Source organism: Cupressus sempervirens, chromosome 7, assembly GCF_028749045.1.
Source record: "Cupressus sempervirens isolate cs-2001-9-10 chromosome 7, ASM2874904v1, whole genome shotgun sequence".
Lineage (NCBI taxonomy): Eukaryota > Viridiplantae > Streptophyta > Pinopsida > Cupressales > Cupressaceae > Cupressus > Cupressus sempervirens.
Genome location: NC_143124.1, coordinates 30901673 through 30973761, shown reverse-complemented (window position 1 = coordinate 30973761; position 72089 = coordinate 30901673). Strand labels below are relative to the sequence as shown.

Here is a 72089-nt window from a genome sequence, read left to right as displayed (position 1 = left end):
GTTCACGCAAACATGATTTGCATGTTCGTGCGAACATACATTCATGCGAACATGGTAAACGTGTTCGCGCGAACGCCATGTTCGCACGAACATGCAAAATCTCAAAAAATTTAACCTTTTTTCTTTTTTCCTTTTTTTTCTCTTTTGACTACCATAATTGTAGAAGAATGATCTCCTACTATAAAATAAAAAATTTCAAAATGTGCTTCTCGGAGCAAGCTTTCCAATGACTATAATTTTACTACATAATTTAATCATTAAGAATTTCAAATATGAGTTTAACTCATTATAGGTTCATTACCGATTGAACATCAACCGACTTTGACACCTTGGGAAAATTAGAAAATTAGGTCAAACAAGTTTTGAAAAATATGGAGGCATTAGCTTATTGAGATACCTTTCTATTCAAAAAATAAAATAAAATGGTTTATGATAAATTGAGTTCAAATTATCTGTGTCAAACGAAACGTATGTCTGAATTACGGTTCATGTCACTTCAAAACTTCATAAACTATACAATATTCAACAAAAATAAATCAAACCAAATGCAGACATTGGATATTGATGTTACAAATCCAACGTTGAAAGAATTACTTCATTATCATTCTAGAAAAAAAGTTATGTGTGTCAAACAGACTGCCACTTTTTAAAATATTGAATTTTATTACATACCACTTTTTCAAGGAGATAAAAAAAATTGACATAAATAAAATTTTTTTTAGATTAAAAAATATGGTTACAAAGTAGGAACAAAGTACTCAAAATCACTAGTTTATGTCATCTTGAAATTATTTATATTTTTGGAGATATAGTCACTTGAACATGACGTTTGTTGCAAAAATAGTGATTTCAGTGTCAAAATTGGTCGAAAAGTGGAACCCATTATTTTGGGATCACCCAAGATCCAACAAAAAATGAGTTATAGACATTTAGCAGTAGACTACTGTGAAAGGATAAAGAAATTAGTGAAGCTTTGAAATCATTGATCAAAGATTTTTGGGAAAATAACACATGTGTTTCTGCTAATCAAAGAGATGTTGTAAGGAGGATTGGTAGCCAAAATCATGACCCACACGTGAAACATTTTTTGGATTCAAGTCAAACACAATTTTTTGCAAAATTTATTGGTATGTATCCTCAAATTCAAATAAGTCAAAGATTTTTTGACATGGTTAAACCTTTTTATGTGAAGATAAATCACACACACACAACTTGTTGTTGTAGGATACATATTGAATTTTCTAACCATTTTGATGTTTTTAGGCATATATGTATGTTTTTGCATTCTAAATTTGTTTTGCAAGATTGTGACATGAATGAGCCACAAAAATCTTCAAGGGAATTCATATCCAACATCTTATGTGAAATAGGGGATGGTAAAAAATTCTACAAGACATCATGCTTGGATGCTACATGCTTATTTTGTGGTTCTTTGCAACTTTTATCAACTTGTGAACATATGAATAGTACACATGTAATTGGGAATGAAATAGTAGATTACAGAAAATTTAAGACAGTGACATATGCTCTAAAAGATGGGAAACATGGTAAAAGATGTGATTTAGTCATTGAAAAGATTCTAGTGTATGAGTTCATGAAGATTTTTTATGAAAATATTATTTACGAGTATGCAAGGCATACACATAGAGCTTGATGGTTGGATTTGCAATTCAGTGTGTGCAAGGATACGTTTCCACTAGATACCATTGTTTTGGTTGTAGATTTTGCAGAGAATTACACACTACAACCACAAAATGAGGTGAAAGCAAAGTATTATTACTCTCAACAAGTTTCTATATTTGTTCACATAACATTCATGCATTCACCTACAAGTACAAAGGATGACAGGAAGATTTTGAGGGAGTACCATTTTTACACCAGCGATGATCAATCACATTCTAAGAATATTTTACATGGTTGTTTTTAACTATTTTATGGAGATTTGGCTAATAGGGAAATAACATATCATCAGCACATTATTTGGTTAGAAAATTGTGCATCTCAATTCAAGAATGCATGGATGTTCTATTGGTTGAGTAGGATGCATAGGTTGTGTAGAATTCAATATATATGAAATTTCACAGAGGCTAGTCATGGAAAGGGAGAGCACTACGATGCAGGCGCATGCATCAAAAGAGCCTTAGCTCTTGAAGAACTAAAGTACAAAGATGGAGCAATATTGACAGATGCAAAATCCATTGTCTAGTGGTGTAATGCTACAATGGGTCTCGGCAAGGAAGGTGAGTTTATAGTTTGTAGATTTTTTTTGTTGATAGATAATACTAACATTGCACCATATGAGGATTGTTGCATATTAACAAGATCTAGTGAGTTGCACTCTTTTAGAAGCTCTGACGTAGGTTCATGGAGTATCCACATATGAAAAATGGCATGCTATTGTCCATCATGTGCAAAGGAAAATTGCGATGACTGATAGTCAAATAAATGGGTGGACAAATGGGATATATGGGTTTTGGACCTAATTGACACCTATTGTCCCCCACAAGCATTGGCAATGGTAGAGGTGGATTCGTCTATTGACTTTGATCACTTGTATAATCTAGTGCAATCTGGTAATATATATATCTTTTTAATTTCAATATGTAACTTTATAACTTTTACCTAACTATTTTTTGAATTAATGATTGCATTTTGTACATTTCTCATTGCAGGCCATGTTTTTGCTATTATTGCACCTGAAGATAATGAAGAAGGGATAGATTATTATTTGTTTCATTGTGTCCAATCCAAAAAAAAATTGGACCACTCGATTATAGATGGTGAAGGTTTAGAGTACCATTTGGGTGTGGTCATTGTAATTGGCACATGGCTTAGATGATATTCTATGAAGAACCCTAACTTGTGGTTATTCGAGGATTGACAAATAGAGAGGAAGATTATTCATTATTCAAACTTTTTTGTTGCATCAAATGCCCACTTGATAAAATATGGTGGAAAACTACATAATAAGATTCTTTGGAAAGTTCATGAGTCAGACCATGAGGTAATACTTGAGACATTAAAATGTAGACCAGATCTAGTTGGTTCATTAGATTGAATAGGGAAAGAGGGAGAAAGAGAAAGAGTGATCAATTGGATCCAAAGACAATGTTACAACCTCTCCCCCAAGAATGTCAACATGACAAGGTGGGTATTGTTATTAAGTGTAAGTGATGAGATAATTTCAAATCATAGATTTTATATTTTGATTTGTTTAGTATCTAGATACATTATTTGAATTTATATTAGATTCTTTAATAGGACCATTTTCAGATTAGTCATTTAAATAAGTAAAAGTTTAGAATTTGTTGTTTAGATCAAAATGTAATGAAAGAACATAAATATTGTTAGAATGTGAATGCTTTGTGATGTAAAGTCATGATTGTGTGTATGTAACTAGAAACTTGAAATTGGCAAAAGCAAGAATAATGGGAGAAGTTTCCAAGACTCATCAATCCATTCAATAAGCTACTTGATCATTGCTAGAAGATCAAACAAATAATTGTTTGCATTTGGAACATTGTTACCAATAATGATATTATGACTAACATGCTTTTATCTTTTATTTGTTTCGTCATCTATAATTATTTTAGATAAACTCCAAAACAAATTTATTTTTGAATCATAAACTTATAAAACCCATCTTATAAATTTTTCAAATGTTTTCTATTTGGAAGCATTAAGACCAAACTGTATGATCTTTGGTTCACTCCTAGTCACAAGATTCAAGTTTTTAGCATATGTATGTGTTTGGGGGTCAAATCCTTTAAGGATGACCATAGGTTGTTATGTTTGTTCACTCTTAGTCTCAAGATTGTAAGGTTGTGATTGTGTGGAAGAATCCACACCCTTAAGGATAATCATAGGTGGTTCATCAATGTTTGGTTTGTATCCTTCCTTTTTCCCTTTAGACCTAATCATGTTTATGTTCTCACAAGTTGGCTCAATCATATGTAGCTGATCTTTGCATCCTATTTTTCTTCCTAGAACTTTCTTCTTATTCATACTTGGGTAGGGGTTCATTGAAAAACTTATGATCAGTATTAATCATGAGTCCATCCACCCCAACTTTCTTATCATTAATGAGATCTTGAATGAGGTATTTAAGTTTCATATAATTTTTAGTCTTATGACCCTTATTCCTATCCTAGATGCAATAGTGATTGTCATTCCAAAATTTAGGCCTAACCTTGGGTTCATAAGGTTTATAGTTATATGGTAGTATAATGATCTTATTCAATATCAAAGTATTCAACACCAGTTCAAGTGAGTCTCCTAGAGGTGTACAAGTGTTCTTAGATTCAGAAACCCATGATGGTTTACCTCTACTAGAGTCATTAGATTTGTTTGAGTCAATATTCTTGGAGAAGCATATTGTTTTGTAGTTTGAATGTTATTGGTCAAGTTGATCACATTAGCCTCCTTAAGTTTTGGTGTTTCCATTATACCATCATTTACCACATTCTTTTTCTTGTTCCATGAGTATTATTTACCCTTTACATTATTGTTGTTTTCATCGTTGTTGTTGGTTTTGTCCTTTATCAATTGAGTTCACCCTTTTTAACTGAAACATCCTCAATTTGTAAGGAATTAAAAATAATTATTTCCTAAGTTCATGATGCAATTAAGGCACCAAGTTTTTGATAAATATATCAATCTTTTCAGCTTTAGGGATTTTCCTTGGATATCATGAATAAAGCTTCCTCCATCACTAAAGAAAGGAAATAGAATATTTTCCTTGGTGTTGTTTGATGTTGCATAAGTCTAACATAGTGATCGCATGTTGAATACTATAGGAATAATGTTGGAAATAACTTTTTTCCATTTTATCAAATGACATAAGTGGAGGGGAGAATTTTGTGAACCATTCCATACCTTGTCCACTAAGACTTCTAGAAAAAAAGGCTTATGAGATAAGTGAGTTCATGTAAGAATTTTATACTTAGTGCACAAAAATCCCTAATGTGATCATGAGGATCTCCACTACCATCATATTTTTCATACTTAAAAAATTCAACCTTACAAGTAAAAGGATACATTTATAAGTATTTGTCAAAAAGAAATAGACATATAGACTCAAGTGAAAATGGTGGCTTAGGTTTGTCTTGCTCATTTTTCATGTGTAACATATCCTTCCTCGTTTCTTCCATTTGTTTCATAACAACTTCTAAAGGTGAAGGCTCCTCCTTTTAAATCAAGTTGTCAACATTGAGGTTGTGTGGAAATTTTACTCCTTGAGAGAGTAAGTGCATCTTGATCCAAGTTCAATTTCATGAGCTTTTGTTAAAATTTATATTGTTGAAATTGTAAGATCTCTTCCTTAGTGATTTTTGGATCTGGATCATTATCTTGTGAACCATGTCTAGTATTTTTTGACCTTTGGGGTGAAAGTGAACAATGTCTAGAAATTTAATTGGTAAATCCTTGAGAAATTTTTCATTCTTCTTCCATATAGGCTTGTTTTCTCATTCTATACACTGTAACCATTTGTCTACCATCCTAGATAGGAGTTTGTTGATCCTCTTTTCATGCTCCTCCCTAGATAATGTCAATGAGAACTATTTTCAAATCTAGGTAAAGAGGGTGTATACTCACTAAAGGTAGTAGAATAGATTGTTGGCATGGTGAGGAAGAGTCCCAAGTGGAAGGGTGGAATGGATTGTTGGCATTAATATATGGATTGGAAGAAGTTGCAAAGAAAGAAATTTAGTTTTTGAGTCATTTTTACTTTTTTTGCATGCTGAAAAAAATGTACAATATTTTAAAATAGATGTGATGGATTTTTGAGATAGAGCTTTGAATCAGATTTCTTTCGCTTATGGTCTCATTGTTCTACGTGTTTTCTAACTCAAGTTATTGCATTTTGAGTGAAACTAGGTTTTTAGGACAACATTTTGGTGCACATAGCAAAAATGGGCCTCTAATTGCAATTTACTTGGTTGAAATTTTATGCCCACTTAGGAAATGGTAGTTATTAGGGTCCTTTTTAAGATTTTAGGGTTTCAATAATGAAGGATGTGTTTTGTGATTTTTCCAATCAAGCCCTATGTCAAGTACCATGAAGGATTTGACCTCTTGTAGCATGTTGATTTGTGAATGGCATGAGTTTTGGAATTGGTGTAGGGTTGAGCATTTGGAAATAATTTACTTTAGTGTTTGTGAACCTTTTCCAAGTCATAGAAGTTGAATCAAGTGAAAAATGTAAAAATTGCACTTTTTGTGCAAAGTTACATTATTGAAAGTTGTAAAAGTTCCTCAAATTTGCAACTTAGTGGGAAAAGGGTCATGGGATTGAATTGTCTATTTTGTTAGCTCTGGGTGGCTAGGTAAACCCTACCAAGCTCATCCCATCCTATTGAGCACTCGAATGTGTTAAAATTTACAAGTAGGAAGATTACTTTTGAGGGAAAATAAAAAGTAGTACACTTAAACCTCTAAAACTTTTGGATGACATGCAAAAAAAAACATAAAACAAGATTTTGGTCACCCAGAAACCCTCCAAAATGAGAAGGTAAAACTGGGGTGGGGATGAAACCCACAACTTATCATTGCATATTAGTTTGGCCATCATCAATGGTCTACCCTATGAGAGGCTTGGCTTGTTAAAGGCTTTATACCCTATTAAAAGTGACCTATCTAAAGGATTTTACAAACATTCACTTGGAATGTCACCTTGTTAAAGGTTCTACAAAATAGTTGTTAAGCTAACCTATCTTCATAGGATCTTCATTCTCCTAATACAATGGATAGAAAGTATAGTAGAATTTATTAATTTGATGACTTACAATGCTCAATTGTTGATTCCAGATCCTTGTTTTGCTCAAACTATTCTGATCCTTCCTAATATGATAAGTCTCTGTGTGAAGTGTTGATGCTCTATTCTAACCAACTAAATTCTATAATGTTGTACCTCCTCTAAGTCTTTATACCCCTTTTAACTTCTCTTAGCATTCTCTCATGCATTCCATACAACTTTCTCTTTCTAAATTATGGGATTTAAACCTCTTTATAAAGATTTTGAAGACTTAGGGTTAGGTATGAATTTTTGATTGAGATTCATCCATCTTTCTTGCTCAATTCTTTACATTTTTCTTATTGGCTACATGCTAATTACATAGGGAATGTAATAGATTTGATATTATCTTCTAGAACTTGAAATCTATCTTTTAGCTGGCATGCAACATGATCTGCAAGTGATTTTGTGAAGGCACAAACTCATATTTTAAAACAGTATCACTCGACGCTCACTATTTACTAGTGCTCGAAACATACTAATTACTGGTGCTCAACACATACTATATTTATGTCTTTCTCGGCACCTATACATCACTCAACATCTATACTAGCTTGAAATCAATTGTGACTGGCACATATAGTTCACTCAGCACCTATAATCACTTGGCACTGTCTATATGCTCGGCATCTGAATAGCTCGACACCTATTGGATTTCTGACTCGACACATACTATAGCTCGACATCATTATTATACTTGGCATCAACTTAAAGATTTTTTAAGTGTGTTGACACTTAATTGTCAAAACTAATCTGAGATCAACAATCTCTCTCTTTAACATGAGTTTCAAAAACACTTAACTATGCATTGTGAATCTGATCTCTATGAGTATAATAGACACTTTTTTCAGCATATGTACAAAGTTTCAAAAAATTGTTCAAAATTTTGTAAAGAACTTTATACCTTTAAAATATAAAACTCCACCTTAGCTGATGTGCCTCACTATAATAAAAAAACTTATACTTTATGTTGGATATGTCTTATGCTGATAGTCTTTATCTCTACCTTCTCTGTTGTGTCGAATCTTACCTATTCTGTTTGTTCTATTTCTACTTTGTTTTTACATGTTCTACACTAACTCCCCAATTTATTCAGTCTCCCCCTTTTACTATGTCTACCCTTTTGTTTTATTCTCCCTCAAAAATATATTATCTACCTTATCTCCCCCTTAGATTTATCCTCCCCAAAAATATAATCTCCCCCTTTTGGGCACTTATGTCAAAGGGTTCCTATGGGGTAATAGAATACTTAGCCAAAAAGCTTTTATTTACCTCCATAATTATTTTGAGAGAAACATCCCAATTATCTAGAGCAATCTCTAATGCTTTGAGCTAGATGGTTGCCATTGCCGCAAGGTGTACAAGGCCTTCAAGTGTTGAAAGGTTGGGGTCTTTCTTTAGAACATTCTCTGCATAGGCCAGTTCCTTGTGTAATACCTCCCTATGGGGGCTTATTGCTGACTAAATTTGTATCAAATTGGCCTTGATATTGGTCTAATCAGCTATAAGTACAACTAACTCCCTTTGTGTATGAAGCATTGTGGAAAAATGCTTCTCACTTTGAGCTGGATCCTTAGGTATTTACAGACTAGATACCTTCAAATTCCTTTCCGAGCTCAATATCATTTGGCTAGCTTCTTGTGTGAACAATGATGAATCACATAGTTTGTAGTACAGGGAGAAAATGTTCTCAAGTACTGCTTTGACTTTCTCAATTTTCTTAACCAACTCTACTTGTGAAAGTTTTATCTCACCTAATATCTTCTCATTCACTTCCATTTGAAATTTCTTCTCGGACCATTCTAATAATTTAGCATTATTATCTAGGTCTTCACTTTGTACCTAGTCCACTATGTTGGAAAGTTGCTTCATGATGGGCTTTGTCTCATCAAGTACTTGCAAGCTGAATGCATCTCAAAAGATGTCTTTTATTTCAATCAAAGCTTGCTTCTATTTATATTGACTCTTGAGTATTTCTTGTTGCTTCTTCTTCTCAAGTGCCTATTGCACTCCATTGATATGATCAATGTTCATTGTTTTGAAGTCATACCTTGGTATGACTATCTCTTCATCAAGTGCAGGGTATCCATAGTAAAGTACCCTTGCTACCTTGGTGGAGCTCGAGCCTGGTGCTAATATCCATAGTGGTACTACTTCAGTGCTAAACTATTGTTGTGTGCTTGTGGGGGTCCCTATAGTAGGCAAATTGATCAATGTCTAGATTGCCTCTTATCTTTTTCTTTAGGGATCTCCTCCTTATTTTCTTTAGTTCTACCTTGGTCAATTATAGTGATCAAAGGAGGTGCACCTTGACCTTGTGCTATAGTGATAGAGGTATCCTACTGTCATGTTTTCTCCTTTGCTTGCTCCTCGGTAGTTGAAGTGTCCAGCATTGTGGAATCAACCTTAACAAATGTGTCTGGTACTACTTGCTCTTGTGGTTGTCCACTTGTAGTTGTTTGAGTTTGAAAAGGTGGTTCTTGTGGATTCACCTGATTCTTGGTTATCTCATCTATAGCTTTTTGGATTTCCTCCATAGTCAGAAAAACTAGATTTGTGCATAATTGTGCTTCTAATGAAGTTTGCTAAAGGATCTTCTTGAGATCCTTTGCAGTCACTGGGTTAATATTTTGACTAGAGGTGTTAGGAACATCCTGAACAATCACTAAATCTACATGTGTGGATGCTACATGTGGAGGACTAGGAGGTGGCATTTGAGTGTCTTGCACACTTTGATCTTATTATTGTTGTTTAGCACTTGCCTTGTCATCCTTGTGTGCATCCTTCTCCATAGTAACATTTTATTTTTCTTTCTCTTTCTCTCCTTCTGCATCTTTGTCATCTTCCTCTTCATTTCCATCATTTCTCCCTTCAAAGTGATCTTCTTGCCCTTCTTTCACTATTTGGAGGCCATAGATGACTTTCCACATAAGAGTGGACTTCTTCACTACATCTTCAATTTTGTTTTGAAGAATGTTGAAGGCTCTATATTTGGGTGAAAGCTTGCTCCCATGCTTCTTTTTATCCTTAGTTATTTTCCCTTTTGACAATTCAAGCATCACGCGAGCCAAAGTTGACTCTCTAATCTCCTTCTCCATGTTTAGGCAATAGTGCCATTTATTCTCAACAATGGAGTATAGCTCTTTGGACAGTGTGTTGTCTAGATCAAGAGGAGTTTTCTTGAACTTAGCCATCATGGTATAGATAGATTCTTCTACCATGTTATGTTCTTCCCTTGATAACTTAGTAAAATCTAGGCCTTTTAGACCAAAAAAATCTGCATTATCCCTTACATTGTGACAGATATTTTCCAAGTTAGATTTAGGTGTGTGGCTTACCACTCTAAATTGACTATTATCTTTAGATTCTATCCTCTCATCATCAAATTCTAGAGGTACCACATACTTCCTCCTTAGTTTCTTCTTTTTTGAACCTACTTGTTATGTTGCCTTCCTCTTCTCCTGTTCCTTCACCACCTTTATTGTGGCTCTTGTGTCTACTCTTGTTGTAGGCTTGGCAAGGCTCGACTTTTCCTTCTTCTTTCCTTTGAGCTATAAAATAGGTGGTTTTTGTGTCTTTCTTTTCTTATCCTTAGCCTTAGGAACTTCCTCTTCATCTTTCTCCTTGACATCCTCTACTTCCTCAGCATCCTCACCCATGCCTTGAGTGAGTGCTAAAGGCCATCGCCTCTATTATTATTCTTCTTCTTCATCCTCTTCTTCTTCTACCTCTGCTACCTCTTCTCCAAATTTGGCCTTTAATTTCTTTACTAGTCCATCTTTCTTCTTTATTGTAGAGGTTATTTTTAGCTCCATCTCTACTTTAGATTTAACAACATCATATGTCCCAAATGGCTTAGTAGACTTGTCAATTTCCTCTGCTAGCAATGCTATTGTAGTTGCAGATGCCTCATCTATATTAATCTTGTAGACAAGAGGTTTGAGCCATCTAACCCATGGTATGGTAGCTTGAATGCAGGTATATCAATTTCAACAAGAAAAAATATATCATTTACATGTTGCTCTACTAGGGATACTAGTATCCTTAATCTTTGCTTCATTGATTTCTTGAAATCCTAAAAATAACTTGTCATTATGGTCTCAAAATTGGCTCCCATTTGTTCTATGTACTCATTTACTTGGACATCCACTGACCTATTAGTTTTCCAACTTACTTTTCCAAAGGAAGGAAACTCATTTTGCACATCAAAGAATAAATAGATCAAAATGGATCCAAACTTGCATGGTGAACTTTTGGATCTCCTTATTGTACCATGGTTTTCCATTATCTGTTTTAGCTGTAGCTTGGCTAAGTCATAGGTGTGGTGCTTCTTTACTATTTTGTAGCCAAAATCTACTACTATGCATGGCACTCTATTGAGTCTGTTTGACTGGTAAAACTTATGTGAAATGGCCCTAATAACAAAATCAACAAGAGGGTCTTTAATGGTATCAATGGTCACCCCCCTTTTATTCCATTTGGCACCTATGTTATTTTCAATTGCCTCCTTGGAATCACTCCTAAGTGTCTTTGGCCATTCTAGGGTTCAATACCCTATTACCATGTGAATGATCCTTTTTTAAATATTTATAGGCCCATCCTCCAACCATAAACTTCCATCATGCATTTTGCTTAGAATAGTTCTAATCCACTTGGTTTTGAACATGGTGGCGAAATCTAGGGCACGGGTTAAGCCCTTCATCTCAACTATTTTATATTCTTCCTTTAATACCCCATTCTCACATAATTTATCATATGCCTTTCTAATTTCCATGTCTCCTATGGCTCCTACCTTGTAGTTGTAACATCTCCTAACATCCTATACCATGACTACCTTAGGAGGGATAACAGCTAGGGCTCCGGCTAGGTCATTTTTATACTCAACTTCTGGGATTGGCTAGAAATTGGGTTGTTTAACCTCATTAGATACTAGATGGACTTCAAAAGGCTCTTTCTCTTGGGTTTTTCTAGAATTTGAGGCCATTCACAATCTAGGGTTTGAACAAAAGAAAACAATGAAACTACGTAGCTTGGCACTAGTAGAATACCTTAAATTGATGAAAATGTGTAGAATCTATGTTGAAATCTCTTGCAACTGCTGGAATCTCTACTTTGAAATCATTCTGCACTCTTCTTTGTTCTTGATCTTGGATTGTGAAGGTGAAAAATGGTTCAAAATGTGATCATATACCCTTGTTTCTTAGCATTTAATTCTTAGTGCATTTATAGTTGTCCACTCGGCTTCCAAAGCATTTCTGCATTACTCGACTTCAATACGAATTTTCTTTTCACTCAACTTCCACTATCAACTTGTCTCATACTATCTTTGGCAATCAACTCCGTAGATACTAAGCTTTTACTTGGCACCTGAAGACAACTCGACAACACTATCAAAACTTTAACTGTGCATCTTTATTCATGTTGATCTATCCTTTCCAGTGATCATTTATTTTAGTGACTAATGTATGATAAGGCATTAAATATTAGTCCCATAGACTCTCTTTTTCTTAGATAGATGAAGAGTGACCACTTGACCTTTTGGGTGAAGTGATCCCTCCATTGGATGTGCTAACTCCATCTCTTCTCTTCCATGTTCTATTCATCTTTCCTTTGATGTGTTCAACATCAACTTTTTCTTTTCCTTTGTTGAACTCAAAGTTGGGCGTCTTTAACTTGGTTGGGAAATACTTGCTAATATGTCCTATCTTTAGACAACTGAAGCAAGTGGTTTGACTCAACCACCTATTGTAGTTGCCAATGAAATGTGTTCTAATGTAATACTCAGGAATGTGTCCATATTCCTAATAGTAGTGATAGCTCTACCTAGTGTTGTAGTCCTAATTATAGTGATGTCCATGGCTTTTGGTCTTTAGTGGTCAATTTGGTGTTCACATAGGCTTTGATCTACATTCAAAGGCTCTATGTCCATACTTCTTTCAATTGTAGCAGTGACCTTCAAATCTTGGTGTCCTTGTGGTTCTAGTCCTACAATCTTGTGCCTAGTGACCTTACTTATTGCACTTGAGACAGTGACCAATTTTTTTAGGTTTATCATGCTAATTGGTATTCTTGTTCTTGCATACATTAGAGGTATGTCCCTTTTTACCATAGAAATGAAAAGTGGGTTTAGTATTCTTACCTTTGTCACTTCTTTCTTCTATAGTCTTAGATGACCCTCCTTCTTCAGTGTTGGTATAACCTAGTCTTGAAGTGTCATTGTTGGATCTTGGTGATTTCAGAAGCTATTCAAAGTGCTTGATGACTTCACTAGATTTGTTAAAGCTCTCTGAAATCTCCCTCTGTCTTTTCAAGTCATTCTATAGTTGTTCATTTTGCATTTTTAGTATGGAGATCTTAATGTCCTTGACATTTAGCTCATGATGTGCATTCATCATTTGGCTTTGGGTGTCTAGCTGCATGTTGGAAACTCTTACAAGCTCTATTGACTTCTCTTCCAATCTATTGGCAAGGTTTCACTTGTCATCTTCTATCATAGCCTTATCTTTAATGCCTCTCTTTTTCTATTTAGTCACTTCATAGAGTATCGTGGCTTGTGATTCTTGTTCAATCTTGAGATATCCGATCTCTTCTTCTTGAGCTCTATTCTTCTCCATCAAGTCTACTATTGCTACATCAAACTCTTTGTTATCTCCATTGGAAAACACTTTTGAGGTGTCAATATCCTTGTACTGTGTTTCATTCTCATCTATGGCAATCTCTCTTCTTCTCTTTAGAGATTTTCTCAAATCTTCCCCAACTTCTTCAAGAGAATGCAGAATGAGATGTATCTCAATCTCTTGGTTCTCTATGATCTTCCCAAGTTTGTAAACTTCAGCCTTTAGATCTTTTTCTACAAGTTGTAAAGCATATCCTTGTGAGAACTTGGCTCTAATACCAATTGTTGAAATTTACAAGTAGGAAGATTACTTGTACACTTTAACCTCTAAAAATTTTAGCTAAAATTAATCACATGCATGTAAAAATATCAAATAAACATAAAGTAAAGACATGCATGAAAACACATAACACAAGATTTTGGTCACCTATAAACCCTCCAATATAAGAAGGTAAAACTGGGGTGGGGATGACACCCACAACTTATCACTACCACAATATGTAACTAGTTAAGGTTACAAAATTTGACCATCATCAATGGTCTGCCCTCTGAGAGGCTTACCCTATTAAAAGCTTTACACCCTATTAAAAGTGACCTGTCTAAAGGATTTTACAAACATTCACTTGGAATGTCACCTTGTTAAAGGTTCTAGAAAATCCTTGCTAAGCCTACCTATCTTGATAGGCTTTTCATTCTTTTAATACAATGGCTAGAAAGTATAGTAGAATGTATCGATTTGATGACTTACAATCTTCAATTACTGATTCCAAATCCTTGTTCTGCTCAAACTATTATGTTTCTTCCTGATCTGATAAGTCTCTGTGTGTAGTGTTGATGCTCTATTCTAACTAATTGATTTTTGCAATGTTGTTCCTCCTCTAAGTCTTTATACCCCTTTTAACTTTTCTTAGCATTCTCTCATGCATTCCATACAACTCTCTCTCTCTCTAAATTATGGGATTTTGACCTCCTTTTAAAGACTTTGAAGACTTAGGGTTAGGTATGAATTTTTGATCGAGACTTGTCCATCTTTCCTACTCAATTATTTACATTTTTCTTATTGGTTGCATGTTGATTACATAGGGAATGTAATAGATTTTATCTTATCTTCTAGAACTCAAAATTTGTCTCTTAGTTGGCATGCAACATGATCTGTAATTGAGTTTTTGAACGCATAAACTCATATGTTAAAACAATGTCACTCGGCACTTGTTGTTTACTGGTGCTTGACACATACTAATTATTGGTGCTTGACACATACTATATTTCTATCTTGCTCGACACCTATACATCACTTGATATCTATACTGGCTTAGCATCAATTGTGACTTGGCACATATAGTTCACTCGGCACCTGTAGTCACTCGACACTGTCTACCTACTTGGCATCTAAATAGCTTGGTACCTATTAGATTTCTGACTCACCACATACTATAGCTCAGAATCAACTTGGAGATTTGTTAAGTGTTTTGAAACTCAATTGTCAAAACTAATTTGATATCAATAGAACATTATCGGGCACATCGAACCAAAATGTCCCTAAGAGTCAGTAAATGCCATAGGGCAATGATCTTTGACAGGGCATATCTCAGAGCTCATGCATGGTATGGAAACAATTCTAGGTCTTATAGGACCATGTTGCAAAGACCTACAATAACCTCTCTACAATGCCATCTTGGGTGATGTTGAAACTCGTAGTGTTGGCTAGTACAAAGTTGCCAACTGCCAAATCTCTTTGACCTTTCATCATGGGATCGAACTGTCTATTCTAATAGCTCTGAGTGGTTAGGTAAACACTAGCCCCAATCTCATCCCATCCCATTGAGATCTTGAACATTCTCGGGCATGCTGAACTAAAACATCCCTAAGGATCACTAAATGCTATAGGGCAGCAAATTTTGATTGTGGCAACTGGATATGTCATCTCATCCAATGATGGAGACTCGTGATAGAAGGTAAAGGGGTGATCATACACATCATTTTGAACATGTTATTTTTTTATGGTAATAAGATAATCCTCAAATCTTTCTACTTCATCCTATGCCCTATTTTGATAGTTCTTCAACCTTGAGTTTTTCACATTTAATATTCCTCTAACAACAAGGCTCAACAATTCCTACCAACAAGGCTTCGTACTCCATTGTTGTATTTGTGCTATTTTATTCTAGTTTAAAAGAATAAGGGAATTTATCACCTTGTGGTGATATCAACACTACACCAACTCGTATACTATTGGATGAATAGATACCATTAAACTCAATAGCCTATAGGGAATCCTTATTATTAAGTTTAGATTCAACAACCTCTTCCCCTCCTAAAATAATGTAGTTAGAAATTTAACACCTAGCGCATAGAATTTGGGCTCGAGTAACTTCTGATGAAAAGAATGTACATAGACTTTCCATTTGGTTGGAGTGTCACAATTTCCTTACCCACTAGTATTGTATCTTGGGACCAATCCAATTTAACTTTTCCTCCTACAAAAACTCTTTATCAACATATCATTACTAACTAGGATATTAGGAACCAAAATAGTTATCTTTAGTGTCTTGCCTAGATGAGTGGTTAATGCAAATTGAGCATTTTTTATTTTTTGTATTAGGGGGGCCTTCTTATAATCCATAAAAGATCATTCACCAAAGATTTTAGTTAGGGGGGAGGGGGGTGGATCTAAGGATTTCAGAACATACAAGGCATTGTGTTGTTAGAGGCCCTAGAGTCAATTATACAATTATTGATCTTATGGTTGTGTATGAACATAGAAATATAGAATGGTTTGAGCTTCATATTTAATGAGATATATTTGTCATATGAACCAACTTCAGCCTCAAATTTAACAATGAAGGAATGAACTACATAATTTTGACTGATCTCTAAAGATAAAACATTAGTTAATTATTTATCAACAACTTTAGGCACAAATTGATGACCTATGACATATTGAATCAACTTATCCAATTTGTTAGGGTTCGATCTAAGGTACTTATAGGGGGGATTTTTTAACCTTTTGGATGACTTGCAAAAGTATGGATTTTTTTAGAAAATAAGATTTTGGAGTCATTGAACTTTGAAATTTTGAACCAAAGGTTTGACAAAAATTATTTTTACCTTTGTTCAACTACTTTGGGCATAATGTATCGCCCTGAGTCTTAAGGATTTGTTGGCTTCTTGTTGGAATAATGCATGAAGAATATTTTGACATTACCAGGATATTGCCCTTTTTTTTACATCAAGTTTATATTCAAGATGACAATTTATAGAGTTAATAGACATTTAAACATTTCCTACATTTTCAACCATCTCTCAATAGGAATTACCATTGAACTTGGGAAAGATTTCCTTAGCTCCTTTGGGTAGGTTGTTTAGATTAGCACTTAAGAGGTGGAAGCTCCCCATGGTTGAGCCATTGCAACAATTAGAGTTTAGATAGTAACTTTAGGGGGAAGATTTTTCCCATGTAAAGTTTAAGTTTTCCAAATAGTAGGGTGGGAATTGATTGGGTTTCCTTCAAAGGAGATGAAGGTCTACTTTTTGCTTTTCTCCTAGACCCTGTAAGGTTTGATGAGAATTTAAGGTCTTGTAATTATTGAAATATAGAATTAGGGATACCTTCCCTTTTTTGAGATCTACTGTATTGTCTAGAGAATACAAATCCAATTTTCCCAACAACAGTTAACGGACTAAGATATTTGAAATTCTTGGTTTCTAGAGGTTATTCAGTTTTGTCTTTGTCTTTGTTGTTATAGTTTTCTAAGAACATCATCTATATCTTCTTCCTCCTTGAGAACTCTACTAGCTCTATGCTAATCTCCTCGAGTTCTCCTACCAAGCAAGAATATTTAACTGACTAAGAATATCTTCTTTTTTCTCATGAAAATCAATATTGGGTTCCAACATAGGTATAATATTTTCATGTACTTTGTAAAGAAGCTTTGAAAAAGCCCTAAAACCTATCTCTAACACAACGAGCAACCTATTTATGCTTGGAGGAACCCTAATCAAGAGTTGGCGACTCATTTCTTGTAGAAATTCATACTGTTGGAATGTATGCAGCAAACTATGACTGTTTTAGCACAATTTTATTGGTTTTTTATCTTGTTTGGAGGAAAATCACTTGGCTATTATCATCTTGTTGCATGTTGTAGTTGTCTTATTATTTGTTTTCCATTTTCCATGCATTGGTTATGGTTTGTGACCATGTTCTAAAAGATTTTGTAAATTTATTCAAAGATACTTGTCTACTACCAGTTTTGGAGTTGTATATCATGAAAGGGCTATAAGTCTTGTCTCCACCTTGGCAATTCCATGGTCATTTGGATTTCAAGGCTACAGACCCTAATGTATTATATTATGCAAGCTAGGGACCTAAAAGTGAGTGCAAATAATTCTTTGACCAAGCCCTAGGTGAGCTAGGAAATGCCCAGCTAGGGACTATCAGCAAAGAAAGAGCTCTCAAGAGCAAAGCTTGAAGAAAACCCTACCAAACCGTCAATTTTGTTTTTTTTTTTGTATGACCTGTATGCACCTGAGACCCTAAAAATCCTTGAGCATGGGTCCTATGTATCAGTTATTCTTAAGGCTAGAAGTGATGAAACTCTAAGACAAAGGAGCTATTGGCCCTAGAAGTCCAGGTGGAGGCCTAATTAGGGGCTATCCTTGTAGCCCTTTTGTGAAGAAATCTTTAAATTGGGTACAAATCCATTTTTGTTATCCATTCAAGCATATTAAAAGTGTTTTAATAACATCTTAGGACATCATGGAAACTTTGGTTGGACTGGGGAGTGCTATGGTTCCCTAGTAGACCTATAAAACCTTTGGAGGGATATTGTTCCTAGAAGAGTAAGGGAGTGATGTTGCAAGTTTGGATCAGTTAATCGAGTGAGGAGGTTGGGCAATGTTAGGGGATGTTCTAAGTAGCTAGAGATCCTATAGACCACATAGGTGTAGATAAAACACCAAAATCCACATATAATATACAAGGTTGCACGGGGACGGGGGTACTTAGGCTACGCATATGGATATGGGTACGGGTATAACTATTTTTTATAATAAGGGATGGGGGTACTTGGGTATGTCAAACTTTATTTTTAATTATACTTTTATATTTATAGAAAACCTAGATTTATGAGTCATGACAATGATTTTTCAAATCAAGAATAGTGATAAAGTTTGCAAATGTAATGTATTATTTTTAGTTTTAGATTTGTTATATGTTTGTAATAATAATTTATGATAAAGGTTTAGATGCATATCATAGAAGACATGCTTTAAACATGAACAAAAAGATCATAAATCATATGACAATGACATATTGAAAATGATAAATTTTTGGCTTTAACACTGATAAAGTTTATTGTTGATCAATATTGTATCAAAGTTTCAAATTGATTAGGTATTAAATTAAGCTTGACGAACAATAACAAAGAAGGATAACCTTAAACATGAACAAGATCATAAATCATATGATGATGACATATTGGAAATGATAAACTTATGCTTGAATAGTGATAAAGTTTATTGTTAATCAATATTCTATCAAAGTTTTGAATTAATTAGGCATTGAATTAAGCTTGTTAAACAACGAGTTGATACACAAACAAAAAATAAATAAAAAATTCAAACATCTCAATCAAAGTCCTTAGCTATGATGCTCTCCAACAAGTACCTGGTACTTGGGTACATGGCTACGAGTACCAGGGGTGTGGGTACAAATACCCATGCAACCTCATAATAAATTATGATAACCAATAATGTCATACATGAATGAACATATAATATATTATGTTAACCAATAATGTCATACATGACGAAACATATAATAAATTATGATAACCAATAATGTCGTACATGAAAAAACATATAATATATTAACCAATAATGTCATAAGTCTAATAATGCCATGCATCAAATATAAAATTCCATATATACATCAAATTTATTTGGAATATGTCCACTGACATAAAATCCAACATATATGTATGCTAATGCCTATACATGTGTGTCTATCAACTATATCTTCTCCTTCCCAGAGGGCAAGGAAACAAATCTCTAGAGGTCTTTGGTCATCGTGTGGAGGGAGATGATGGGGATGATGGGGTCTTCCTCATATGCTCGCTCATCCTCTTGTTAAGGCTCTTCTCTAACTCAAGATGATACAAACAAAGTAGATATGAATCAATAATTATTATACATTGAAATCAAATATATGTACACACAAAATTAATTATTTTCTTACCACCATCAAATAGTCACTCTACAAGTCCACCTCAAAGGCTCATGGATGATCAAGTGTAACAAGACCCTACAACAATTCAATCTTTATAATCACTTATAAAAAACATTATAAATTTTGATACTAACTATTATAAACAACAACTAAAACTAAGAAAATTCTTTCATACCTCAATAAAAGGTTGTGAACTAGCCATAGTTGTAGCTACTCCACAATCGATGGACTATCGAAGATGAGGAGGAGTCTCAGATGTCAAGAGCTACATGTTACATGTAACATGAAACATGAAAAAAATATAATCAAATGAATTAAATTAACATGAAACAAATGTACCTTTACAAAGCTCATATCACGTCTAGGGTCAGAGTCCCTAGTGAATATCGATAGTCCTGTAGAGAACTGATGTACATGCATACAATTTTTTGTCAATCCTTCATCTGATTACTTAATAAATTTATGTATTAATTTAAATGATTAATTCGATATATACCTCTAGACTCGTCAATGAGACAAAAACTGGGGTCGAGGGATTGCTACTAGGGCCGCCAACACTCTGACCCCAAATTTTGAACAATGTCAATACATGCTAATTAATTAGTCATTCACTATACATATGAAATGTGAACAAATTAGTTTATTATAATTGTAATTTACCTATTAATCAATGCCAAATGTCTCATTCAGGTATTAATCAGTGACTAGCCCATCATTTGCACTATCTCTAGTATGACTACCAAATGTGCATAAGGATTTGCATGATGTGCACATGTGACCTCAATGCATAGAAGGCTCCTCCTCAACTAATAAAATTGTGCAATGAATGAGGGTATGCATCAAAGCATTAATAGTCCCTATAGTGTTGACCTATACATGTTCCTTCACAACTGAAGGAATAGTCACATGCTCACCCTGTGGCTTGACCACAGGTGCCCTAACTACATTAGGGTCATGACGTGCCCCTAGCCTCTCAAATGATGACCCCCACCTCTACCTTGAGATTCTAATATATTAAAAGAATTGGGGATCTCCCCAAAGACAAACTCATAATACATTTTCCTTAAGAAATACATTGTGACCTCATGATTATTACAGGAAGGGGCATCAAAAACCATCCACCATCTATCCCAAAAATTATTTCTAATACCATCGTCTATGCACCAATGGATGCAAAACTGTTTAGTTGTCTCTCTAACAGTATTTTGTTCACCAGGCTTTCTAAACAATGCACAAATGCTATCTTTTAGTATATCTTATTTTATTTTTTTACATCTTGATATGATAATTTGTTTGCATAAGGGTGAACTCACAATAATGGGTTGCACTTTAGTGGGATGAACAAAAATGGAAAAAAATTGTAAAACGTGAAATTGAGTTTACCATATGTCCGTAGTGAACATACTTATTATGTTCGCTATGAACTTTTTTTTAGACCATGTTCACAACGAATATATTTCGTATGTTCATAGTAAACATATGTAATAAATATGTTCATTGTGAACATATGAAATGTTGACTTTTGGCATTTTAAAATTCCATTTTTACCCTTTTTTTGGGCCGCATGTTCACAGCGAACATACAAAATTACATTTTTTTTGGGCCCTTTTTTCTTTAATTTTTTTTTTTTTGCTCTTTTGACACCCATAATTGTAAATAAATGATCTATTGTAAAATTAAAAATGCCAAAAATTGCTTCTCAAAGCAAACTTTCCAACGACTATAATTGTAATACATATTTTAATCATTAAGACTTTCAAATATGAGTTTAACTCATCATAGGTTCATTACCGATTGAACATCAATTGAATTTGACACTTCGGAAAAATTAGTCAATTGGGTCAAATTTTTTTAAAAAAATATTTAGGAAATAGCTTATTGAGTTAGCTTTTTATTCAAAAAAAATAAAATAATAATGATAAATTTACTTCAAGTTATATGTGTCAAAATGAACATATGTATAAATTATGATTGGTGTCACTTCAAAACTTCATAAACTATACAATATTCAACAAAATCAAATCAAACCAAATGCATCATTTAGAAATTGATGTTACAAATCCAACGCCAAAAGAATTATCTCATTATCTTTTCTAGAAAAAAGTTATGTGTGTCAAATGGACTATCACTCTTTAAAAATATTGAATTTTATTATGTACCACTTTTTGGAGGAGAAGAAAAAGCTGACATAAATTTAAAAAAAATAGATTAAAAAATATGGTTACAAAGTAGGAATAGAGTACTAAAAATCAGTAGTTTATGTCATCTTGAAATTATTTATAGTTTTAGAGATATAATCACTCGAATGTGAGGTTTGTTTCAAAAATATTGATTTCAGTGTCAAAATTGGTCAAAAAGTGGAACCCATTATTGTGGGATCACAATATCTTTTTTGTTCATCCCTCTTAACCTGCCAAATATCCAACTAACCACTAACAGAAGCTACGTGGGTCATAATGGACTCCAAGGAGGATGCCAATTGAGCTCTTATTGGATTGGTTTTTCCACAAGCTTTCAACCTACCAGTGAGTGCTTCTAATTCATTTTTGCCTCTTTCTATTTCATTTATTGTGTTGTCTTGCGTGCTAGGAGGAGGTCTTCCAATCGGTGCAGGCTGTAGAATTTCTTATTGTTCTTGTGGAGGGTTTTGATTCTCATCTTGTTGAGGGTTTTGGTTTCAATCTTGTTGGAGATTTGCTAGTTCATTATTCACATTTCCTGATAAGAAACCAATTGCAATCTAAATAAATAAACAAATTTAAAGAAAAATTGAAAAATACCTACAAAATAATACAAAAACATATAAAACAATGCAAAAAGAAGGCTAGAAAATATACGACGTGATCATGATCTTGAACTTTGGCAACGAGGTGGCATATTGATGAGGTGGGTGGCAAAAATCTTCAATTTGCTAAATTCGCATATGAACTGTGAGGAGAGGAAGTTACAAAATGATGAAAAAATGAATGGGCTATGGGTTTGTAGCCCATTTATAATATATTGGGGTTTTAAAAAGCATGTACACACTATGGCCATAACATGAATGCGTTATTACCCCCTTTTATACTACTTAACCAAGAGGTTTCTAGTTGCTTCTTGATCAAGACAACTCAACCAAGAGGTTTCTAGTTGCTTCCTAACCAAGAAGTTTCTAGTTTCTTGTTGATTAAAATAACTTAACCAATAGATTACTAGTGGCTTGTACAAGGAGCCAATAAATTAACAAATCTTTTTTATAACTCTATCAATTATTTCCCAATTAATCACATGTGAACAAACAACTCTCCAAGCTACTTGAAACTAACACGAAGACGATGCATGGGAAGTACATCATATCATTTAACCAAATGCCTAGGAACCATAATTCAAAAGTGATGGCACCAGTGGAGCATAAGATCTGACACCACACCATGTTTGAGCTCACAGATATTGATGGTAATCCTTGTTGGTGGATGGGAAAAGATGGAAATCCCCCTCAACTTATGTTGGCTCTTGACTTCCTTTCAACATCCAAGTTGCAAACTTTTGATAATCATTCTTTCAAAGCAACTAGCCCTCTATAAGTGAACCTTTCTAGAGTGAGTATTTCTTGCCATCTAAATATTGTTACTTTTTAATAGTTGCTCATATATTTTAGAATTAATTTTTTGTGCATGATTTTTGGTTCAAATAGTTTTTAATATTTTTTACTATTAAAATGAAAGAGGTTAAATAAGATGCATATCAATTAGCTTCTTTCCACTAAGATTAAATATAATAAAAAAAGGGCTTCCAAACACAACTCTCAATATAAATCAAGTTACATAAGAAAATCTTAAGTAGGATAAAGGGACACCAAAGCTAAAATGAGATAACATCAAGAAAGAATGAAAGAATTTACTCTTCAATAAAATTTTAATAAATTTATGATGTACAAAGTGAATGTAATTTGAACCAATTAATTAAATGAGATGAACAAAATAGATCTAAGAGATGTATGTATGAAATCAACCCAACTAGAATATGGAAATGGGTTTATTCTAAAAGATAAAAAGAAGAGTGGAGAACTGACCTTAAATATGAAAGGGAAAATTCTTTTCATCATTGAAGTACATGGATCTAGAACTATGGTTGAGATTCTAATTGCCAATCTGTTATCAAAATAAAAAAGCCCTACAATCCCAAACCTCTAGGTAGTATCTAACTGAAAGAAAGTTTAAGTAATCCATCATGAAATTCAAGTGGTAAAAATTGTGTGTTATGTAATATGTCATGACAGTTTGAGTAGAAGAGGATATGAAGAAGGTACGGGATATTGATTTTGCAACATTGAAAAGGGACTTTGCAGATATTTTAAAGTTTTTTTAAAAAGTCAGAATCTATATGAGAAAATGTTTCATAGCCAAAGGTTTTGAGAAAAGAATAACTCACCTTTTTACTAGTCCATTCTTCCTCTGGAATACCATAGTCCAAAGGAGTAGAGAGACCTCTATTAATCAAATATATAGTAGTATTAACAACCTTTGCCTAGATATTTGAGTGCAACCCAACATGCAACCTCATGCTCCTTGCATGCTCCATTATAGTCATGTTCACTCCATTTTCCTGTGTAGTCCTTAGAACAATTTTCTTTCTATGAATACCATTAGTGGAGCAATAATCTTCAAAGCCATGATTTCAGTACTAACCACCATTAGCAGATATGAGATATTTTAATTTCTTACTTGTCTCATTTTCAATCAAGCATTTTCATTTCTTAAAAGTTTGAAATACATCAAATTTTTGTCTAAGGAACTAAATCCATACCTTTCTAGTTGCATCATCAATAAATGTAACATAATAATAAGGGCCACCAAGGGAAGATACCTAAGCTGGTCCCATACATCTATATGCACAAGCTCTAATTTCTCACTTTTATTTTTCTTCCTAGTCTTCACAAAATTCACTCTCTTTTATTATTCATACTCACAACTTTCATGAAAATCCATATTAACACATTTTAGACCTGGTAAATTTTTTTTTGAATGAAGTACTTTCATACATTTCCCACTCATGTGCCTAAGTCTATTGTGCCACAATGTTGTATCAGAATCTACAACATCTATTTGTTCTCCTTGCTCAACTGCAGCAATTGTTCCTAAACATTCATTTTTCTCTCAAATCAATAAAGTGTGTGCTAGAAAATGTAACCTGTAAGAAGCATGGGTTAACAAACAAACACTAGTTTAAAACTTTGAAATTGCATCAAAGACTTATCAAAATGAAAAAAACAAAATACCAATTAATGCTTACTTGGGTTTTGCAACCCTAAGAAACCAGCAAATCCAACCTTCCAATCACCTCTACAGCTCAACAAGGACACCCATGAGAGGCCTTGTTGGTGTGTTAAGATGGGGGGGTGTTTGATGTGCTCTCCCAAACACAACAATAAGTGAATCTCTTGAGTGAGTGAGTGTAAATGTGTATGCATGTAAAGTATGAATCTAAACTAAATGAGATGAAGAACACCTCAAGAAATGGCTATGGAGAGAGCCATTCTTGAAGGCATTCAAAGATGGAAATGATATATAATGAAAGAACTAACTAAATATGCAAACTATGATAAAATTGCAAGCTAAAATCAAGCTACAAATGCATGTAGAAACTAGATTAACAATGCATAATGTAAATCAAATCCACTACCAAATTGTTAGTATGAACCTACACAATCACTATGAAATGCAAGCTCAAGCTACCATGAAAGCTCAAACTATGAATGCAAACTCAAATCTCAAACCAACATGATAACAATGCAAAATAATGGGAGATGCAAATGCTTCAGACAAGGCCTCTATTTATAGGCTTGAGGGAGGCTTTGGTGAGGTGGCATCCATGTGGCATCCACATAGGTGCCACAAGGGAGACACATGGGCTAGAGGACAAGCCATGCAAAAGTTAAAAAGAGTCTTTAATGATTGAGAGGCTCAAGGTGTGCTCACACAAGTGTGAGCAACCTTGGGGGAAAAAGTGGGAGACAAATGTGTAAGAGGTGTAAGAGGGCATGGCTTCTCACACATGTGTGAGACACCTTGACTCTCATGCAAGAGGACAAGTGTCCAAGAGGCATGCAAGAAATGAGGGATCAGGAAAGTGTGAACATCTCTCACACATGTGTGAGGATTTCTCACACATGTGTGAGAACACACTTAGAATTAAGAGGAGATTTAGCTAGGATGATTATGCAAAGCAAGCATGATTAAGGAAGTGGGTAGGTTTAGCAAGGTGGGTTAGGTAGGCTAGTGAGGTTTAGGATTAAATTAAATGAGATTTAATTTAATCATGGGTTTAGATGAATTAATAGGATGTGGGAAATTCAAATAAGAAAAATTTATTTTAAAAAGAGGAATGTGGAGGATCATATGTTAAATTAATTTAACACATTAAGACTAGAAGCATTTAAATTAAATTTAAATACGTACAAGAATGAACTTATTTAATTAAAATAATTTAATTAAATAAGTAGAAGAATGTGAATAATATAATTAATTAATTAATAATTAATTATAGTGTCACGGACGATATTAAAATTAATTAATATAGTGTTTAGGGATGATTTTAAGCATCTACATTTTGCCCCTCTTTGATGTGATGTTGGAAAAACATCATATCAAAGAAAAAAAAATATAGGTTGCCCCAAAGAAGGAAGGAGTCCTATGGCGAAAACATAGGAGGAGGGTACCCCCTCGCAAAAATTGCGCAAAAAATAAATTTTTGATAATTTTGTCGAAAAGGTCTTAAAAAAAATTAAAAACAGAAATAAATGATAACCTTTGCATGGCTTGCGGGCAAAAAAGGGACGGGCACGGCTTAGGGAAGACATGGGCTCAAATAGGGTCTGTAGGGACCCTACATAAGCCTCTGAGGGGCCCAAAGAAGGTCATTGTCACAACACGAGCAAAGCATCTAGAGCGAACATGGACCCCGTTGATCGATTGCAGCTTGGTGAGCGCGTGCGGGAGGACCAGCGAGCAGCCGAGATGGGCCAACCGGTAAGTCATCTGATACTCTTCGTGTTTTGGTAGACTTAGACTAGACGACGTGCATTAATTAGGCCATAAATGCACGAAAATAGAGCCCAAGTGGAGGTGATAATCTCTACACTATCGTCTGTGCAGACGATAGTTGGGCGACTGCGGCATCCGTAGAGACGATAAGGTACATCCTGTTGTCTGTGTAGACGCCAAAAGGGCGAAAAAGTTCACGAAGATGACAAGGGTTAGTCTTTCCTCTACATAGCTGACAAAAGCCAGCAGAGACGATGAAGGATGCCGGGTCGTCTCCACAGATGACAGAATGTGCAAAACTGTCGTCTTCGCTAATTGGTGTTTGCACAGATCAGCATCTATGCAAAGAGGTGTCTGTACAAAAATGTGGTCATGCCAAATAGGGTAAACTAGGGGGAGGCAATGGGAGATGCCCCAGTGTAGGGACATCACAGGCTAGCAAAATTGACGCTCTGCATGTCTATGCTGCAGGAGGATACGGTGGTGTTTAGGTCAAGGGAGCACTATCCTCTGACCATGATGATATAGGAGAGGCTAACAGATGTGGACTAGGGGCACATGCGACTATGCAGTCTAGAGCACGTTCACGAGTGGCCAAATCTGAGGGGCTATTCAACACAACTATCAGCTCTCATAGAGTGTTGGCACACGCCTACTGGGAGCTTCTAGCTACTGCCAAGGGAGATCTCAGTCACACTCTTAGATGTGTGGCAGATCCTACGGGTACCGATCAGAGGTGCTTACCTAGAGTATGTATTGGAGGGTTCAGATCTGTTCTTAAGAGAGTTTTTTGGCTAGCGGCGACAGAGATTACCCATCTAGTGATCATGGTTGTCGTGGAGGGGTGCAATGGAGCAGAGGTTGTCAAGGCTGGTAGTATACCTAGCCTCATGGATATGGCGGATGTTGCCAAATGATGCAGAACATGGGTGGCCGATCGGGTGGGCACGAGTGCTGAGCACTTTTCTATAGGAGGATGGAGCAGTCTACTACTGGGGACAGACTATCCTAGCTGAGTTGTATCACGATTTTCATATGTGTGCATATCGGACCCAGCGCACAGTAGGACCAGGACTGACACTACTGATGGTCTGGTCATGGGAGCATATCAGAGTCACACGGCCGATCACTCGATGAGAGACCAAGCAGCCTAGGGAGCCATATGCCTCCAGATACTAGCCTCTGATCCAGTATACATTGACGGAGTCTGTGGGGTTCTAGTGTCGATACCTAGATGAGATCATCATGTTCGAGTGGACTCCGTATGATGGAGTAGAGCGGTGGGGGAAAACACTGGCAGCGGGTGGTGAGGATGACACGGAGGATCAGATGTACCTCCCATATACACAGACTAACTGTTGGATCATTGGCCGATCCATGCATGTGTTCATGCGCTACATGCCCTCTCGAGTGTGACGACAGTTTGGCAGGGTACAGGATATAGTGCCAGATAGATTTTTATATCCTATAGTGTCACACAAGTATGGCCGGATATGGGGACACAGGACCACAATACGATTGGTCTAAGCTTCTTGGATGGGGATGGTAGTAGTGCCATGGGTGCACAGCCAGGATAGGGGAGACGCTGGTATGACACCGACGTACACACAGTGGTGGGAAGCCCACCAGCAGGTCAAGCTGACAGTGTCAGGGGCACCGCTGCCAGCAAAGCAAGCATAGGGAGAGGGGGATGGAGCAAGGGATGGTGGGCAGGCAGCCATGATGCCACCACCAGCTCAGGGGGCACAAGAGGGACCACATGGGTGCAGAGTTCGAGCGTGGAGAGGGCCAGGGCCAATACTAGCACAGGGGCCACTACAGATAGTACTTCAGGTACAAGTACAAGTACAGGCATACGCATACACATAGGCACAGGTACAGGCACAGGCACCACCATAGGCACCTTTGCAAGGACAGAGGGAGGACCCAAACATGGTCAGGGCCGAGAGGGACAACCTGCGAATAGAGGTAGCCCGTCTACAGGGGTTAGCACAGGTGCAGTAGGCACGGGCAGACAGCTTAGAGCAGGCCATGGGGGCCATACAGGCAGAGCTACAGGTGCAAAGGGTCAGGGGTGATAGTGCATAGGAGGCTTTAGCAACCTTACAAGCACAGGTGGATGCTGGGGAGTTTGCAGGGATGAGCACCCAAACAAGAGTGGAGGATCGGGCAAAGGTAGAGAGGCTTCGAATAGAGAGGTTTCGAGCAGAGGTAGCTACCTTACAGGCTGAGCGGGCCACCCATCAGGTGCAGTTAGACGAATACCATAGGCAGCAAGACATAGCCATGCAGATGGTACAACCAGGGGCAGTCATCACAGTGCTGCAGGAGGCCCTCGCAGCTAGCTGAGCAGAGACACGAGCCATACGAGAGGCAACCTATTATAGGTTGCTTTATAGGGAGGTCATGCCTGCTGACCAATAGCAGCCAGATTTTGAGAGGGGAGCCAACTCATGGATCTCAAGGGGCAGAGCCAGATCAGAGCAGTCCGTAGGATAGCAGAGACCTCCTCGAGGGGGGGATATAGGGGGGGTAGGGCCCTCATAGCCGGCTACGTGATTCCATATAGTGATCAATGTTTTGACAGATATGTGCAGATGCAATGATTTTTGATGATGCATTTGTATTATATAATTTGATATGATTTGTATATGGATTATATAGACATTATTTTTTGAGATATATACATGACATGATTTGATGATTCTATGTGTATGGATTTATGATGTGGATACTAACGCTTGTGATGCAGGATGTGATGATATGTGATATTGCCTATGATGTATGCATATGTACATGATGCCTAACATGTGTGTGATGCAGGTTAGTGGGCGATTATGAGATGTATGCATTGTTTTATGGATGCATGATATATATATGTTAGATGTGATTAGGATGTATATGCCCCTAGATGTGATCACTAAAATGAATGTATGAACTAATGCAATCTAATGAACTAAAAATGAACATGAAATGAAATTAATCAAATGAGTACTAATGCAATGAATGAATGTAAAAGTGGGAAGCTAATGCAACCTAACGAAAATGACCTAATGAATGAGTATTTGTCATAGCTGTCACTCATAGAAACCCAGGAGCATAGCATAGGAGGGGGGAAATAAATAGGGCCTTGTCTCAAGCACGACTCAGATGAAACCCTAGACTACATGCATCCTAACTACATGATATCAAGAGATTCCATTGTGTTCATATGGAGAGCACACCTTAATTTGAATTTGCAAATGAGTTTATGCATTATATGCTATATTGGCATAAATGACATGACTCTTTTGCATGGACTAGACAAACAAAAGCATAGAGACTTTAGGACAATAGGTGTAGTTTGCATAGTCATGATGGATCAAATGTCATATATGCAATAGAGAGGTCTGGGCACACCCAAAGTCTTTTAGGGATCTTTGGTGGGACGTGTGCTAACCCGTTGTCCCCATTATGCAATGCATTAACATAACCTGAAACTGACACACATGAAGTAAAGTCTCAAAAACAGATCATACCACAAAAACATGTGTAGTTAATGACAGATATTCTAGTACGACCAAAATATGGAAGATCAAGGTGCACCATAAAAGGCTATCACTAACACACAAATAAAATCAACCAAAAAAAAACCTCATGACCAAGTAGTCATTCCATCCACAGTTCCTGCCAAGAACCTTAGGTCTAGAAGTGAATGTCACAATGTCACCTATAGGAAGTATGCATCCTATGAAAGTGTGTCAAAGGATCATAAAATTGTTTGTTTTTGGCAAGGGCTATGAAGCAAACAAGTTTCCTGAAGCATTAAGTCTCAAATGGTGATTTTGTGTAAGTCCAAGTGTGGTCACTGTTGTAAAAAAAAAGCTCAGCATAATGGGATGACAATCACTCGACAGAAAATGCCTCGTGAACTAGAGGTCTTCGAAAAGATGGAAGTGAAATGTAGCCTCTCGGACAAGAGGTCTTGTATTAGATGCATGAAACACAAAAGGCTAGATAAGACGTTGCACAAGGGAAGTGGAATGGTGGAATAGAATGAAGCAAAACGAGCCTTATAGACAATGGATGAATCCATACTTTTTTTTTCAGGAACATTTTTCTGCTTTTTAGGGCTTTTTTTAGGAACATTTTATGAATTTTTTTTGGATTTTTCTAATTTTTTTGGATTTTTTTGAGACTATAAACACTGTACAGGAACTACAAAGGCTCAATCATAGAACCGCTTGAGATGCTGGATATTTATAGGCTCAGGGAGCGGATCTCCCTCTGGAGTAGCAATCTGATAGGTGCCAGAACCATATTTGGATGTAATGATAAATGGTCCTAGCCAATTTTCCTCAAACTTTCCTTTCTTTTCACGGTTCTAGAGATTCTTCATGTTATGTTGCAAAACTAAGTCACCCACTTCAAATTCTCGTGGCTTGACTTTCTTATGATATTGAAGCTGAAGGCGATTTTGATACACGCGAAGGTGGTTTAGGGCATTGAGTCGTCTCTCATCAAGGAGTGCCAGCTCTTGCAAGTGAGCAACTTGGTATTCTTTGTTAGATATGAGGTTCTTGAGAGAGATTTTGAGGGAAGGGAGCTCAATTTCGATGGGCAAGATGGCTTCGGAACCATAAACAAGGGAAAATGGGGTGGCTCCTGTGGGGGTGTGGATGGAGGTACGATAGGCCCAAAGGGTGAGAGCAATTTGGATGTGCCAATCATGACTAGCTGCATCAATGGTTTTCTTTAAGATTTTCAAAATGGTTTTATTGGTAGCTTCAGGTTGGCCATTGCCTTGGGGGTAGTATCTAGTGGAAAAATGCTGGGTGATTCTAAATTTTTTGCATAGTGTGGCAACCTCTTGATTTTTGAAAGGGGTACCATTATCAGTCATGATATCTTGAGGTATACCGAAATGACAAATAATGTAATTCAGGATAAACTTTGAAATCTATTTTCCAATGATGTAGGTTAATGGAATAGCCTTGACCCACTTTATGAAGTACTTAGTGGCGGCAATAATGTACTTGTAGCCATTTGAGAAATTTGGGTATACTTGGCCAACAAGATCGAATCCCCAGCGGGAAAAGGGCCATGGAGTGATGGTGGGCTGAAGGTCTTGGGTGGGAGCGTGTATCAAATCACCATGCTACTGACATGGAACACATCTTTTCACAAACTGATATGCATCTGCTTCCATAGTGGGTCAATAGTAACCTGTCCTAAGAAGCTTTTTTGCTAACATAAGGCCACTAGAGTGGGTGGCACAAATCCCTTGGTGAACCTCTTCTAATGCCTTTCAGGCTTCATCTGAACTGAGACATCGAAGGAGGGTTCCATCAAAGTGTTTTTTGAAAAGTGTATCACCTAGGATGGTATAGTGGGCGGTTCGACAGATGAAGGTTTTGCTTTGATTTGGGGTGAGGGCTATGGGAATGATTTTGTGATGTAAATAGGCAAAGATATCAGCGTACCATGGAGACTCAGGACCCACAATCTAACACACCAACTCTAAATCAATTTTCTCATAAGCAGGAGTAAAAAGATTCTCAACGAGAAACTAACATTTAGGACTATATTCTGGCATGGCAATCATAGAGGCAATAGTAGCCATGGCATCTGCTGCTTTATTATTAGCCATTGGAATCTACTGAAAAACAATCTCTGTAAAATCTTGTTTAAGATCCTCAACTATTCTGCGGTAGGGAAACAATTTCTCATCCTTGGTGTGGTATGCATCTGTAACTTGTTTAATGACCAATTGTGAGTTTCCAAAGACACGAAGGTTTTTGATACTCCATCTGATAGCTTGACATAGTCCTGTGACTAAACCTTCATACTCAGCTATATTGTTTGTGCAAGGGAATGAGATTTTATAAGACTTAGGAATGAGATCCCCTTATGGTGTTACAAACAAAATTCCTGCCCCCGATCCCTTTTGTGTAAAGGATCCATCAAAAAATAATTTCCATGGTGCAGTCGGGGCGAGGGTCATAATTGTGTCATCTGGAAAATTAGCTACAATGGGATGGTCACCTTGAAGAGGAGCTTCAGCAAGTTGATCTGCAATTACTTGTCCTTTAATGGCCTTACGATCCTTATAAACAATGTCAAACTCACTTAAAATTAAGACCCATTTTGCTGCTCGACCAGTGAGGGCGGCTTTTGATAGAAAATACTTGAGTGGATCTATCTTGGCAATGAGATATGTAGTATGATTAAGCATATAATGACGTAGTTTATGCGTACAAAAGACTATAGCCAAACATGCTCTCTCAATAATAGTGTAGTTTAACTCATAGCCAACTAGTGTTCGATTGAGGTAATATATGGCTTGCTCATTCCCCTTATCATCTAATTGTGCCAAAAGTGCTCCTAAAGCAACTGAAGTAGCTGAAATTTATAGAATCAATGGTCATCCTGCAACTGGAGGTGCTAAAACTGGAGGATTAGCCCAATATGTCTTAATTTGGTCAAATGCTTTTTGGCATAGGCAATCCCATTGAAACTTGTTTCCCTTGCGAAGAAAATGCTGAAGTGGATGGACCTTATCTGCTAGTTGTGACACAAATCTCCTAATAGATTGTAACTTTCCTTGAAAATTGAGGAGTTGTTTCAACGTGGTGGGTGGAGGCATATCCATGATGGCCTTCACTTTTGCTGGATCTACCTCAATACCTCTTCTTGACACAATGTAGCCTAACAATTTACCTGATTTGACCCCAAATACACACTTCTTAGGATTAAGACACACTTTGTATTTTTCCAATCTATCAAAAATAGTGGTAAGGACATCAATGTGGGATTCTCTTGTCTTAGATTTTCCTAGGATATCATCAACATAGTCCTCCATTATGACATGTAGAAGATCATGGAATATGGTAGTCATTGCGCATTGATAAGTGGCGCCGGCATTTTTCAAGCCAAAAGGCATGACTTGATAACAAAAGGTTCCCCATGGGGTTGTGAATGCCATTTTATGTTGATCCTCTTCTACAATTCTGATTTGGTTATAACTGGAAAATTCATCCATCAAAGACAACATCTCATGTCCAGCGGTCAAATCCACTATGATGTCTATGTTAGGAAGTGGAAATTCATCCTTAGGACATGCAAGATTTAGGTCTCAAAAATTTGAACAAACACGGATGCCCCCAGATGCTTTTCCTACAAGAACAATGTTGGAGACCCACTTAGGATAGTCAATAGGACGGATGAACTTTTCCTCTAACATTTTCTACAACTTTGCTTTGACTAGGAGTGCTACTTTAGGGTGCATCTTGCGCAATTTCTGCTTTACTGGTTTAATCTTGGGATCAACTATCAAATGATGCACAACCAAATCTGTCTCTAGGCTAGGCATGTCTTTGTATGTCCATGCAAAATTGATTTTTCCTTTTTTCAAGAATTCAGTCATGGCTTTTTGTTCCACAAGACTTAAGGTAGCAGCAATGTAGGTGATTTGTGGACTATCCTTTGTTCCCAAGTTGACTGGAATTGTGTCTTCATTCAAAATAGGTGACTTTTCTGGTGGCAAGGATCTAAATGGCAAGTCAAGCTCTCCCTCTTCTGGCGCCTCTAAGAGGTTTTCACCAGAAGATGCGTCCTTTATTTTATCTTTTTCTTCATCCAAAAGTGCCCTAGAAGAGTTTTCACTAGAGGATGTTTCTTTTATTTTTCCCTTTTTATTTTCTTTTTCACTTTTGCGACTAATAGAGTTGACTTGGCTACCAAAGTAGGCTTTTTCATTGTACTGGATCTCATGTTCATAATCTCGAAGATTCTTGAGGCCAAAAAGTGCCATCACTGCTTCATCAGACTTACAGATATCGAGAGATGGTTGTGTATCTTGAAGGTCCCAGTCTATCATGTCAGGGTTGGTGAGAGGTAGGTTAATGGATGAAAGTTCATCTATGGTAATGGCATGGACATAATTATCTAGGTCATCTTCAATGTATTGGAAAGGTACTTCTTCAGTCTCAGAATCAGGTTCAACCATACAATAGTTGTCAGCAAAGGATACCTTAGGTTTAATGGAGCCTAATCCACGTCCTTTAGGATAGCTATTAGCTTCTAAGGGTTGTCTAATTCCATCTTCTTTTGGTCCAAGTCCGGTACCATGATACCCCATGTTTTCAATAATGGGAGGTGCCTTGACATATTTATCTTTAGGAAACTCTATAGGTTCATCTTTTCTATCATAATATAGCCAATCTAGGATATTATCTTCCATTTTCTCGTCACTAAGTGAACCCCAATGCTCAAATGTTGTCTTGCTAACTTGCATGGTTTCCTTATTAGTAGAAGGTGACAATTGAGAAGGTTTTCCAAAGGAACGGGGGGAGAGTGGTAGTTGTCCCACACACAAGGCATTTTCAAACTTATATTCTCCCATTCCTAAATCAGCAAAAGTAACCTTCTTTCCTATGGTGTTAATTTTAGTATCTCCAACCTTCTCTTTTCCCTTGTGGGAGCTTGAATCCTCATTAGCTAATTCTGGTACTGTTGTGAGAGATTTAGGTACAATTTTGGCAAACTCACTTATTGGAAAAAAATTCATTGGTGCACCTTCCAATCTTTTACAAAATTCAAAAGGGGTGGGATCCCCTGGGATTGTGATCTCTCTTCCTTGGTGGGGAAATTTCAAGCATTGATGATAAGTGGTTGGGACCACCTTTAGTGCGTGTATCCATGGTCTAACAAGCAAGATGTTATATGGCAAATCCAAGTCTAGGACATGGCATTCAGTATTTATGATGGCTGATCCAACTTTTAGAGGCAGCATGATAACTCCTTTTGATTCTCTTTCCCTCTCATCATATGCTTTTATTGTGATCCTTTTATTAACATCTAGGAGGTCTTCTGGAAGTCCCAAGAAATGAATCATTTTCAATGTACAAAGGTTCAAACCAGACCCATTGTCTATAAGGACTCTTTTAATCTTATGTCAATGTATAAGGACTTCAATGTGGAGCGACAAATTATGGTGGGGATCAGGACCTTGGAAATCTTTATCTATGAAGACAAGGTGTTGTTGAGCGGCAAGGTTTCCAATCATGGCAGTGAATTGGGAAGCATTAATGTTTTCAGGAACATGAGACTCTAAAAGAGCCTTCTCCAAGATCTCTTTGTGGATGGGTGATGTGGTAAGAAGTTCAAGAATGGAGATTTGTGCAGGGATCTTACCTAGCTGGGACAATACATCATAGCAAGAAGCAGGCCTTTGTGAGGTGGATGGCACAACGGGCACATGTGGCATTGGGGGATTAGTATTATTGGGAGTGGCAGCTTGCAAAGTAAGTCTTCCTCGTCGAGTGGTGGCATCACAATCAGCTGCTCGTAAAACAAGGGTATTCACATGAGTATCTACTTCTTCAATGTGACCACACAAGGAGTCAAACCATGATATGTGGTTAGTGGAATAATCAGAAGGTAATGCATTTGATGTGGAGGCTTGATTTGCATTGTTGGTATTGTTGTTATCATTGCTGTGATCAGGAAATGGTTTTTGAAATATCTTCAATTTAGCATTTTTAGAGGTTGGACCTCCTTCCACCTCAATTTCCCCATCATCAACAAGATTTTGGATAAAAACTTTGAGCTTGATACATTTTTTGGTGCCGTGTCCCTTGATACGGTGGTATTTACAGTATTCATTTTTCCTATACCACTTTGACTTTGGTTGATTTTCATCAAAAGGACGTGTGTTAGGAAATACCATAAAGTTGTGATCCACTAATTTTTGAAAGATGGTCTCCAAAGGCTCACGAAAGTTAGTGAACTTTCTATTTCGATCATAGTCACGGTTGTAGTTGTTGTTGCATGGAAAGAATTGTGTTTGATTTCTAGATTTTTGATTGTTTTGGTTGTCATGATTTGAATTGTTGTTGTTTCGATTGCGGTAGTTGTTGTTGTTCCCTCCTTGAAGGTTTTTGACATCAGTAACACCATCATGTGTAACACCCTTATTCTTGGACCAGACTTTGGGTTTGCTATTGTTGTTTGACTCATTGTTGGAGGATGATGAATTATAATGTTTGATGGTGCATTTTTCCAAAAGTCCATTTTCAATATTCTTGCCCTTTTTGACTAAAGTGGAAAAGTCTTCGGGGCTAGCCATTTTCATGTGGAAGGACATTTTAGGTATCAAGTTCTTGATAAATATATCCACAAGATGGGAATCTTTGATTTTATATGGCATGCGATTAGCAAGATGTCTCCACCTTTGTAGGAAGTTGGCAAAAGTTTCTCTGTTTTGTTGTTTTGTGTTGCACAAGTCACTCAATGAGGCATGATGTTCAATGTTGTAAGAGTATTGTGCTATAAACTTGCTTGTCAAATCATTGAACGAAGTAAAGGAGCCCTTAGGTAAATTCATTAACCACTCAAGTGTGGGGCCTCCAAGACTTTGTGCAAAGAGTCTCTTAAGATAGTCATCATTGTAGGCTACCTCTTGGTACAAAATGGAAAATTCTTTGAGATGGGTGACGGGGCATGTCTCTCCCATATACTTGTGTAACGCCCCACCAAGGGATCCAAAAGAATTAATCTAAAGTTTCTCTAAGTTTGCTAAACATTTTTTTTTTTTTAAAGTAAGAAAGTATGACATACACATCAAACACATAGTAGCGGAAGCAATAACATGTAATCATCGACAAACATACATTGCAAGTTACATTTCTTAAAGATCCCAATACGTTGAGTCACGTTTAAATCTAATTAATTCTAATTCTAACAAATATCACATAAATATGAAAGAATAATCAGAAGTCCCATGTCCATATTATACATTTTTTTCGAATGCCTCTTGGCAAATTAATTCGGAATGCTCAATCATCCACTGTACAAGTCACAGGGTATGAAAGGCTTAAAAGAATATACATATGTAAAGATCAAGATACAACATCCTCAAATCCATGATACAAAGTAAAGTAAAATATATGAAACTATTCACCATACATGATACATCCATAATGATAAAACATCTATCATAAAATCTAACCATCCATCATAATAATCCAAGAACATAGTGAAGGTAAATGCCAATCACGAAATCTCCAGCCACGGTGACCACGGAACGAATCTCAATGGTAAGAGTAAAAGCACTACCACCCGACCGCGTGGAACCTAAATGGTCCACTCCCACCGCGCTGAGAAGATAGTCTCAAGTCCCAAATAGGATAACAAAACCTATAATCATAAATACTCTCTAAGTCCAGGAAATCCTATAAGTATGCTAACTCAAGGGTTCCTAAAAAGATCGACATCTAAATCCCAAAGGTACCACAAGACACGTAGGAAACCTAATATGCAAGCGGGAAAGTGTCATCGCAAAAGTCACGTAGAAGTTACCCAAGCAATCCCTTAGGAATCTCGGGTCCCTACTGATCCTGCGACCACTAGTATCCTCTCGTACTAACGAGGCATACTATGGAGTGCAAGGTCATAACCAAGCATTCTCTTTACCCCATCCTAGTCTGTACTAGCACTCAAGGCATGGGAGAGAACATACAATTATCTTGTTAGGTTCATTTTCTCTCATTTAGTGTAAATGTTTTCACTTATTAAAAATGACTTACAATGGGTTTCTCAAGGCAGCCTCTTAGGGCTCCGACCCCCATTGCAAGCCACTTCTCGACTCTACACATAGATAACCTACCCTAGGCTCATGAAATCATAAATCAAAGAATCATAATCAAACCACCTCAGTCCTATACAAGCAACTGAAAAACATCATAAAAGATAATCCACAAAATTACATCAGTTCTTCATGAGCAACAGATAATATCAATTAGTAATCATATGATCACGACAGTTCTCTATTAGCAACTGAAGGCATCAATGATAAGTTACAAAATCCAATGGTTCTCCAATAAGCAACCAGAAAGTATCCCAATAGTAAATTACCATACTGATCGAAGACTCCAAAATGGTCAAGTCAACACATGACATCATCAAGAACATAACAACCACTTCAGTCCTTTCAAGCGACTGAAAAGCAATCCAAGTATAACTGATTGAGACTCAAAAATGGTTATCAAATATAACTGATCGAGACTCGAAAATGGTTAAGTCAAGTATCTCAAATACGTACATCTCAACTTCACACAAGGAAACTGGAAAGCAATAACAAACAGTAAACACAATCATGTCATAGAGCACTTCATCACATTACCATGGTCGGGTTAAGAAAGATCAAAACCAAATCATCATGACATCACATTCACAACCCCGAGCCTTTGGTAACAACCTAAAATGGTCAACGCTAAACCAACCCCATAACATTCAAAGCACAAAGACAACATCAAAGTCTCAAAGATTGGATCTGAAGGTATATTATTTGAGTTAAGGTAAGGTTTATGTTTCAGTTTAATGTCGAATTTCAAGTAACTAAGTTTTCATAGCTACCCCTTACGATTAACCCATTTCTATAATAACTTCCATTAAGTCAATATTTCAAATCTACCATTTAATCAATTAACATTCATTATTAATTAATTTTAATTAAACTAATTTTAATCAAATTAATCAATAATCATTTGTTCCAATTAATTATTTTAATCTATCCATTAATTGTTAATTTATTAATATTTAACCAACATTATTAATAAATTAATATTCACAAACTATGTTAAATGTATTATTATTTAACTAATCAATATTAATCAAGATTAAAAATATTTATTAATTAAAATATATTAAAAATTTATAAATTGAAAATTTTAAAAAGTAATAAAATTTATACATAATAAAAAAAATGAATTAAAAAAAATCCTTTTAAAAAAAACACGTTTTAAAGCCCGTCGGCTAAAAAGGACCCTGCGACAGCAAGTACTCTGTACCTGTCATCGCAGTACCTGCGATGCAAGTACTGTCGGCTTTGCCGACAGTGGGGGTGGGCACAAGATAATTCCCTCCCCCCCACTAATAACATATGAATAAATTTATTAAAAAAAAAAAAAATTGTTTTATATATAATATTTTATATTTTTAAAACAAAAGAATACCATTTCGTTATTAATAAGATTTTTATTAATAAAAAAATTAATTAAGAATATATATATATATATATATATATATATATAAAAGCATTGAAAAATTGGTTCCCTTCTTTAAATTGATATAGAAAATATAGTCAGCCAATCGAACTTCTAATTTAGAATTTTGGTATTAGATTCAACCCTTCCCATTTAAATCTTATGTATACAGAAGTTTATTGACAAGCATCTGATAAATTCCAATATCGTAATGTTTTAACATTCATCACAGAGAATTTCAGATTTACAAACCCCAGACACGAAGAAGACAGGAAAGGATAATTGCGTAATAAATCGATAATCGAAAACACAAGACCCTACCTGATCCTGATGCTATTATGCAATCTCCAGAAACTGTAAAAGAATTCGCTCCTCTTAATAACCTTCCTCTGGAAAACTTTCTTGGTATCAGCTTTCTGAAATTCGCTTCCAAAAATTCTCTCTCCAAAAATTCCCGTCCAACTTCGTATATCACAAAAATGAACCCCCAAAGTTGTGATAAGCAAATTCTCCTCAATTTGGGGCACTAATTGTGCGTTTACCCGAGACGACTCTTTGCACAACTCAGTTAACTCCAATTTAACTTTTATTATCTTTTCTTATTCTTTTGCATTCAACTTTCATGCACATTAAGTTGAATTATTAAATAACTTTATTTAAAATTTCACTTGACTTCAATTCTTAATTAATTTATTACTTTAAATCTTATGTGCACTTTTAAGAAATTAAAATAACATTATTAATTTTTATAATTTAATCTTTTAATTTAATTCTTATATTTAACTCATGTTTAGATCATGCGATCTAGAATTCTTAATAAATTAATATCTTTCAACTTTTTAATTTATTTTAGAACTTAATTGATAACATATTTAATTAATTTAAATAACAATAATATTTAGCATTTATTTAAAAATGAACTCCAAATATATTATTATTAAATTAAATTAATATTATCCTGTTCTAAATATATCTTTGAACTTTAATCTCCAACTTTAATTCTTTTATTAAATTAATTAATTAATTAAATATAAAGATATCATAATAATTCTTTATTAAATTAAATCATTAATTAATCTTTTTAATTAGACTTAATTAATAGAAAAATACACTAAGGACTCATAAAGCAATATACGAAAACCCATCATAGAAAAATACATACCAAATCAAACAAAAGGGTTATAATCACGAAATTACATCATTTGATGCGTTTAGAGGGTACTTAACTCAGATACTTGTCCTAATTATCAATTAGGACAATTGGCTAAAGGGTTTAGGATTTGGACTTAAGAGTTTATCTCCCCTCCCTTACCATTGAGACAGTGCGATAGGGTATGCTCATCCTGACAATTCAGGGAAGTCAATACCCGGTACCTGCAACCTGCATAAAATCCACGCATGTACAAACACAATATTCCAAGCTAAACAGACAATGGCAGGAAGTGGTGCATCGTGTAGATCCCGACTAGCAGGTGACTACGACTCCCTTCCTTAACCATATCAGAAACACCATACATAAATAAAACAGCACACACACCATACACATGCAGTATGGGGTAAGTATCCATAAGAAGCACATGGAATAATAAACCATCTAACTAATCATCATCGATAACTGAAACCATTGAATAATCATCATACATGCATGAAATATAGAGTACCAAGTAATCTCATCATATAATAAACTGAGTGTAAACATCATCTGATAATCTCTAAAATAATAATACTAATCATCAAACATAAATTGGCCTAAAAGAGTTTGGCAATCATATCATAAATGTAGCTCAAAAATGTAAACTAGGGGCAGGCACTACAACTTGTCAAATTTAGGTATTTCAAAACCGGTTGGAAATGGCACCATATTAATGGATTTATCAAATGGAAAAGGACAAATTTCCTCAAAAGAGACATCCTTCACCCCTTTGGATTTCATGTTAAGGACCAAATTTCGCAATTCTTGTAATTGTTGAGCCAAGTCTTGATTAGGTTGCACTTGTGATTGTTGGGTGTTCACAAATCCACCTCCTAAATTGTGGGGAATTCAAAATGTAGTGGGAGGTGGTGGAGGCACTCCACTTTGGCCAATGTATTGATATGCAGTTGTTGGAATTGACACGGATGTCTTTACCACAGTGGTTGGCACTTGTAAATAAGAAGAGTGCATTGGTTGTGTCGGAATTTCCATTGGTTGAGTAGGCACTTTTCCAATGCCTAAGCATCCCACGGTTGAAGTTGTCAAGGTAGATTGTGGAATACTAGCATGTGTGGTAACTTTAGGCATGGCACTAATGATTTGTTGAATATGTTCTGCACTCAATTGAAATGTAGGTTGTGTTGAAGTGCTAGATGTAGGCATAGCACTAGTTATCATCATGGTTTCTTTCCCTTTGCTAGAAGTTGGAGCTGCATTTGAAGTGGGCAACACGGGTGCACCACCTTTTGTAATTTGTCTAAACAAAGTGTTCTCATCAAAGCTTGGAGGAACATTAACACCATCCTTGACCAAATTTAGGAATATCTCAGTTTTGTTTGCCCTAATGGATTTTTCCATCATTTCCACATTGTAGGGGTCTGCAAGGAATGTCCTGACATCATTAGGTACATCGTTAGGGTCAATAGGATCTTCATCTTGGTGTATTTCTTCATCGTCATCCCCCAAAGTTGTGTTATGGAAGGGATCTTCTGGTACTCGTGTGGATGTTGAGTTAGGCCTACCAAGGTTTGAACTGGAGGGAATTGTGTTTCCTAATGAAGTCGTGAGTGGAGGAAAAGGATTCTCCATCTTTGGTTGCCTCAATGATTCCCACAAACGTGACATGGGATTAAACATGAACCTTCCTGATCATGTGTGCACCATACAAGAGTAGCCAAACCAAAGGGTGGAAGATTATGGAAGAAAAAAGAAAATGAGGATGAGAGCTATTAACCTTTTGTGATTAAAGGGTCAACTACCCAAATGTGGACAAAAGACCTTGGTTTAGCAAACAAAGTGTGATTAGAGTATAGTAGTATCTTTCTCCTACCAAAGATAGCCAAGTGATCTTGTAGGCAAGATAGGACACCAAATTGATTACTCACTATTTGGAGATGGACTTGTGATCCCAAATAAGTAAGTGTAATTAGGATAAATGTTTGCTTATAGATGAAAGGTCTAATGTTGAAATGTCAAAAAGTGTTTTAAGGTTTAAGCTCTCTAGAAGAAAATTTGAAAGTGGAAGACTAGAAGTTTGGAAAGATGGAGGCAGATATGGTTGTGGTCACTAATGTGGCTATCTCAATCTTCGTTTACTAGAAATAAAAACCTTGGGTTCACTCTTGGGAAAACAGACCAGTTTCAAAGTTTTGCATTGTATTCAATTCTATCATAACTGTCTTGTGTAGCTTCTTCTTTTTTAATGTCTTTGATAGCATATTGGAATTGTTTGTCACCATATGCTAGGTTCTTCCTTTCCTTGTAGACAAGTGGTTTGGACAACTTCACTTTCTTATGTTTGACTTGGTTGACTTTATCGGTCATGGCAGGAATAAAACAAGACTCAAATTTCAAGTACCCAAGAACTTTGCAATAAGATGTGACTAGACTCAACCAATTTCAAAATACAAATGACCAAAAGTAACTGTGAGCCAAGAAGACCTCACTTAACCTATCTCACTCAATGAAAGGTTACCTCACAATTTCACTCGTTTTAGAATTCGTTTGATATTTTTTTTGGCTTTTGGTTTTTGAATGTTTGAACAAGCACGCTGAACACACCAACAACCCTAATAAGGCTATATCTAGGATGAACAAGGCTTATCTAGAGGGATTCCTCGATATACACAAGGTACATGAGGCCCAAATTTATAGATGAAAGGAAATATTGCCACACAGCCAGGGGGAGATGGTAACCCAAATCTCCTCCTTCACTTCCCAAAGGTATAAAGTTCTTTGGGGCTTAGCCAAGAGTGACAATATTCCACTTCCAAGAGAGGTGTCTTTCGATTCACCTCCCGATTTTTATACTCCGATAGAACACGGGAGTTGAGGTCATCCCAAGGGGTGATGAAATCCCCAAATAGGCCTCCTAAAAAAATAAAAATAAAACCACTTATTTCTTGTGCACCCAAGATCGGCCGAAGGCGCGAGGGGAGAGAATATGTAAGTGGTCTTGGGGTTTAAAAGACACTTGTTCTTTCCCAATGAAGCTTTAAATTTTCTATCTACTTGAAGACACTCGTGATTAAAACATGCAAGGTTCTTTCCAACTTGAAATAGCGCCAACGTAAATGAAAACATGGGTTGTCAACAAGAAAGTAAAGCGAGCGCGTGAAAGTAAAATGCTAAAAAGAAAAATGCAAGAAATAAAGTCAATTTACCTTAGGGCATTCAAGAGTGTATGACTTCATTTTAAGCACCAAACCCAAATGTGATCTAGCCTAAGCATACATGTCCATTTTAAGCACCAATTCTAAATATTGTCTAGCCTAGGCATACATGTCGATTATCCTTTAAAGCATTCAAGATGATGTGAATTCTTTTTAAGCACCAAATCCAAAGGTGTCTTCTCCCCTACACATTCATGTCCCTTTTAAGCACCAAAGTCCAAATGTTTGCTACCCTACGCATTTATGTCAATTTTAAGCACCAAAGTCCAAATGTTTTCTACCCTACGTATTCATGTCAATTTTAAGCACCAAAGTTCAAATGTTGGCTAATCTAAACATTCATGCATTCAAATGAAAGTGTTTAATCCATTCAAGTTCATTGGCTTTTAAGGTTTAAGTGATAAAAATCACTACAAATCTCCTTTAGTGATGAAAATCACTATTGGTTTTATTTTTTTAGGTTCTTAAGGTTACTTCTCTGCATGAAAACTGTTAGTTAAACCTACAAGTCAATCAGTTAGCTAAAATTATTGTTGAAAATTGGACAATTCTGTCAAAACGTGAAGATGCTAGAATACAGGCGCAAACGCCAAAACACAAAGACGATGAAACTCGGAGATACTAAAACTCGCAGATGACAGGAAGTAATTTCAGACGTAGACGACAATGTGAAAATTAGAGACACCGAAACTCGGAGACGACAAAATAAATACAGCCCACAACGTAGACAACAAACTAACTTCGTAGACGACAGAACTAAAGACAAAGTCGACAAAACTAGGATGCAGACGATAAAGTAAAATTCAGAGACGACATACTAGAAACACAGACGACAGACTAAAATCAGAGATAACAGAATAGAAACAGAGACGACAAAATAGAAATGGAGATGACAAAATAGAAATGGAGACGACAAAATAGAAATGAAGATGACAAAACAGAGATGGAGACAATAGAATGGTTTAGGCAAAAAAGTGAGAAAGTTTGAACCACTGCGGAGACGCTAAAAGTCAGAGACGCTAGTCCGCGCAGACGCTAGTATGCGCAGACGACAATTGGAGACGACACTTCGGCCTTTAGAGACGACAATGTGATGTTTTGTGACTGAACCAAGATTGTTTGCAAATTTTTGAAATGAAATCAGGGACGTGGGTCCCACTAGAAAATGTGACCTATAAGAAGCATGGGTTAACAAACCAACACTAGTTTAAAACTTTGAAATTGCATCAAAGACTTATCAAAATGAAAAGAACAAAATACCAACTAATGCTTGTTTGGATTTTGCAACCCTACGCAACTAGAAAATCCAACCTTTCAGCCACCTCTATAGCTCAACAAAGGACACCCATGAGAGGCCTTGTTGGTGTGTTAAGATGGGGGGGTGTTTGATGTGCTCTCCCAAACACAACAATAAGTGAATCTCTTGAGTGAGTGAGTGTAAATGTGTATGCATGTAAAGTATGAATCTAAACTAAATGAGATGAAGAACACCTCAAGAAATGGCTATGGAGAGAGCCATTCTTGAAGGCATTCAAAGATGGAGATGATATATAATGAAAGAACTAACTAAATATGCAAACTATGATAAAATTGCAAGCTAAAATCAAGCTACAAATGCATTTAGAAACTAGATTAACAATGCATAATGTAAATCAAATCCATTACCAAATTGTTAGTATGAACCTACACAATCACTACGAAATGCAAGCTCAACCTACCATGAAAGCTCAAACTATGAATGCAAATTAAAATCTCAAACCAACATGATAACAATGCAAAATAATGGGAGATGCAAATGCTTGAGACAAGGCCTCTATTTATAGGCTTGAGGGAGGGCTTGGTGAGGTGGCATCCATGTGGCATCCACATAGGTGCCACAAGAGAGACACATGGGCTAGAGGACAAGCCATGCAAAAGTCAAAAAGAGTCTTTAATGATTGAAAGGCTCAAGGTGTGCTCACACACATGTGAGCAACCTTGGGGAAAAAGTGGGAGACAAATGTGTAAGAGGTGTAAGAGGGCATGGCTTCTCACACATGTGTGAGACACCTTGACTCTCATGCAAGAGGACAAGTGTCCAAGAGGCATGCAAGACATGAGGGATGAGGAAAGTGTGAACATCTCTCACACATGTGTGAGGATTCCTCACACATGTGTGAGGATTCCTCACACGTGTGAGAACACACTTAGGATTAAGAGGAGATTTAGCTAGGATCATTATGTAAAGCAAGCATGATTAAGGAAGTGGGTAGGTTTAGCAAGGTGGGTTAGGTAGGCTAGTGAGGTTTAGGATTAAATTAAATGAGATTTAATTTAATCATGGGTTTAGATGAATTAATAGGATGTGGGGAATTTAAATAAGTAAAATTTATTTTAAAAAGAGGAATGTGGAGGATCATGTGTTAAATTAATTTAACACATTAAGGCTAGAAGCATTTAAATTAAATTTAAATACTTAGAATAATGAACTTATTTAATTAAAATAATTTAATTAAATAAGTACAAGAATGTGAACAATATAATTAATTAATTAATAATTAATTACGGTGTCACGGGCAATATTAAAATTAATTAATATAGTGTTTAGGGACGATTTTAAGCGTCTACATAAAGTAGAAGAAACAATATGTCATATACAAAGATATAAGGTTCCTACTTTCAAATATTTTTCTACTACAAGGGAACCTTTTGAAACCTTCTAATTTTTATATTTAAAAGTAACTACACAACCATCATCACCAAGTTGCCCTACTGAAATTAAATTCCTACTCAACCTTGGAACATGTCTTATCTCATGTAGTAGCCAATGATTCTCATTCTGCAACTTAATCTTAACTTTTTCCTTTCTAACAATTTGACAGGGTTCATTATCTCCCAAACAAACAAGCCCAAAATCCCCTTGGACATAATCAATAAAATAACCTCTATGAGGTGTAGCATTAAATGAAGAACCAAAATCTAAAACTCATGAATCATCAACACTTTCTAAAAAAAAAGCAAAGCATCCTCTTCAAAATTGTTACTTACCACATTTGCCTCCTTGTCTCCATCTGGTTTATCTCCTTCATTTTTCTTTCGAGTCCAACAATCTTTCTTCTTAAGCTATGGTTTCCCATAGTACCAGTAGTCATTTGATCCTCTCGATTGAGACCTCTTCCCTCTTGACTTTCCTCTTGATTTTCCATGATTTCTAGAGTTACTTCCTCTCTCAGTCATTCTACCTCAACTTTGTTCATTCAAAGCACTTCTAGATGTAGATCTACTTGAGATTTTCCTATGAGTTTCCTCACTCAAAATAACACCGATCACATCATCATATTTTAGAGTATTATATCTAGAAATAGAATTACTCATAGCCATTACCATGTCATTCTAGCTTTCAAGCAAAGAACTCAAAATCAAGAGGTCCCTAATTTCTTCATCAAAATTAATATCCACAGAAGTTAACTAACTGGTAATAATATTAAATTCATTTAAAAGATCCACCTTCTTCCATCTTCATATTAAATAAATGCTTCATGATAAATACCTTGTTTGAACCTGAGCACTTTTCATACAATTTTGCTAGGGTTTCCATAAACTCTTCTATCATCTTCGCTTTTGTAGTATTAAATGCCACCAATTGTGCCAGGCATAATCAAATGTTTCCAAGTGCCTTTCTATCTAAAAGATCACAGTTATCATTTTTCAAAGATTCTTGATTCTTGATTTTTCCTTCCAACGTCTTCCATAAATCCTTCTGATAAAGATAGTATTCCATTTGCATCTTCCATAACTGAAAGCTCTGCTCATTAAACTTTTCAACCCTTAGCTTACCCTCGTTTGCCACTACTTTCACTCAGTCTTGAGACTCCGACTCAACTGTAAGACTTTCCTGCAGATGATAACTAAAAAAAAAATCTTTTCTCTGATACCACTTGTTAGGATTTAACCATAGATAGGAATAACAATTACATGCAAATATATACAAAATAAAAAAATAATAGATCACATAGAAGATAACACAAGACATCAAGATTTAACGAGGTTCACCCAAACCTTGAGCTACATTCACCAAATAGAAAGTCCAATATTATTATTACCCCAATGATTACAACCTGATTATAATCTGTAATCCCTTACAGCTCAACACTACTGCAAGAAGCAATTTTTGCATCACACCTTATAAAACAATCCCTAACCCCAAGCCCTTTGAAACAAATATTTTTGTTGCTTTAGGGTTAAAATTGGCTACAACATGTCGACCATAAATTGGTGAATAAATAATAGCCAATTGGCGAATATTAGCACAAATTTTTTTTAAAGAATTTATTAAATATGTATAGTACTTCCTTGATTAGTCACCACAAACTAACAATCAGTACAATTAATTTTTGTATTTGATCTATTATCTATTATATTTATTACAAATCATATAGCCTAGTAAGCTTACATTGTAATACAACTTATAACAAGATTAAGACCTCTAACAAGGTCTAGTTCTTTCACAAGGACTAATGTACTTAATTCATGCAATGACTCATAACATGGTCAAAATGCATAATAGAGAACTTTTAAATTAGTACATTGTGTGGGTAGCATCCCTACTAGGTTTTCCCTTGGTCACAATTTCCTTAAAAATAAATAAGGGTGTTATGTGTTTCTTATCAAGTTGTGTGCTTTACTTTTTAGTTTAAATATTTTTGAATGCATATATAATTCATTTTAATAATATGTAGATGGAATGAAATTGCTACAATACTAATTCACTACCCTCCCCACCCAGACCCTCTTAGTATTGCCTATTTCTAACAATTGCTTGGCCTTCTAGCCTCTTGTGGACCAATTTACATATTTTTTCTTGGTAATTTATCTAAAATGAGATTTAATCTTGGGTGTCCTAATTAATATGAATTAGTCTGTAAGCCTTGAACCTAGCTAATGTAGATCTTTTTTTAATCAATTGAGTTCCTCAAGGATTTAGTCCATTATCTGCTTTATTCCAAAAACTAAAGTGATCCTATCAAACTAAATCCAATCACTACTAGAATTGATCAACTGATAATACTAAGCTTTTAATACACAAGTTTTAGTATGTTTCATCTAAAAATAACTTATCAAAATTTAGTTTGAATATGAAAATTGGGAATTAGAAAATAATAAAAATGATATTGTATTAGTATAAGTTAAGGTTGGTGCACTTGGATCCTCCAATTGTATAAATTAGGAATAACTAGTTAGAAAAATTGAGCTTATAGTAAATTCATCTTAAAAAGTACAACTTGTTAAATTAGTTACATGGGTCAATACCATTTAGATTACTAGACAATTAAATTCTTAAAACTTAGTTAGAATTGATAATAAATGAAATTTAAAATTTAAAATGAAATAAAAAATTTATTTGTGATGATTCAATAAATGTTATGAATGTTGTCGATATTTTTACACTGATTTGATTAAATTAAATAAAAATATTATTAGGTAAAATACTACATATATATGAATAGGAACTACATAGTTTCGATCTTTTTCACCAATTGTATGCAGTATTTGATGACCTTTTCCTTACAAAACTGTAAAATTGGGATTGAAAAAAATAATTTATATCAATGGTCACTAGGCGACATTGAAATTAAGGGGAAAAACCAAGTCATAGCATAGAATTTTATTTGTAGAGACTATTTGTTAGGATTTTTTTGTGTTTTGATGATATATAACCTTTAGTTTAGAAGGAACTTTAGGAATTTTGAGGGAGCCTTTCATAAAATTAGAAATGGTCGATCCACCTTGCAGATATAAATGACAATGAGAGGGAAATATTTGCAAAAAAGGAAACATGGTTTGGAATACTCATAATGGATCATTAAGTACAAATTTGTAGTGAAATGACATATGCAAGTTCAAGTCATAATATTGCACAGTTTCCTATCAAATAGTGGGTCATACAAATGAGAAAACAACACTCTTATATGACTACCTTGTCATATAAACCCTATAATAAATTTAGTGTTATCACGTGCTAATGATATAAAAGGAACAAGGATGTTTACTATCGAACGACTTCAACCAAAACTATTGAGGAGAACTAATATACTCAATAAGGAGAAAAATACCTTTTAAGATAGACAGTATATAATTCATAAAAAAAATTAATAGTGTAAACGCTGGTAGGAGAGAAATTTGCAAAATATAGTACACCCAATTAACCAAAACCATTACACAATAAAATTGCAAATATAATTAGTGGAAAAACTGATAAAAAACACTCTTGCTAAATGTTGATAGTCGAAGAAATAAAAACCTCACCAACAAAAATCATTACAAGATCTAAAAAAATAAAAGCCTTGGTTTTGTCTCGTAGCTTTCAAAAATAGTTTTTAAATAGAAAATCATTTCTATCAATTGATAGAGTGAACCCAATAAAAATAAGATTTTTTAATGTAAAAACAAAAGTTAAAGTTCCTGTTAGAAAATTAAACTTTTGATGGAAGTATCGTTTAAAAATATTCTAGATGTTAATCCATTGTTTCAAATTATTGACATTCTATTTTATGAGATGTGTTGTGAGTTTCATCATTAAGGTTGACTAGATAATATAATTGAAAAGTTATGTAAAGGGAATAATTTGCTCATGTGTAGTACAATATGGATATGCAAATGACATACTATCTTTATGGATCATGCTATTATGTTATTTTTATGGTTAGATACAATTTGTTGATGTATGTATAGAATCATATGTGTGATATACCAAGGACTAATTAGATATTATAGATATCAATGTTAGGATTTAACCATAGAAAGAAATAACAATTATATGCAAATATAAACAAAATCAGAAAATAATAGATCACACAGAAGAGAGCACAAGACACCAAGATTTAACATGGTTCACCCAAACCTTGGGATAAGCCTACCAAATAGCAAGTCCAATATTATTATCATCCAGTGATTAAAATCAAATTCTAATCTATAAACCCTTACAACTCAATACCACCGCAAGAATCAATTTTGCATCACACCTTATGAAACAATCCCTAACCCTAAGCACTTTTATACAAGTTTTTTTTCTGCTTTAGGGTTAAAATTAGTTACAACATGTCAGCCATAAGTTGGTGAATAAATAATAGCTATTAGCCAATTGGAGAATAGCAGCCCATTTTTTTTTTTAAAGAATTTGTGAAGTATGTATAGTACTTCCCTAATCAATCACAACAAACTAACAATCTCCCACTTGGGGATTGATCAGACTCCACACTAGACAACAATCTCCTACTTGGAGACTAATCATGTAGCAATACCATTACCACATGGGGCTCCCACTGGATCAAACCATCTTGGACTCTATTTTTCTTTTATTCTATTTAATCTAGAAGACCAACTAAAGCTGAAGATGAATTCAACTTCTCCCTTCTCACTACCTTTGTAAACATATCCACTGGATTTTTATCTACATGTATCTTGTCTAGCTTTAAATGTCCATCATCCAAAATTGACTGAATGAAATGGTACCACAATTATATGTGTTTTTTCTTTGAATGCAAAGCTGAATTCTTTGCAAAATGAATGGCACTTTGGTTATCTGTAAATAAATAACCATCCCTTTAAGGGTGTCCCAATTCTTCCAAGAAGAACTAAAGCCATATCATCTCCTCGGCCGCCTCTATAGTAGCAACATACTCAACCTCTATAGTGGATAAAGCATTAACCTTCTGTAACCTAGAAACCCAACTCATGGCTATCCCACCAACAATAAATACATAACCTGTATTACTCCACCTGGTATCAATATCCCCTACCAAATCTGAGTCAACATATCCTTGTAAATTAGTAGTAGAGCCCCCAAAGTGTAAACACTTATTGGATGTTCCTCTCAAATATATGAGAATCCATTTGATTGCATTCCAATACTCAATTCTTGGATGACTCATAAACCTGCTAACGGCTCCCATTGCATATACAATATTTGGCCTTGTACATACCATAACATACATCAAGTTTCCCATAGTTGAAGGATAGGGTACCTTGGCCATCTTATCCTCCTCTTCTTTTGTCTTTGGACACATCTCCTTAGTCAACTTCAAATGTCTAGGTAAAGGTGTGATGATAGCTTTAGTGTTCTCCATAGAGAAACCTTGCAACATCTTCTCAATATAATCAGCTTGAGATAAAGTCAATTTCTTGTTCTTCCTATCTCTGCAAATCTTCATACTAAGGATTTGTTTTGCTGCCCCCAAATCCTTCATAGCAAGTTCATGAGGTAACTGGCATTTTAGTCCCTTAATGTGATCCATGTTAGACCTAGCTACAAGCATATCATCAACATATAAATATAAAATAATGTAGCTATCATCATCCAACCCCTTAAGATTAAAAAAAAATGATTTGAATGACACTTACTATATCCATGCTCATGTTTAAAATTGTCAAATTTCAGATAACATTATCAAGGTGTTTGCTTTAAGCCATATAAACTTTTCTTTAATCTGCACACTAATTTTTTCTTACCTTTGACCTCAAATGCCTATGGCTATGCCATATAGATATCTTCATCTAAATTAGCATGAAGAAAGCTTGTTTTAATATCAAGCTACACCAAATGCAAATCTTTACTAGCCACAATACTTAAAATAGTGCGAATAGAAGTCATTTTATCAATAGGAGAGAATATCTTATCAAAATCAATGCCTTTTTCCTATACAAATCCTTTTACAACTAACCGAGCTTTAAATATTTTCTTACCTCCATCCTCTTCTTTCAACCTGTAAAGCCATTTATTCTATAAATCCCTTTTACTTGTAGGTAACTTGAATAAATCCCATATCTTATTTTTCAATAAAGTGTCTATTTTGTTCTTCATTGCACACTCCCACTAAATCTTAGTATCCACCTACATAGTTTCATCATAACATTCAAGTTCACTAGTATTATTAGTAAAATAGAATACAAGGAAGGAGAAAATCTTTTTGGAGGTCTAATTAGCCTTGTTGACCATCTAACATTCACTGGTGTGTGGGGTATTTTTTTTGCGGTTGTTGCACATCATGAGGAATGGATGGAACATCACCTTTTGGAGTATCATCCAACACTACATAATCATGTTCTTTCTTCTCATGTTACTGCAACATATCTTTGTACAACACTTTCTCATTGAATACGATATCCTTTCTTAAAATTTTACTATTTTCAAAATTCCAAAGCCTATAACCAAATTCATCAATGTCATATCCAACAAATACACATTTCTTTGAGTTAGCTTCTGGCTTGGTTCTATTGTCAGAATCTATATGAGAAAATGCTTCATAACTGAAGGTTTTGAAAAAAGAATAACTCACCTTCTTACTAGTCCATGCTTCCTTTGGAATACCATAGTCCAAAGGAGTAGAGAGACCTCTATTAATCAAATATATAGTAGTATTAATAACCTCTGCCTAGATATTTGAGCACAACCCAACATGCAAGCTCATGCTCCTTGCATGCTCCATTATAGTCACGCTCATGCATTCAACCACTCCATTTTCCTGTGTATTCCTTAGAACAATTTTCTTTCCATGAATACCATTAGTGGAGCAATAATCTTCAAAGTCATGATTTCAATACTAACCACCATTAGCAGATATGAGACATTTTAATTTCTTACTTGTGTCCTTTTCAATCAAGCATTTCCATTTTTTGAAAGTTTGAAATACATCAAATTTTTGTCTAAGGAACTAAATCCATACTTTTCTAGTTGGATCATCAATAAATGTAACATAATAATGAGATCCACCAAGGGAAGATACCTGAGCTGGTCCCCATACATCTGTATGCACAAGCTCTAATTTCTCACTTTTATTTTCCTTCCTAGTCTTCACAAAATTCACTCTCTTTTATTTTCCATACTCACAACTTTCATGAAAATCCATATTAACACATTTTAGACCTAGTAAAACTTTCTTTGAATGAAGTACTTTCATACCTTTCCCACTCATGTGCCCAAGTCTATTGTGCCACAATGTTGTATCAGAATCTACAACATCTATTTGTTCTTTGTGGTCAACTACAGCAATTGTTCCTAAACATTCATTTTTCTCTCAAATAAATAAAGTAGAATAAATAATATGTCCTATATAAAGCTATTAGGTTCCTACTTTCACACCTTTTTCTACTACAAGGGAACCTTTTGAAACCTTCTAATTTTTATATTTAAAAGTAACTACACAACCCTCATCACCAAGTTGCCCTACTGAAATTAAATTCCTACTCAGCCTTGGAACATGTCTTACCTCATGTAGTAGCCAATTATTCCCATTCTGCAACTTAATTTTAACTTTTCCCTTTGCAACAATCTGGCAGGGTTCATTATCCCCCAAACAAACAAGCCCAAAATCCCCTTGGACATAATCAATGAAATAACCTCTATGAAGTGTAGCATTAAATGAAGCACCAAAATCTAAAACCCATGAATCATCAACACTTTCTAAAGACAAAAGCAAAGCATCCTCTTTAGATTTGTTACTTACCACATTTGCCTCCTTGTCTCCATCTGGTTTATCTCCTTCATTTTTCTTTTGAGTTCAACAATCTTTCTTCTTAAGCTATGGTTTCCCATAATACCAATAGTCATTTGATCCTCTTGATTGAGACCTCTTCCCTCTTGACTTTCCTCTTGATTTTTCATAATTTTTGGAGTCACTTCCTCTCTCAGTCATTCTGCCTCAACTTTTTTCATTCAAAGCACTTCTAGATGTAGATTTGCTTGAGATTTTCCTATGAGTTTCCTCACTCAAAATAACACCGATCACATCATCATATTTTAGAGTATTATATCTAGAAATAGAATTACTCATAGCCATTACCATGTCATTCTAGCTTTCAGGCAAAGAACACAAAATCAAGAGATCCCTAATTTCTTCATCAAAATTAATATCCACAGAAGATAACTAACTAGTAACAATATTAAAATCATTTAAAGGATCCACCTTCTTCCATCTTCATATTAAATAAACACTTCATGCTAAATACCTTGTTTGAAGCAGAGCGCTTTTCATACAATTTTGCTAGGGTTTCCATCAACTCTTATGTCATCTTCACTTTTGTAGTATTAAATGCCACCAATGGTGCTAGGCATAATCAAATGTTTCCAAGTGCCTTTCTGTCTAAAAGATCACAGTCATCATTTTTCATAGATACCTGATTCTTGGTTTTTCCTTCCAACATCTTCCATAAATCCTTCTGATAAAGATAGTATTGCATTTGCATCTTCCATAACTGAAAGCTCTGCCCATTAAACTTGTCAACCCTCAGCCTACCCTCCTCTTCCATTGCTTTCACTCAATCGTGAGACAAAGACTCAACTGTAAGAATTTCCTATAGAGGATAACTAAAAAGAAACCTTGCTCTGATACCACTTCTTAGGATTTAACCACAGACAGGAATAAGAATTACATGCAAATATAAACAAAATCAAAAAATAATAGATCACATAGAAGAGAGCACAAGACATCAAGATTTAACATGGTTCACCCAAACCTTGATCTACATTCACCAAATAGAAAGTCCAATATTATTATGACCCCAATGATTACAACCTAATTATAATCTATAATCCCTTACAGCTCAATACTACTACAAGAAGAAAGTTTTGCATCACACCTTATGAAACAATTCCTAACCCTAAGCCCTTTTATAAAAGTATTTTTGTTGCTTTAGGGTTAAAATTGGTTACATCATGTTGGCCATAAATTGCTGAATAAATAATAGCCAATTGGCAAATTTGTTGTGGTATCCACAACACATGCCCCATTCCTCACTAGGAATGGGGACCCCCTACTTTCTTCCAACTCCCGGGCTCATAGTTTGAAAATCGGAAGAAGGAGAAATTCTCATCTAAATCAGTTTTCAAAAAAAAGAAAAAAAAAAATAAAACACAAAAAAAAAAAAAAAATCGTGTGCGCGCATATCGAGGCACACGCGCTTTGTAAGAACAAACAAGGAGAGGGGGTTATAAAACCTCCTCCTTCCTCCTACTCAATTCATTTTTCCACTACCTTATTTTTTGGCTAAGGGAGGAAGGTGAGGAAAACTCCACCCCCCCCCCCCCCCCCTCTCTCCATTCACACTGTGCGCACCTTTAGGGCTGTGCGTGCACCGTGCCGCCCTTTTGGGCGGGCGGCACGTGCGCGATGCTGCACCCACCTTAAGGCTACGCGCCGCTGTGCCGCCCTTTTGGGCGCGTCGCGTATGCGCATGGCACTGTGCTGTTGCGGGGCCCTTTTGGACGTGTCGTGCCCTTTTGGGTGCGCAGCGTTGTGCGTGCCTTTAATGCCGCGTGCATCGCATTGTGCAAGCCTTTGAGGCCACACGTGTAGCGCACCGCCGTGACGCCCTTTTTGGTGCGCAGCACAGGCGGCCGCGGCCACTGCCCTCATTTTCTTTTTTTCTTTTTTTTTTTTTATATTTGAAAAAAAATATCCAAAAAAAAAAAAAAGATTAAAAAGTCATAAGTAAAATAAAATTGGTTTTTGAGTATCATTTTTTTTAATGTGTTTTATGTATCCAGTAATTAATTGTTTTTTCTTTTTTTGTGATGTGCAAGTAATACAATCAAATGGCGTCCACATCCAAATCAATAGCAAAGCCAGTCGTATACAAGTTCCAAAGCGTAACCCCAAAGTCACAATTGCACAATGAACACTCTGAGATCAAAGACACAAAACTTGGACACACAGACTTGGAATAATTTTTGAGGGTTTGTAACAACCCAATTAAAAGATCTTCTTTGAGATTTTCCTTAATACGGTCTGGATTGGTAAATGCAGCATCACATCCTAGGACTGTTCAGTCAGCTGAATTGATTATGACCTTATCCCGACATTTTGTTCTCGAGGAAAGGGTGGTAAAGAGTGTCACTAGGGAAGTAGTCTTGGATCTACGACCTGATAATATCAAGAGAGTCTTTCACTTACCTAGAGCTGATCAGTTTATCCGGCTTTCATATGAAGTAGCTGAGAGGTGGCATAAGGATCATCACCAGGAGGCCATGGACATCATATATTCCTCATACTTCATTGAGAAGCCATCTCGAGGAAAGACAATCAGCAAAGTAGATATGGCTCGAGGATATATGAGGGATGACATTGGATATTCAATCATTCTCCTGAGTAGAGTTATGGGATTGCCTGCAGAAGGTCATCTTGCTCCATTCATGGTTAACTTCATTGGAACCATCAGACATGTAAAGATGCCACTGGATTGGGCTACCACACTTAGTGAGAACTTGTGTGATCAGTTGTGGACAGTAAAGGACAAGAACAAGTTCTATATGACTTCTTATGTGATATATCTACTTGTAGCAAGAGCCACCGACTATCCCGGGTTGTACAAAAAGGGTAGTATGTAGGATCCTAACGCATGGCCATATATAGTTTATCCTCAGCTAGTTAAGAAAAAGCTCTCATGACAAAGCAAAGAGTACAGGATTATGAATGATGCCTTTATCTTTGCCATCATTCAATTCATCGAAGGCGACTATGGAAAGAGATTGTTTGATGAGGCCAAGGCATAGATCACAGCTCTCGGTGCATATTTTATCTAGTTCTAGACATTCACATACATTCGGGTTAGTGGTGCATCTATCCATCCAAAGAAGCTCCCAAGGTACCCAAGTGACAAGTTGGTTCTGATGAAAATTTCTCGACAGATTGAGTCAGCCTATGAGAGGATCAAGAAACAACGAAGGCCTTGTTGGGATTGGCCTTTTTTAATAGGGGCATACCAAGTAAAGAGAAAGCAGGATATCCCGACTTTTGAGTGGGAGTGGGACAACTATCCTCTTGAGGAATATAACTCTCCCCGGCTGTTCTTTGACAGTGTTGGTAAAGTGGAAAATTTGGCAGGAAAAGAGTTCTACCACGAGGACGCTATTGAAGATCATTGGATGAATGCCACAAATGACTATGGTGTTCATATCAGGGACTATTGTAGAATGACTTTGTATTTAGTAGAGAAGGCTCTCCATTTGACCATCCCGGATGAGATAAGGCTACAAGATTCAGAGGAACTACTAGATCCCTTATTCAATACAGATAATGTTGGTGAGAGGCCCATTCTGAATGCAGAAATCTATAGAGAGGAAGGAGATGATATTAATCATCTAGCAAGACATTTCATCAAAATGACAAAGAGTTGGATCAAGAAACCCTTTCCACTTGATCCAATTTCGAATACAGTGATATTCCATATACGTGCTTGCCCATAAAAGGTAAAGGGGAGGAAAGTCACAGTTCCTATCTTTGTGCTCCAGTCTCCTATCAGGCCAAAAATGGTCTACCAGCTTGATCATCTAGTGGGATATTACCATCCACTAGAGAAGAAGAAAGAAAAGAGGAAGAGAGCCTCTCCTCAGAGGATCCAAACAGAGCATGTTGAAGAACAGGCCCCTTTGCAGCAACGTGAATCTACTCCCTAGGACCCCCACGACTTTGGGATTTCTCATATCCAAGTTGATGTTCCATTACCTCCTATTTTGCCAAGCCAACAAGAGGAGGGAGAGATTCCAGAGACATCCATTCCTCTGATGCATCAAGAGCTCGCTTCTCCTTGGTTCCACAGAAGAAAAGGAGGGTCAAGGTTAGAATGAACAAGAGGCAGAGAGTTCATAAAACATTAGTGCCTAATCCATCTATTCCTGAAACCATTCTCGAGGAAGAATTAGATGAGGATGAAACAAAGTCAAATGGGGAGGAAGAGCAAGTGCCTCTACAAGGGAGAACCCAACTTGCCAAAGCTATAGAATTAGAAAGAAAGAAGAATGTCACAAATACCCCACCAGCCACACAAGCTGAAATAGTAGAGCTCTCTTCGTCGAAAGATGAAGTACAACGATGGGTGAATGAGAAAAGAGAGCTAGGTGATGATATTCTCTCCATTCCAGATCTTGATTTCATGCCAGTAGGTACAGAATCGGTTGGAGATAAGATTAGAGATACTCCTACAGGTGAATTTCAATAGCAAGATTAGACCCAGATTCCACCTGAGACACAAGGTCCTCATCCAACGCCCCCATCTTCACCTCAGTATATGATGGTAGATAAGGTTTTAGTGACACCTCCACCTCCAAGTTCAGAGGAACATGTTCAGAAAGAATTATCATTACAAGGATAACCAGAACCAAGGACTAATGAGCCACCAAAAGAGGCACAGGTAATGGAATGTATACAACAACCTTCCCAGGAAGTTGAGGATCAAACTACGGGATCTACAGAAACTGAGACTACAAAGAAGAACCCTCATGATAAGAAACTCCAAGCAAAAATGACAAAGGAAAGGAGGTAGCTAAACACATCCCTTCATCATCTAGAGCTAAGGTTGAAGAAAGACATATCCTGAGATGGTTCCAGAAGGAAATAATGAGAAGTACTAAGCATCAATTCCTTGCTTTAGAGGATGATATCTGTGACATTGTAGAGATTTTGAGCAAGCCTGACTCTCCATTATAGGTTGCAACACCATTTGCATTCATTACTACTACTTGAAATCAGGACCTATTTGTACAAGTGGCTCATCCCCCAAAAGGTATAGATGAAGAAGCTGTTAGCCTTCAGGACTATGAAGTAAAGGATATCACGTTAGGGAAACCTACACGGGATACTTCTCAACAAATGATGACTATGGGAGTCAAAGAGGTTCTTAACCACATGGAGCATGATGAGATTGAAATCAGAGCATTTCAAAGGCAAGTTGAGATCTTGAAAGGATATCTAGCTAAAGTTATTGGTCCTCTTGATTTTGAACGCCTCGAGGAGACTTTGACTACCATTCTTAAAGAAGGGGAAGGTGTACGCCTCAATCCATTTTTGAGAGCTTGTCAGGATTGGCGAGACAACCTTGAGGATAGGGGTATCACTATAATTACAGGAAGTCTGAAATTATTGCATGCTACACAAGACAATGTTGATAAGATCATGGCAATTTTGAGGCAAGACTTCAGCATTATGGATGAGGTATGGGTTTGGAGCAAGGATTTGCAAATTCTACAGGCCATAAAAGGACAAAGGTACCACATTTTGATTGATGTATATACCGGCAAAGAGCTAGACATGATAGATGATTGGATAGAAAATATTGTAGAAGGAAATAAAGTGATGGAAACATTGCATGATGAGATACATAGGCTCAAGGACCAAGCTCGAGAGCAAATTTTGGAAGCAAAAAAGTTATATAGTGATGCATGCTTGGATATTTTTGAAGATGAAGAACGAGAGAAGATTTTATTAGTTGAGGTAGTTGTAGAAAACTTTAGAAATACATTAGAGGAAGCATCCAGTGATGAAGATGTCAGACAAGCCTTTAAGACAGAAGAAGCATTGTTAGAGTTGGATACCAAACTTAGGGATTTTGCAGAAACTCGAATTGAGGTGGACAACTACAGACATAAGGTTAAAGATAAGTATGAGGCTTTGAATCTTCTCGATGCTGCTAAGATTGCTGAGATTATAGAGAAATTCAAAGGCAAATATCCAAACATATCTTTAGGATGAAGATGAACAAAACCCAGATGCCAGAATTTCAATTTTGACACTTAGAAATTTTTTGAGGTTTTTGACTCGATCGAGGTGCACAGGTCCGCAGCTCCACATTTTCATGAAGCTTTGCAATTCAGAGGTGCGCCGACAGTTGACTGCCAGTTTCAAAAATAGCACTTTCCATGCATTGGAAACGCATTTTGATGGCAAGTTAACTCCGACACACATCCATTGAAGGGCCAGCTTCTATTTTGGGTGTCTCCATGCACTTCTACTTCGACTGATGGCTTCCTCCTACTTTCTCTCTCATGCTTTCATTGTTTTTGACATGTAAAGGGCTCATGCATCCAATTAATGAATAAAATATGGATGAAGTCCCTCTAAGCACCAGTTAGATTACCAGTTTGTATATATTTAGTTTGTTTTAATGTTTTAAAAAGCATTTTATTGTATTAAGATATCTCTCACTCTCAACACAAATTGAGGAGACAATTTCTTATAAATATCCCATTGTAAAATGTAAAAAGGGCTGCCATTATTATGCAATAAAATTATGCTTTTGGTGCTAGCATTTGGAGTGTAGTTATTCTTGCCTGAATGTGTCATTGTTTTATGGATTTTATTCATGAGATTGTGATTGAGCCAAAGGTTTATTGCATTGTTTCTGGTTGTGTGATCTTTTAGTTCTGGTGTTTGCTACAGATATATGAATTTCGTTTAGGTAACAAGCTTGAAAAGAGATCACCCGATTGTGTCTACATAGCTTTTTGTCTCACATGAGCAAACTTTCCATGGCCTTGCGATTTGATGAAGAGTGAAACATCATTCGATTTGTTACAAATTCTCACCGACGATTACATCAGTGGATTCTAGGAAGCGCTATTCCTGTTTTCATTGATTTCCTACTGATTTCTTCAAAGGTTTAACTCGCAGCGTGTTGTGTTCTGTAGCTTATGTCCGTTTAGGAATTTCACTTTCAAGTTATTTAATTTCACGTTATTTTCTTTCAGTTTCATTATTTTCTTTGCGAACCCCCCTGTTAGAATAGGACCTCATACTAGCTGCATTGTTAGATTTGCATTCATTGAAAAATAGAAAATACAAAAAATATTGTTCTTTTGGTGTGATATTTTGAGACAGCGAACAGATTTTACTTGATTCCAAGGTAAAAAGAGTTTTTGGAACCAGCAAAGGCCTACTCATGAACATTCACATTTATCTTCTACTAAGCAAGTTTTGGTACGTCGCAAGACAAACACTAAACCTTGGAGTGAGTCCTTAAAAGGATTTGCTTTTCAAGAGAGGAATTACACTATGGGTTCCTGTCGTTGACCTCATGCAAAACGAACGCCCAACGGAAATATTAGCATAGATTTTTTAAAAAGAATTTATTAAGTATGTACAGTACTTCCCTGATTAGTCACCACAAACTAATAATTGGTACAATTAATTTTTGTATTTTATCTATTATCTATTATATATATTACAAATCATATTGCCTAGTAAGCTTACATTGTAATACAACTTATAACAAGATTAAGACCTCTAACAAGGTCTAGTTCTCTCACAAGGACTAATGTACGTAATTCATGCAATGACTCATAACATGGTCAAAATGCATAATAGAGAACTTTTAAATCAGTACCTTGTGTGGGTAGCATCCCTACCAAGTTTTCCCTTGGTCACAATTTCCTTAAAAATAAATAAGGGTGTTATGTGTTTCTTATCAAGTTGTGTGCTTTACTTTTTAGTTTAAATATTTGTGAATGTATATATAATTCATTTTAAAAATATATAGATGGAGTGAAATTGCTACGATACTAATTCACTACCCTCCCCACCCAGACCCTCTCAGTATTGCCTATTTCTAACAATTGCTTGGCCTTCTAGCCTCTTGTGGACCAATTTACATATTTTTTCTTGGTAATTTATCTAAAATGAGATTTAATCTTGGGTGTCCTAATTAATATGAATTAGTTTGTAAGGCTTGAACCTAGCTAATGTAAATCTTTTTTTAATCAATTGAGTTCTTCAAGGATTTATTCCATTATCCTCTTTATTCCAAAAACTAAAGTGATCCTATCAAACTAAATCCAATCACTACCTGAATTGATCAACTGATAATACTAAGTTTTTAATACACAAGTTCTAGTATGTTTCACCTAAAAATAAATTATCAAATTCAAGTTTGAATAAGAAAATTAGGAATTAGAAAATAATAAAAATGATATTGTATTAGTATAAGTTAAGGTTGGTGCACTTGGATCCTCCAATTGTATAAATTGGGAATAACTAGTTAGAAAAATTGAGCTTACAGTAAATTCATGTTAAAAAGTACAACTTGTTAAATTAGTTACATGGGTCAATACCATTTAGATTACTAGACAATTAAATTCTTAAAACTTAGTTAGAATTGATAAAAAATGAAATTTAAAATTTAAAATGAAATAAAAAAGTTATTTGTGATGATTCACTAAATGTTATGAATGTTGTCGATATTTTTACACTGATTTGATTAAATTAAATAAACATATTATTAGGTAAAATACTACATATATATGAATAGGAACTACATAGTTTCGATCTTTTTCACCAATTGTATGCAGTATTTGATGACCTTTTCCTTAGAAAATCGTAAAATTGGGATTGGAAAAAATAATTTATATCAATGGTCACTAGCCGACATTGAAATTAAGGGGAAAACCCAAGTCATAGCATAGAATTTTATTTTTAGAGACTATTTGTTAGGATTTTTTTGTGTTTTGATGATATATAACCTTTAGTTTAGAGGGAACTTGAGGAATTTTAAGGGAGCCTTTCATAAAATTAGCAATGGTCGATCCACCTTGTAGATATAAATGACAATGAGAAGGAAATCTTTGCAAAAAAGGAAGCATGGTTTGGAATACTTATAATGGATCATTAAGTACAAATTTGTAGTCAAATGACATATGCAAGTTCAAGTCAGAATATTGCACAGTTTCCTATGAAATAGCGAGTCATACAAACGAGAAAATAACACTCTTATATGACTACCTTTTCATATAAACCCTATAATAAATTTATTGTTATCATGTGCTAATGATATAAGAGGAACAAGGATGTTTACTATCGAACAACTTCAGCGAAAACTATTGAAGAGAACTAATATACTCAATAACGAGAAAAATACCTTTTAAGATAGAGAGTATATAATTGATAATTTTTTTTAATAGTGTAGAGGCTGGTAGGAGAGAAATTTGCAAAATATAGTACACCCAATTAACCAACACCATTACACAATAAAATTGCAAATATAATTAGTGGAAAAATTGATAAAAAAATACTCTTGCTAAATGTTTACAGTTGAAAAAATGAAAACCTCCCCAACAAAAATCTTTACAAGATCTGAGAAATTAAAATCCTTGGTTTTGTCTTGTAGCTTTCAAAAATAGTTTTTAAATAGAAAATCATTTCTATCAATTGATAGAGTGAACCCAATAAAAATAAGATTTTTTAATGTAAAATGAAAAGTTGAAGTTCCTATTAGAAATTTAAACTTTTGATGGAAGTATCCTTTAAAAAGTGCTTTATAGGATACATTCATTCATTATAATGAATGCAATTAGAAATAAATAAATGTTTTTAAATAGAAAAGTATAAATTATAAAATTTCACTTTTAGTGAAGTAGTTTATTTTGCAAATAATAATAATAACTACAAGTCAATAGATTACGATTCCTGTTAAAAGAGCATAATTGAGATCATTGCCTTCAAACTTGGAATGCATTTCAAATCACTTCATTGCTCCAATAACTGAGAATCATACGTTTTGACGTGTACGCAGCTCTTCAATGCCTGCTATGTCTTGTAGGTTCTCACAGGAGTCGATGACAAGTCTCTCCAAGCAGCGCAGTCCAGAAAGCTTTGGCAATTCCTCAAGATCAGGACAGTCGCTAATAATCAGCTCTTTAAGCCCCATATGATCACAGGTTCCTGCTATTCTTTGCAAATATCTACAACTTTGTACAGACAGACTGATGAGCGTAACTGGCAACACAATGTTCTGTACCTTCTTACATTGCCTAATCTCAAATTTTTCCAAGCAACAAAGCGTGGCAAGATCTGGCAACTCCTCCAGCTGAGGACAATCACAAATACGCAACCATGTAATCTCAAAGCTACCCGACACACTTTTCAAACTGTGACAGCCATTCAAATGAAGAGATTCTAACTTCCCACATCTATCAATTAAAATCCTTTCAAGGCAACTTGGACCCATAAAAGCTGGGATCTCCACGAGCTCCGGACAGTCACGGATACTTAACTCTACAAGGTTTTTACAACAGAACTTCGTTCTTTTTAGATTCTGACACTCGTTCAACAGAAAACATTTCAGAATCACATTTCTATCAAATTTTACCGTCTCCAGATACCTCATACTACTGAGGCACAAGTACCCAAATTCGAGCTTCCCACAATCAGCAATTTCCAGTTCTACAAGATTTGTAAGCTTGGATATTCCTGACACGGTCCCCAAATTTTTACAACTTTTAATCACAAGATAACTTAATGTCTCTACCATTCTTAAATCCACTTCCACAAGTTTCTTCATATCATGAAGTTTTACAGACTCAAGGCTTGGGTACTGCATTTCACTGATCAAGATCTTGGATATACATTCTTCGTCGCTGATCTCCAGCTTTTCAAGGCCAATCATTGGGCCCTCAACACTACTGGAAAGTTCCTCATCGTTCCAATCCTCCTCATTAAATATGAAATTCGAGATAACCAAGGATTCACACACAATGTCCTCGCCTCTTCTTGTTAAACGCTGCTCCCCTTTTAATATGGAGGATCTGAGACATAAACTACAGAGACTCATATTGAGAGATTCTAGTAAAGGCAAACCTCTGATCGGCAATCCTATAGAATCTAACTGTACATTCTCCAGAGTATCTAATGTACCTAGATCTGGGATCTCTTTTAAACAAGTTTGAGAAATTTGCAGCTCTTTCAGCTCGGAGGGAGCCTGACATTGAAGATAATTTTGTGTAAATTTCTAAAAAAATTAAAAAGTAGCCCAGAAACAACCATAACATAATGAATTAAGCAGTTCACGGATATTTAGCTTATTTACTAAGGAGACCATAATACCTGCTTGCGATCACCCCACAAAGTTTTGAGTTGTCCGCATTTTAGTTTTAAACACTGCAGTTTTGGAAGAGGAATCCATGAAGGAATGCTTGGTAGTTCCGCGGAATTGCCCTCAAGCTGTAGCCACACTAAGGAAGGCGACGTCTCAACACAACTATCTGATTGGGCTAAAAAGAATGTAACTTGACAACCCATGTACTTGTCGAAAATGCATAGGAAACACCTGGTATTGGGTTTGGCGAGTATATTTTCCAAACCCATCATTTCCTGCATGCACTGGAGTTCAGATTCCTCTTTTTGTAATCAAAAGTTAAGATTTGGACTCTTGCAATACTAAGGAGAAAATCTAAAAGGATAACTTGCATACCAGAGATTCCAGATCTTGAGGACGCCACAGGCGACGAGGAGAACTGAGCTCATCTGCCATTTCTCTTCCCAAGTCCCTCAAATGGTCATGCATTCTCAATACAACTCCCTCATTTGTAATCGAACTCAAGTTTTCTGGCAACTTTTCTTCTACAAGGCACTTTTCTTTGAGTGTTTGCAATCTACTCTGAGCGTCCCATCCTGACCCCTCCCATACTCTTTCGGCTACGCTCTTCTGTTTCCCCTCAAAAAAGCAGGCAATGTCCATGAAAACCTCTTTCTCTTCATCATCTAACGCATCAAAACTTATTCTTAATCTTGTCTTGACTCCCTCGGGCAACATCCTTCTAACTTCAATCAATTTTGATCTCCAAAAGTCCTGAGGCATTCCATGGAGTTGTCTTCCTACAAGCTCAAGAGACAAAGGCAAGCTTCCACACACGCCTACGAAATCCTCGACCAGCATCTCATACCCGCCAGATGGAGCACGGGCTTGGTGGAAGGCGTACCAGCAGAAGAGTTCTCTTGCATCATTTATATCCATTCCTTTTACATTATAATCAACAGCAATGTCCGCGGTTATAAGCACACCCTTGTCACGGGTTGTAACAATAACCAGACTGTCCTCAGATTTCTTTAAGATGTCCTTGATCCGTAGAGCATTTAACTGAGCCACATCATCGATGTCATCTACAACGATCAGGAAGCTTAAATGGGGGTTGCTTCGTAGACTTTCCTGGATACAGCATGTTCCATCCTCTATGCTTGTAAAACTCACATCTTTGTAGAAGAGATCTTTGAGAAGCTGACGTTGCAGAGAAGGCAATTGGCTTTTCACAAACGCTTCCCGCACATCACACAAAAAACTTGCTCCAGAGTAATTTGAACGCTTCAGGTTAAACAACTCTTTGGCGAGAGTTGTCTTCCCAACTCCAGCCATACCCAAAACACCAACGACATTGTTTTCCTTCAGTTCACACTGCCTTTCGAAATCTTTTACGAGCTTATCAAGTCCGATTGGATATTCGGCAACGTGTAAACGTTTTGCCCTTTGCACTTCTTTTACCACAGCGGACACTATGTCTGCGCAGTTATTACAACTGCGAGAGAAAGGGAAAACTGATAAGAATTATGCTCAAGCTATTTGTCTTGAAAAAAACGATCTAAGTAGATTCGCCGAGCAAATTTGTAATAATTAGAAATCTAAATCTCAATTTTTCGTTAAATGACCTGCTATCTGTGAAACCTTTTGAAGTAAGGAAATATAGAAGCTGATTTGCCAAGTAGATTGAAAGCTTACTCTGAATCTTTGAATTCATAGCCTGCAGTATATGAAACTTGTCGAAGGGCTTCCTTCCACTCCTCGATTTTGTCAGGATACCTGTGCTTCTTTTCAAAAAGAAAAAATGCTTCAGCGTATCTTCCCTTTTCGATGTAGCGGAGCTCCCACGGCTTCACCTCATGGCAATACACTGGAATAATCTTGGCCTTGCTTTGTAACATAAGAACAAGCTCAGCCAGACACCAAGGCGACTCAGCATAATTTTTTGAAAAAACTGCGATATGTACTGAAGAAGATCTAATTGCAGCTTCAATCAGAGAGGGAAACGAGCTTCCAAGTTCCTTCTCTTCTGAATCAAGAAAAGCCCGTATTCTTAAATTCTCCAAAGAGTTGTAAAGCTGAATGGCCATAGTTTGTTTGACATCGGGGCCTCTATTGTTAATGAACACGTCAAACAGTGTCGAAGAATCAGAAACCTTCCTTCTTTTGCCGGCAGGTAGTATTCCAGAGAAGCCATCAAATTCCTTATTTTCTGGGTTTGATGATGAAGAAGACGCCATTTTTCGCAGTTGAAACGCTAACAAACTGTTCTGAAAACTAGAAAAGTAACCTGAGCATCCCTAATGAAATATGAGCGTCTGTGGAAGAGGAAGTATAACGTGAATTGAATGGGTCATACAAGGAAGGGGACAAGTACAATCGCTTCTCCACAATTCCACAATTTCAAAGATTAAAAAACTGGAATTGAATGGGTCATACCTAACACGGGACACGAGGATTTAATGTTTAAATGCAATTTGAGAAAATCTACCAAATAACATGCTATCAATTTGGAAAGATGTCTACCTACTTTTTCTAATTGATTTGAAATATACCTACCAATCTTTGTCATATCTCCAATTGATCTTGACTGGTCAAAGTGAATTTGACTTTAACTCTATTAAGAATACAAGCCTTCTCTCCAAGATTAATTTAATTATTACTAAAATGTATTCGAAGAAGGTGACTAAGTTGTGATAACTTGGAAAAGTGGAGATGATTTCATCCTATTATAAAAATTCTTGTACAATAAACTATGGGGACACATTAATCACCCCATTTAAAATATACATACTTACCCACCATTTCAATATCTTCAATTGATTTGGACAACTATAATGACTTTGACATTTATAGTATTCTCCCAAAAATAAATTTATATCTAAAATGTTGGTAGAAAATCACAAAAGAATCTACTAAGAACTTAGTTGGCAACAACTATGTAGCAGTTATTTAGTAAGTCTTATTTAAAAGATATTTTTTAATTTTGGGAAAAGTATTATCATTTAATATATAACTCGCTTCTACTGAGCTGAGTTTGTTGTAGGTCATAAAAAGAGACCATATGATTCGATCAGTTTTATGCCAGCCAAGTCCAACTATTCCTGCCAACTCCAAAGTTATTTCCTTCAACGAAATTGACTGCAGTAAGCTAGTTGTCCCTCGCGATCAGGCCTAAAATTTAATGGCCATATTGGCTATTTTTGCACTTTTGAACCGTATACGACGGGCTGAAAAATTGTAAGACTGTATTATGAATTGATAGGCTAAATTTTTAGAGAACTGTCAATATGATAAGTAAATTTATTACTAAACCATCAATATTTGTTATAAGCAATTTAGTATTTTATTTAATATTCGTAAATGTGATTTCATAATATATATATATATATATATATTCTTTCTATTAAAGATATATTTCTATTTTGTATTTGGATGATTGCATATTTATATTAATTTAGAAACTTATTGAAATAGAATATAATAAATTTTAAAAACTTATTTTTAATAATTTATATGTATTTTAATATTTTTTAATAATACATTTACTTAAAAAATTGTTTCTTTTATGGTACATAGTTTCTAGATTAGATTGCCTAAAGATTTTTGCCATCAATGTTTCGAATCACACTACTTGATCCATCATCAGGATGAGAGAGCAAGAGATGTAAAGTAATGTAAGTTGTAGATTTAGCATAGATTCACCAAATAAAGGAGACCAGCAAAAAGGGATTGCACACACCCTAAAGTTGGAAAAAAAAAGAAAAAGACAAATGGAGTGAAAGACTAAACAAGAAGACATCTCACAATGTAAGCAATAAGTTTAATAGTAAGAGAGAGAAAGAGAGGGAAAAAAGGAAAAGCCCAATCTAAATCAAAGTGAAGCAAGCATATGGATTAAGAAGGTATATATATATATATATGTATGTATGTATGTAATATTACATATATATTAGTATATAAATATTACATATATATATGTAATATGTATATTGCATATATATAAGTAAGTATATATATATATATATATTTTACATATATATGTGTGTGTGTGTGTGTGTGTGTGTGTGTGTGTGTGTGTATAGAACACATATATTTATTATATGTATTTAATATCTCTATATGTTGTATATATATATATATTATATATATACATGTAATATGTATATTGAAAGAATATATCCAATTTTAATATATACATGTGAATATATATTACATATATATAAGTATCTATGATATACTTGTATATGTATATGTGTGTGTGTGTGTGTGTGTGTGTGTGTGCCCAAAATTGCACACAAACCAAAAGGAAAAGAAAAAATAACAATAAAATTAAAAATGCAAGAGCCTATCTATATATGCGTTATAAACCTCTACACAAAAATATAAGAGTATTGTAACAACAACAATATATATATACATGTGTATATATATACATATGTGTGTGTGTGTGTGTGTGTGTGTGTGTGTGTGTATTCACACATATGTGTGTGTGCGTGTGTATGCATATAATTAGGAGAACAATAAAAATATAAAAATGAAACAAAAATGGGATAGACACAAAAGAAAAAGAAGAACACTAACAGAAGTACCTAGGACAAAAGTGCAACAGAAAAGGTGAAAGAGCGAGGTGGAGGGTGCAACACACCTAACTAAGAGGACCCAAGAGCCAGAGGAGTACAAGAGTGCCAACAAGAACCTAAATGAAGAGCAAAAGAAAAAGAAAGAAAAGGGTAGGAGGAGCGGAGGGAGGACAAGAAAGAAGGCGAGGGAGAGTAACCAATTAGGAAGGAAAGGGAGAAAAGGAGACTAACCAATACAACAAGGGTGTCTATCCCCAGAGATCAATATAGGAAGCCAAGAGGGGTTGAGAATCCAACCATCATAATGATTGAGTTTGATGGGGTGGTTGTTGATTTTGATGGCTTGTTTAAGCTTTCTTTTGAAATAGTTGTCCTCATTGGAAATGATTTGCGTATTCTCCAAACATATGTGATGTTTGGTAGAAAAAGAATGTTCGGCTAATGCTGATTTGTAAACCCTATCATGCCTGGTGTTTGCCGCATGCTCTTTGATATGAGTGTGGAAGGTGCAGCCTATTTCACCAATATAGGGTGCACCACAAGAGCAGACCACTTTGTAGACCCCTAAGTTGGAATACATATCTCTGGGATCTTTGATAGGTGGGACATGATTCCTAAGCTTGGAGAGGGGTTTGAAAGCAACATGCAAACTATTTTTAGATAGGATCTTGGCAATTTTTTGGGAGATGCCTTCCACAAAAGGGAGGGAGGCATGCAAAACACAAGGGGAGAGAAGCAAAGGATTAGGATTCAAGGGGGCAAGGTGGAGGGACTTGGCTTGTTTGAGGGCCCTGGAAATTTGCCTAAAAGAATAGCCATTAAGCCTAAAGACCTGACAGAGTTGGTTAAGCTCGAGGTTTAAGTGATCATCATCACAAATCCTATGGGCTCTCAAAGCCAAGGTCTTAAGAATGCCTATTTTATGGCTAGGATGGTGGTGGGAGGATGAGTGAATTTACAGGTCAATATGGGTGGCCTTTCTAAACACATGACAACCAAGGGAGCCATCTCGCTTCTTGATGAGTAGAACATCAAGGAACGGTAATTGGTTGCCAAACTCAAGCTCTTTGGTGAATGAAATACAAGGTATGTGAGCAATGTTTCTGGATTAGATTGTGTGAGTTTTTTTAGCATCAACGTTTCGGATCATACTACATGATCCATCATCAGGACGAGAGAACATTAGAATATGGAATGTCGTGTTGTTGTTGTTGATGTGCTGGTGGAACTCTTCTAGTTTGTCCAACCCATGAGGCCAACAAACTCTTCTAGTTTGCTTCTTTTATTTGAGACTTTTGTATAGATTACTAATTACTAATTATATATTATTCATATAAATTTTACATATATTTCTAATTAATATTTATTATTTTATAAAATATATCTATTAAATTACTTTAAAACAAAAAAAATTGAGACTCAGCCATTTTCTTAAAATCTAAGGTGAAAGGTATGAAATAAATTATTCCAACCTACTTAGCATTATGTCAGAATGACTAGATGTTTATAATTATTTTAACTCGTCTTTGAACATCCTCTACACATTTTGTATTGTTGTAACACTTTCACGGATTCTTCAAGTTATATAAATTACTAATTATATATTATTCATATAAATTTTACTTATATTTCTAATTAATATTTATTATTTTATAAAATATATCTATTAAATTACTTTAAAACAAAAAAAAAAATTGAGACTCAACCATTTTCTTAAAATCTAAAGTGAAAGGTATGAAATAAATTATTCTAGCCTACGCAACATTATGTCAGAATGACTACATGTTTATTATTATTTTAACTCATCTTTGAACGTCCTCTACATGTTTTGTATTGTTCTGACACTTTCACGGATTCTTCTAGTTATATAA

General features: G+C 35.6%; 1 protein-coding gene across 1 annotated transcript; it reads right to left on the bottom strand.

Moving 5' to 3' along the window:
- Positions 1-64170: 64170 nt before the first annotated feature.
- Positions 64171-68048, bottom strand: LOC149545277 (disease resistance protein Roq1-like). The gene is made up of 4 exons (XM_089790615.1): positions 67334-68048; positions 66035-67133; positions 65668-65934; positions 64171-65542 (listed from the first exon to the last, which is right to left on the bottom strand). The coding sequence occupies exons 1-4, from the start codon at positions 67873-67875 to the stop codon at positions 64334-64336; spliced, it is 3117 nt and encodes a 1038-aa protein (XP_089646741.1). The 5' UTR covers positions 67876-68048; the 3' UTR covers positions 64171-64333.
- Positions 68049-72089: the final 4041 nt, after the last annotated feature.

Bases quoted from the DNA above. Each gene is read 5' to 3' on its own strand.
- LOC149545277 (XM_089790615.1), bottom strand. From the start codon at position 67,875: ATGGCGTCTTCTTCATCATCAAACCCAGAAAATAAGGAATTTGATGGC. The intron at 65,935-66,034 runs GTATGCAAGTTA...CAGTGCATGCAG, and splicing joins CTCAAGATCTGGAATCTCTG to GAAATGATGGGTTTGGAAAA. The intron at 65,543-65,667 runs GTATTATGGTCT...CTTCAATGTCAG, and splicing joins TGTGGGGTGATCGCAAGCAG to GCTCCCTCCGAGCTGAAAGA.